Consider the following 70,390-nt stretch of genomic DNA (forward strand, 5'->3'; position numbering starts at 1 on the left):
TCCTATTCTACATCACATATGACTTCGTGATGGCTGAGAATTCTATATATTTAGACCAACATGGTGTATTTTCAACTATTCATGTACCTATCTTTCAAATAGGTAGATCCGACTTCATCCTCTGGAACGACAGGGAAAACACGTGAAATACAAAATATTTCTGAAAAATCCCATTCAAAACCATCTACAATTTTGGATTCAGCTGTCTGTATTAGCTTCGTTCAAACAAGTTTACTCCATAAGTTACATTTAAGTACATTTTTATCATTGAAATTCACATGTCAAAGGCGGAATCTGGAACGTCCCTTTGAAAACCTTAAAAACCTTCAATATCGTATGCTATGTTCTCGCTTAGATGTATGCAGGGTATTGTGCCACTTGGGCAGTGGCTGGTATTTTGGGTACTTTTCAGCTACAACTCAGTCAATTTCAGAAATTTAGCAAAACCTCGCGCCGCCCAGCAGGGACTTTGTTTTGTACACATTACAGCACCTCCATGTCACGTAATATACCACACCTCTTATCAAATGTAATACCGTAAGCGTACCATACTTTGCGCACCTAGGGCCTAACTTTGCGCACTTTTCAAAAAATCGTTAAACAGTTTTTCTGGTGCATTATGCAAACTTTTTCCCACGGAATATTAGCTAGTGATATGGGGCATGCACTTTGTCTCAGTTTGGATGTAATGATAAATGGAAGAGGAAGACAAATTGATGAGTGAATATGCAGTTGCTTTCCCTCAAATGCTGTAAATAACGTTGTAGAATGACGTAGGTTTTGTTTCAAAATTTGTTTTAGTTTAGATAGCAATACCATAAAGTATGTGTGCACTCTCAATAATACAATAATAACCAAACTTGTTCCACAACAGAATGTAATATGGAAATGTTATTTATGGGCTGCATACCAATTGCTTGGTCATAACAAAATAAGATTGTCCAACAAAACATGTTATGGAAACGTATTGCCTTGATAATTCAATAATAACAAAACAAGATATAAAAACATGTTTTGTGATTTCGTAGTTATTAATTTGATATTCCCCTCTGCTCGGGTTAGAACTACATTGGAAAAGATACAACGACCTGCCACTGTATCACTGAACTTCAATATTGATGGATTGCCCGTATACAATAGCTCAACAAAAAGTTTTTGGCCCATATTGTTCAATATTCAAGAATTACCAGAAATTAAGCCGCAGGTCATTGGAATTTTCTATGGAGAGAGTAAGCCGAAGGATGCTTCATCGTACTTAAATCCATTCGTTGAAGAGCTACTACGGTTACTAGACACTGGACTTGATATAAACTCTCATCACATCGCGAAAAAAGTACGGTGCTTCATTTGTGACACGCCTGCACGAGCATTCATTACAGGGGTTATCAACTTCAACGGCAAATTCGGATGTATCAAGTGTACCACCAAAGGTAGTTATTCACAGGTATCCAAAACTATGGTATTCCCCGATTACAATGCCTTGAAGCGGACAGATGCATTGTTTAGAGACAAGGATTACACGAATCATCAACGCAGCGACTCACCTCTCATTAAACTTCCAATAAATATAATCGAGGATACCATTGTTGCTGATTCGTTACACTTGCTGGAATTAGGAGTCATGAAGAAACTTTTGAAAGGGTGGCGAACTGGCTGTATGTCCATGAAAACGAAGTGGAGCACGTCTCAAAAATCAGAAATATCAAAATTGTTAATTGACGTAAGATTTCCGGTTGAAATTCATCGAAGGATGAGATCACTTAATTTTATTTCTCTCTGGAAAGGGTTAGAATATCGAAACTTCCTGCTCAAAGATTATTTGCCTGAGAAATACTACACTCACTTCCTACTTTTTTTTTGTGCAGTTCGTATTTGCTCTGTTAAGAGCTACTCACATTTATTAGAAATTGCTCGATCGTTATTCAATGATTTTCTGAGGGATTTTAAATCTTTGTATGGTGTTGAATTTATGACTAGTAACATACACAACTTATTTCATGTGGTAGATGAAGTGGAAAGATTTGGACCTCTGCCCACGATTTCAGCGTACCCATTTGAAAACTGTTTGCATTCGTTGAAAAAGATGGTTTCTTACAAATGATCAAACTATTGTAGCATTCTCAAAAGCTGTTAAATCAGATTCAAAGTATTTTGTCGAGGGACAGATAGTGAAAACAAAAAGTAACTTTTTTGAGAAGCCATTCAAATCATCCTACTTACAAGTATTCATTGCTGAACCAGAATTCTCACGGAAAAAAATGTTTGATATTGATTTCATATTTTGTAAGTTGGTAGCTAATCCAAGAAAGGAAGGTGTGGTATTTGTTTCACTTATGCATACTTAATAAATGCTTAAATGTATTTGCTCTCGAATTCAGTTTTGTATTTATACTCAAATATATGTAAACCAGTACACAGATGCTGTTAAACGTTTGTTAATCAGATAGTCCACCACTCGCAGTATTCTCATCGTCATAATCAGGTTCTTCGTCAGCCTCATCTGCCTCATCGATTGGCTCGTCTTGATCATCATGCTCGAATTCTTCATCACTGTCGATTTGAGCATCATCAACTAGCTCGATGGGTTCTTCGTTTTTAACTTCGCAGAGCATCTGATCTTTGGCAACCTTATCTGCCTTACGCTTGCGTGCTGGGCGGCATGCAGATTTGCGCAGTTGCTTGTTTGAACTCCGAGACCTACTGTACCGGAACAGCCGCGTCCTACAGAAGTCCTCTAACTTCTTTCCTCTCTATATGTAGGATCACCGATACGCACCAGGTCCTCCAGCACCTTCAAAACGTTACCAATTCTGTCCCCGACTAATTCCTGTCCAGGTAAAACGAGTCCAAAGTCTCTGGTGAAGAGGCAATCAACAATCGTGTAGCATGCGTTGTCCCTATTGGTGGCGTAGGAGTTGGGTGGGATTATTCGCGTGAAATAGACAAGCTGAAAATTAAAATTTCATTAGAATGGGACAGCTATTCAGAATCATGAATACCTACATATTTTGCGCAAAGTTCTTCATTTGCCAGCTTCACATTCCAATCATGAAGTTGGACCTCGTTCTCAATGTGATTATGGTTTTCCACCGGATCGTCTTCTGCGTTCGAAACAGGCGTGGTGGTAGTCTTCGTGTTCATCTGGGACAATGCCGTTCGTCGGGAAAAATGCTCATGGAAGCATTTTTGAACCACTTCCTCCATTGTCGTTCGGATGTAATGCTTCAAGTCATTCTTCTATTCCTCGTATTTAATCGATCCAGTATTATCTGTAAAATTTAGGAGTGAACATTTAAAGGAATTAACTTTTCCTGAAAGTGAACCTAATGAGAGCATTTTTCTTTAAGAGCACATCTAAACAAATGTTTTCCTGAAATATTTTCTGCTGACCATGAAAAATAACGGGATCATCAAATGGAAAGAACATTTTAGCCCTGTAATCTTAACATGTCATGTCACGAGAGGTTCCTAGTTCATACGTCTGTTACATAATAGCCGAGAACGATCTATCATGAAAACAGGTGAACAATCTGTATATTTAATTTAATCAATCAAACATTGTCAAAAGAACCTTTTAATTACAGGACTGTTTTGTCCTTTCTACCTGTTAGTTAGTAGAATTAAGTTTATTTTGAACTTTGTGTCTTTAGGCAAATCTTTCAGATACAACCTTAAAAAAACAAATATGTGTTTTCTTTATTTGCCTTTGCTGAAGCTTTTTCAAAGACGCTTAGTTTCAATATTTAAATGTTTTATTTTTTACCTGTAATCAGATGGTTGTCCAAATTAACTGGTACTGTGACTGGCTCAGGTAGGAAACAGATGTCTTCCATAGTGCAGTAAATGGGCTCTGGCTGCTGCGACTCATGTACATCTCCTGAAATCATATAAAATTGATTAAAACATGAAGGCAAGCAGGCCAGCACAAATTCGTGAAGTGGACCATGATACGCTATGAGGTTCTGACTGTAACTTCAATTGGTATAATTATTTTTGGTACTCACACCAATTTTTGTCTCGTTGGTTTCGGTGTCACTAGCGACCTAGCGACCTATAGGTGAAAAGCGGCCACAGTGGCTCACCATCTCAAACTAATGGAGTCTTAAACGCGTATTTCTGGAAAAAAAAAATTACACTCAGGTCCCCTATAACACAGTGTGCAGTACCAGTAACATCATTTCAGGTGATTTAGGTTTATGGTGGGTGAAGTATGCGTGAATCGGAAGAATTTGGCAGCTTGAAATCGAATATACATACCGATAACCATAGCATTTGCTTCTGCTCCACTGAAGTGAGGCTGCGGGAGTGACATCAAGGAGCAGTGCTCCCCTACGACCGGAACGGAGTCGTTGACATTACTGCCGTAGTACGCGTGTTTTTGTTGTTGAATGATCCGGGCCCCTACGATTGTTCTTGGGTCAGTTACAACAGGTGTTGGCTGGGGCAATTGAGGTTGGCTGATGATGGGCTTCAATTGGGTCTTGCGGAGCACAGCTGAAGGAGGAGGCATCGCCCGCGATGGTATCGCTGGAGGCATTTCTATCTGATCCGTTTGTGCCAGATTGGACTGCGAATGGGTAATTTCCGACTGAGGCAACACCACCTTTGACACTGCAATCGAACTCTCGGCCACCTTGTTCGAAGCGCCATCTGGATTTTCGGGTAACTGGACGCGCTTGTTTGATGCCGATGGGGTGTTTGCTTGCGGTTTCTTGGACTGCAGTGGACCTTTATTTGACGATTGTGGGAGCGCGGTTATAAATGTTATTTTAAGACCTATGATTATTTTTGCATTTATTCTAGAATACCTTCAAACATAGCATTGCAATCTTTGCTCTTCTCCAGCGCTGGTTTCTTTTGGGGCTTATTTTTTTTCCTTTTCCCCTCAACATCGGAAACATCTTTCATAGCCAGATCGTCCGCCGGTTTTTCTGCAGCATCAAACTTCCGAAACTTTTTCCAGATTATTACTGAAATTCGTTTGGCAGCACCGTGATACTCTGATTCGCTTACACGTAAACCCTAGATCTTCTTGTTGGATAACTTTGGCCACGACAAAACTCAACCTTTAATCCACGACACTGGTACCGCGAGCACTTGAAATTTGTTTTGTTCAATAAATTGCACTACCGCGAACATTTTCTTTTGAACTTTGGAGGAACTTTTCGTTTTTACCGGAGCAGATAGTTTGCGTTAGCAATTTTAGTTAGGATGTTGTTGACATTTCAAACAGGGATGCCAGAAATACTGCAACTTTCGAGTGGGTAATTAATCCGATGTTTTTTAGTATGATTTTGAATGACTTATGATTTCTATATTTCTTATCACATAGGGCTTAAGCCTTGGCTTAACCAGAAATATATCGTTTCCTTCGTAAATGCAAAAAAATTAACTAGCATCCCTGGCAATGAAAAATCGCGTTGATCGTATATCGAAACGGATGCAATCATGTATGTATACGGTAGATCGATATAATCGTTATTGATTCTATGAAGTAGATGTAAGGGTCAAGATAATCGTATTAGAGTTTATAAAGATCAATGACTGCATCCAATAATACGATAAGTGGATTGCGTTTACGATTAGATAGATGTGAAATCTAAAAATAGAAACCTTTCAATGTTGCAGGTACCGTTTTATATGAAATCAAAAAAATCATCCTCTATTAGCTTTCCATATATGGTGTTGTGCATCAATGCGCGTTAGTAAATATGATCGTCCATGGTTCGAAAATTACATTATCGCATAAGAATATCTATATGGCCTCCACTCTAGTGCGTATATAGCGTTTCTGAGCATTATTTACGATTTTGTGCACGGCATATTAGAATGTGTATCTAACTTGTAGTTTGAATATACCAACATAAATGTTTGCTGGGTGTAGACTTTCTGTTTCAACATTTTTATGGAGCGTTGGTTGGGAAGTTATGTAGCTATTCTGACATGAATAAGTTTAAAAATACTCATTTTTTGATGAAATAGTCATTTATTGTGATAGAAATCACTGATTTAAAACGAAATTGTCTACCTTTAGGCGTTTAGGAGGACAATTTCAAAATTAATTTTTCATTTTAAGTGTCAAATTTACTTTATTTGTTTTAACGCGTTATTCGAGTTTAGAAGAGCAACATTAAGCGGAGAAGACAAATTTCCTATCTAACCGATGCTCAATTGTGCTAATCAATTTTGCCCCAAAGGGGCCTTTTCAATTTTTGGATTTTTGGAATCATTCTACATTAAGTTTAAACTTGTTGAACAAAATTCTGTCACATAGTTTCATGGAAATCCAATGGGTACCTACTGATTTAACAGAAATTCTTTTGGCAATATTTCAATTGCCACCAATGGTATCCGCTAAATTTGTTTTATACACCGGATTACGGTACCTAATTGATTTTCAATCCGACATTATCATACCATGGTTATAGGATGGGTGAAATGACTGTTTCAATTATTTGATGGTTTTATTGTAAACTAGCTGTCCCGGCAAACTTTGTCTTGCCAAGTTGTGGTGGGGTTGACAATTGCATGGTCATTGCAGCACGGCACTCTAGATTGGTTTAATTTCGATCGTGTTGATTTCCTTCCCAGCACATGAAAAATCAGTACTTTATCAATGTTCTTACTTTTCGAGTTGATTTTCATAACTTTTTGTACATATAAACACAGCTACCGTGAACACGAACTGAACCGTGCAAGAGTCATGCTGATCGGTTCATCCGTTCTTGAGTTTTGTTGCCTCAAAGGAACTTCAAACTCATTTTTATATATATAGATAATACAATCAGTTCAAAAACCGCACAGGTGAAGTATTTGGGGAATCCAAGAATTTAACGAATGATTTGTAAAGCCATACTCCAACAGGAACTATTTTGTGTGATTTTTCCAGTTATTTTGACAGAGTTATGACGTGAAACTTAATCGGGACCATTTTTTTTCGGTATTAACGAGATTTTTAGCCCTTGGCTAGTTCATCTCGGAAAAGCGGACGGCAGTAGGTATAGGATACTGACTGTTGTATCGACGAGTGCAAAATAATGGGGTGTTCATATTGAATTCTTGTGTTACATATAGTAATGGGGTGAGGTAAAACAGGTTGATATTACATACGGTACTGTGATAAATATTTCGTTACAGTTCAGGATGTTATTGAACAAGTAAAACTAAAACTTCAATAAAACAATTATAAAACATGTAGAATTTCAGAGAATATGAATTCAGCACTTATGAAAATTAAAGAAGTAAAAGCACTTATTTCAAGGCCTCTGCTGTTTAAAGAAAGCTATTTATGTTATGTTTTAATCAAATGGCTTTTTTGGCGGCTTCTTTCGCAATCTTGTTGGGTCTTAAACGTTTTGATTTTTTTCTTGTCCAACAGCATCTCCGTTGGGACGTGTAGTATATAGAACGTAATTGTAGAGTAACTATAAAAATATACGTAAAAAAAAACAAATGACAAAAAAATTGGTTTGGAATTGCAGTTTTATTTCAGTGCATTTACTAGCACTGACAGCCGACATAACACTTTCACTGGATTGACAGATGTGTTGAATAATAAATCGACAAAGCAGGCGAAGCTTCAAACTTGCTCGGCTTTGGCTTGGTCGGTCTTCTTTTGGTGGATTTGGAGACGAACGGACGTGTCCGTGTCGCGCTCTTTGCTGGTGGAGGTGTTCCGGAAATCACATTCGGAACGAAGAAAAGATTGGTTTTATTTGCGCACATTTGGCTTCCGGACGGAACGGATATTCACGACAGGACGTTTCAATGCTTTTGATCCTCCAGTGACGTCATTTTCAGTACGTGTGTGTCCTTCGACATAGCTGCTTCTGGGAAAATGAGTGGAGCATATCCCTTGGTTTTTCTGCGGGAACCAGCCGTCACCGCGTCTGCAAAAGGAGATCCAACTTTGGTACCTTTCGTTGGCACTTGGGAACCGGTGGATAACAGCGGCGTGATGCTTCGAATTGTTAGTCATGTTCCCAAATCCCGTCACAGCACAAAACGAAGGCATCTGAACAAAAATGTGTTAATTTAATGGAGACAAAAATGTAGTTTCACTCACCTTCACTCGCAAGCTTCACACACTAATTTTGAACAACATAAACATTCCTATGGAAACGAGTTGAGGGGAAAGCAAACAAATCAGCCAGCACTCTCGCCAGCTGCCACCCTTTCCCTTCCCCCCTTGCTGATATCCTTGTACCTCCCTTAGAAAATGTCTATTTTTGCGTGACATAACTTGTGTATGACCATATCCATTGAACACCCCAAGTTCTCCATACAAACTTCGGTCATGAACTGTGAAGGCCCGGTCCAATTATTTTTCAAAAATTCTTTCACTATGACACTTCTAGTTCTTTTTTTTTTTCTCATCTCATGACAACATTTAGTGTTAAACCGTGTAATTAGAAGAGAGTTTTTGCACGTAATGCATACAATTTTAGTTTATTGTTGTTAAAATCCTAGTTATAATATTTTTGTTACCGTAATCTGGGGGGAGTTGATCAGCGGGGTAAAGTTGATCACTATAGGATCCACGTCCTTCAATCGCTGAGGACGTTACATTTCTGATTCAATGGAAGAACTTTTGACGTAAATCAATTGTATCAATATCCCTTGAGTAGTCGCGCCTTCGACTACCTGCAACGGCACTACGTTCACGCTGTGTATCACAAGCGTGCATTTGTGATGGTGCGTGTACTCAGTACACGACGCGACCGCTCCCGGGATATATTTGACGACTTTTTGAAGGTTTTATGCAAATTGTGTCAGATTTGACATAAATATATCGACTTTTTTGGATGCGTATTGAAACTTGGATAAAAAAAATTCTTTCAAAAAATCGCCTCCCATCCCATCAACGTCTTGCATATCAGATAACTTACAAAACACTATTATGTATTTATTCATGGAACATAGATTTGAGTTAAAATTGATGGTAGCATATAAGTTTTATTTGAAAATACTATTATAATGCAATATTATTTGAAATGTAGCGTATTTTTTCGAAAGTTAGTTTTTTTAGAAATCAAGCCTAACTTAACCAAACACCGTATCTAACAAAATCCACGAACGGAGAAAATCGAAAGGGAATTTCGCTGTTCCCATAGCAACTCATACATTGAGCATTTAAGAAACGTGAAAAATCCGGGTATTTTTTCACAAATCATCTCCAAAGGTGAGTGATACAAGTAGTCCTTATCGAAATTCAGCGTCTTATGTGAAATTCTCTTTTTTTGTTTACATTTGTTACATACGGTGTTTGATAAAGTTAGGCTTGAAATTGCTTACATTTAGGCGCTTAATGTGGGTCATTCTGTTACTTACTAAACTTTCTTTTTTATTAAATAAATTTATAAATAAATAAATAAAATAAATAAATAAATAAATAAATAAATTTTATATAGATATACAAAATACACCAGTTGTGGGAATTTCTAAAACTTATTCCTAGACTTATTGACTTATTGACTTATTCAGAATCAGCATCATCAAATTTTGTTCAATAAATAAATTGATTGGAAGTTTTCAATTTTGGTCGTCACGCGATTTTTACAGAAGTGCCTCTCCCAATGTCATCGAATCAGGAGACGATTGCTAGATTCAGGTGAAAAGTTTAATTTCAAAACAAAATGAAACTTTCCATCTTGACGCTTGATCATTGCAAAATGACATGATGAAGTGTGCGAATGCTCGTTTTATCTTGTGACGATGAAAGAGCCTACTTGTTCACCGTCATGGGAAGCTCACAACCAATAACAGCGCAGGTTAAAGAAAATGTTTGGAATCATAAGCATTGTACCTCATTTTATTGAAAAGCTTAGAGAAAAAGTGATCAACTTCCCCCCAGATTATGGTAACTCAAAGGTTCATCCGTTTCATGGGTTAAAGGAAACCTATAAGACATACACTTAGTCGTAGGTGTTGCACCAAATCATTTCGCGTGATGGTTCAAGCTCATTGGTTTCTAACTCGATTATATTGGGGCACAGTTTTATGGACAAATCGGCAACGTTTGACATGCAAGGTAGTTTTCGAGTTTGACCCAGGGACTTATAAAAGCCACCGTCTCCGTCCGCGGCGGCATCATTCAACCGTGTGTTTTCGCTTGACCAAGTGTGCAGCTTCTTCTATTAACCAAAAGCAAAATGTTCAAGGTACGTTTTTAATATGGTGTCGATTGGTGGTGTTTCTTATGTTTCGGAGGCCAATTAATTCCTTTCCTCGCGTTCGTCACGGACGGTGCGCCAGTTTGCTGTTGCTGCGGCAGTGCTACTGGTGGCGGTAGTGTCTGCTCAATGGTACGGAGATGATGCTGCTAGTGGGTCGGCCGGGAGTTTTGGCGGTGGACACCATGCGTATCCCAAGTACAAGTACGAATACGGCGTCAAGGATCATCACACCGGAGATCACAAAAGCCAGTGGGAGGTCCGCGATGGCGATGTTGTCAAGGGCGGTTACACTCTGCATGAAGCTGACGGCACTGAGCGTGTGGTTGAGTACTCATCCGATAAACACAATGGTTTCCAGGCTCATGTGAAAACCGTGGGTCACGCCCACCACCCACAGGTCTATGGACACCACGGGGAATGATGAAAGCAAGAGACTATGAAGACTGTGATATTAGTTAGTTAGTTGACACAACGATACAAATGGGTAGATTTGTGCATACAGAGAACAAATAAAGGTATATTCATCCGCTTTTTATGAACTTTATTGCCATATTGAAATTCTTCACCAGGAGAAATATGAAAGAACACAAAATTGTTTAGTTTTCTCATGCATTCAGATGGGTTTTTTTTTATTAGTTGATGACCGTTGCAAAAAAGTTTGACTTGAAGAGAGCAATACTGTTTCATTTTTTTTCTATTGGATAAATATTGGATGAATTGTGTTTTTTGTTCTTGGAGCACTCCTAAGAGCAATTACTGAAGAAACCCCAACTGAGATTGTTTGACAAATCCCTGTAAGAATTCCTAAAGAAATCATAGGAGGAATCCCAGCACTATTTTCTACTAGCATTTCAAGAAAAATTCCTAAAGAGAGAAATTTTGTAAAATCACTAGATGAATTTCTATAGCAATCCATGGAATTCACATGAAGGATTTATATTTAAATACCTACGTCGACAAACCGCTACACAGCAAATAATTTTGTAATATCCAGGCGCGTAATTTCTGACGACGTATCCAATTTCGAACGTAATTTCACTCTGTTGCATCGTTTACCAGCAATTATGACACTCACCATGTACATCCTCGTTAGCACCGGAAATTGTCAACAAACCTGTTCCAGCGGAAACCTAGAAGCAGTACCATATTTATCATCTACCTTCTAACTCGGTGAAATAGTCGAGAGGTAAGGAATATGCCTCACAATCAACGGACCCGTGTGCGAATCCATGCCAATATTCATCTATCGTTCTGATTCTAGCAATTGCTAGACCCATATTCAAGCTGCGGTAGCTAATTTGCTGCGCGGAAAGAATGTAATTTGTACATCATTTTTACGACGTGACTGATGTGCAGCGAAAATGATGTGATATCACGAGAATCTTTTTGCTGTGTGGAGTAATATCAGCAAGAATGTCCCATTAGCATTTGTGGAGGAATTCCAGGAGGACCTTTTACAAAGATTTCCCCATAAACTTCAACAAGAGTTCCTTTTGGAATTTACGCGCGGATTTCTCCAGGAATTCCTCTAGGAAATCCTCTAACATATCCACTGGGAAACCTGCAGAAATTCCACCTGTGATGTTTATTCCCCAAGAATGCGTACTGCGTTTCTTCCATGTGATTCCTTCAAGAATTTCTTTTGGAACTTACCCAAGAATTTCTCCAAAAAATCACTGAGTGATTGTTTTAGAGATTTGTGCAGAACTTCTGTAGGAGTTCTTTTAGGAATTTATATTCATAGTATTACTGAACATCCTCTTCATATCGCTTTATAACCAGCCTCGGGCTGAAAATCTCCCTAATAAAGCTAATAATAATAATAATAATAATAATATCGCTTTGAGAATTTCTGTTGAAAATGGTCCTGCCATTAGTAGTTTCTCTAGGCATTCGTGGTGGAATCCTCCGAGAAGTCTTGCTGGAAATCTTCGTGCAATTCCTGATATAAATCCTACATGGACTCCTGGAGGATGCCTGAGAGAAATAACTGCAGAAATACCATCTGGAAGTGCTTAGGAATTCCTAGCCAGAATGATTGGAGAAAACCATGCTGGAGTTCATGGGTGAATCTCAGAAAGAATTTCGGAAGTTCTTCGAGAGAAATTCCTAGATAAATCCTTGATGAAATACCTCTAGGAATCATCGGAACAATTTCTGAAGGAATCCTTGGGAAAACCTGTGGAATATTCCCAGTAGTAATTTCTACCAGAAACAGAAATTACTGGAGGAATTTCAAAAGGAATTCTCAAAATATTTCTCTAGCAATTCCTCACAGAATAACTTTTATGATGCCTGCTGGGGGTTTTCTAAAAATACCCTACTCCAAGGATTCCTCTAGGGTTTCCTCCAAAGATTCTTTCTGGGATTCTTCTTGCATTTCTTTCAGGAATTGCTGCTAAGAATCATTCAAAGATTGCTTTTAATTTTTGATGCAGGAATTTCTTCAGGAACTCTATTAGTATTGGTTCAAAGGATTTCTCCACAGATTTTTCAGAAGCTTCCTAAAGAAATTCCTCATGCGATTTCACCAAAGATTTCTTCAAGGATTTTTTTTAGGAATTTCTTTTAGAGTGTCAGCAGATATTTCTACTAGATTTTTCAAGCATTTTCAACCGGCAGTTTTCCAGTAATTGCTCTTAGAATAGAAAGAACCCAGGTATTGCCGGAGTAACCCCAGCAAAGCTCCCAGTGGACTCTACCGTTGAAATCTTTTAAGGAATTACAGCAGGAAGTTTTGGAAGAATCTCAGCTGCAAAAACTAGCCATAGCAGCTTTTCGGAAGCACTGTAATGTCTACCAACTGCTAATAGTGTTCTAGTTTTTACTGATATATCTAATGCCTACCTAATAGACTTTCGCTGGTTTAAATACGGCTGACCATACGACAGAGACTGTTATAAGCCTTGGATTTAACAATATTTGAAGGATGTACAAAGAAAGATGGAAAAGCCTCGTTCATCTCGTTTAACCCTTGCTTACCAACTCTCTTTGAGTGAGAAAAATGGAAAGGCTATCTACATTAGTGACTGTAATTGCATGAGGTATTCCAGTAATAATTCAAGGGCGTTCTCCAGGGACTCCGCCAGGTAACCTTTTATTGATTTCTCAATTTGAGCTGCAGGCTCTGCTCCTCTTGAAGCGAACAGGAAGTGCAATTCATCACAAAGAACAACTTTGTATGACACACAAAGATTACAATACCCCTAGAAAAAGATATTACGAAAAAAACTATTTTAAGAGTTCGTTCACAACATAATGAAACACCTCCCTCAGAGGCTCGGGTCCTGGCTAGTGACTACTCGTTGAACTAAAGCTCCTGGATGGGGGAAGGGGGCCTGTTATTCGGCAGGCCATTTTCTTTGTAGTTCAAGTACGATTCCAGAAATCATGGAAGTAAGGAATCCCACTTGTCCGCCCCGTACACATCTTTTCAACAAAGTTGTCCTGATGATGATTAACCTGGGCTTGTTAGGGGAATATCTGTAAGTGAAAAGAAAAGTCGAGTCAAGTACAAGATACTGAAGACGACCTTACAGTTGAGGTCGAAATACGTATCTGTCAAAGGATGCAAATTCTTAGTGGAATTCAAAGGAACAGTACTAAACGCGATTTTCTTTTTACTTAAAGTTGTCCTGCCTCTACCACATACATCCTGCATACTCGACCTATGCTCCACGAAACGTGGACATTCAAAGAGCACATGTTCCGCGGTCTCGTCGCAGTCTCCACACACCGGACATGCGGGGGAACCTGCGTGTCCGAATCTGTGCAGATACCACCTAAAGCACTCATGGCCTGACCGAAATTGAGTCAAGTAAAAATTCGCCTCGCCATGGGGCCTGCTCGTCCACTTGGACATGCTCGGTATGAGCCTGAGTGTCCATCTATCCTTGATGGAGTAATCCTATCCTCTGCCACCAATAGTGCTATAGGCATCATGCCCGCTAGCACACATATCGCGTCCTTTGAGACCGTAAGGTATGCGCTGACCACTCTAAGGTACATCAGCCTGTGGGTGCTCTCGAGTCGCTTCACATTTCGATTGACCACTAGCGCCATCGACCATGCAGCGGCGCCATACCGTAGCGTGGAGACCACTACTGCCGCGAGCAGCTTACGCAGACTCGAGACTATTGCCGAGCTATTTGACATTATCTTTGACAATGCCATTATCGCCATGCTTGCCCTTTATCAGGTATATTTTACGTGGCTTCCGAATTTCAGCTAATAGTCGATAATACCCTCAATTGCTTCAGTGAATGCCTAGAGCTGATTGTGCATCCGCCTGTGGTGACCACTCTGACTGTTGTTCAAACTTGCGATTATTTACCACCACCATTTCCGTTTTGTAGTGCGCAAGTGCCAAATAATGTCTCGACCTCATCCAGGCATAGTGGACAATTGCGTGCGTTACTGTCAGTTCCACTTCCTCTAACGACTCGCCGTATACCACGAGGGTAATATCATCGGCGAAGCCGACCAGCTTTACGCCCGGTGGAAGTTTGAGCCTCAATACGCCATCATACGCCGCGTTCCATAGCTCCGGAAGCCGAACTGATTATCCGAAAGTCCAGAGTCATCGGGTTTCTCGGTATCGAAGCTGAACAGAATGATCCGTTCCATCAGTTTTCCTTTCCATAAGGCAGATAGGTCTGTATGTCGACGGGTCACCAGGTTGGGCAGTAGAACCAATCTTGGCCTTTTCCACCTCTCCGGAAATTCGCCTCTGTTTAGGCACATCTGCATAGCCATTCTGAACAAGCCTCAATGGCCGTCTTTGTGGGTACTCTACACCCAGTTGATTTTCGCTATTAGCACGTCCTTGTGTGCCGTAAAAAATATTTCCTGGACCGGAAAACGGGCGGTTGCACAGATCGCCGCTAGCTTGGCCTTATCAGCTACCCAGTTCCCGTTATCGAGAGGGATGTGGTATGGGTCCGATAGTAGGGCGATGTCCGTACTTGACTCCGAGACTGACTGCCAAGGCAATTGTTGTGCGGCTTCACAGTGGTTCAGGTTTAGCTGTGTAAACTTTTTAACCTGCATTAGGCAGTATCCATTTATTACGTTGCGCTAAAATCAACATTTTTGACCTCCTCCCCTCTCTAACGCTTTTTTGTATGAATTCTAAAATCTTTGATTGGGCCGTAACGCTCGGCCGTACTTCCGTTCCCCCTAGAGCGTTAAATAAATTGAGGATTCCGCCTTATAGTCGGTTGATTCGATCTCCTCACGTGCCTGGACATTCAGACCCGCGCCCGTTGTGTAACCATTATTCGCCGTGCTAATCAGGCATTTTGGTGCTGAGTGTCACAACCGTGCGATGTGGCCTTCTACTCCACACTACTTAAAGATTTTACTCATGTCGAGGCCTTCACACACTGCAAATTTTGTTTGCTGGTATTCAGCAAATTTTGCTGATTTTTTTTTGTGCTGATTTCATTCAGCAATATAAATTTACTGAATGTCAGCAATTATTTTTCAACTTGCTGAACAATCCAGCAATTTTGACAGTTGATCAGCAACGTTGTGCTGAAGTTCAGCAAAAATTTATTTTGCTGATTTTTTTTTTGTACTGGAAGCGTTTCGAAAAATTTGGTGTGCACGCTCACGATTTTTGCTCTTGCTTGAAGCAAGCCTCTGGCGGCTTGATAATGCTGACAAGGCACACTGACCAGGCTATTCTGATCTTGCAGATCTCCCCTGCAGGGAGCTTGACCGTGGCGATCTGTGTGCCTGTTGAACTACCTCGCACTGCTGCTTAAGGCGAAACTGGAAGCATTTTCTCATTTTTTTGGTTTTTGATTTTTTATTAAATAACGAAGCAATATTTTCAAAATCGGTTTTCGTGCACATGTAGAGTATGGATCAAGAAATCTTCTGATTTTTTTCGAGGTGGAAAATGTTTTCCATTTCTGCGGAAACCATTTTTTGTGAAATTTTGTTCAAAAATGATTTCTGCAAAAACGAAAACCATTTTCCACCACAAAAAAAAAAAAACAAAAACAGTAGATACCTTGATCCTTACTCTACATGTGCACGAAAACCGATTTTGAAAATATTGCTTCGTTATTTAATAAAAAATCAAAAACCAAAAAGTGAGGAAATGCTTCCAGTTTCGCCTTAAGTGCGGCTGTGAGCTCCTCGGCGTCGGTGCTCTCGTCCAGGTTTTTACACTTGAGACACCTCCGCCGATAGGGCTCTCACCTGCACTTTTTTGCCCAATATCTCCTGAGCTTATGACTTGTAGGAGGTGCCTCTCTTCACCGCCTGCTTCTTCAGCACTAGCACCATCTCTCCAGTCTTGGTGCGCCGGACGCTTGCTACATCCGCGCCCAGCGGTGAGATACGATTTTCGCCTCGCATGGCCCTCAACAGCTCAGCGTATGTAGCTGCCTCAGTTTTGAAGACCAGCGCGGCGTTCCGTTCGCGCTTGCGGACTGGTTTCACTTTTCTCAACTCCTTCTTATTTCCAACCGTAATTCAAGAGTTCTCCTTCCCTAGGTTCGGTTGGTCCCCGTTTCTCTTAGACTTGGCCTCATGGGGCCTAGTTTTCTTGCCCCTTGCTCGTTTCCAACCGTCTTAGGAGTCTAGTTGCTCGCACTGGCCGTCCCTTTCTTCCTCTTCTGGTTTCCGCTCGCCTCTGCCGGACGCTTCATGCCCCCACGAGCAGCGTATCCTAGGCAGGTTTTGGCCATGCAGTTCGAGCCATAGGGCGGTAACGATCCCACTTTCCAGATCATTCGATTTTGTTGTTGTTCGCTCACTGAAACAAACGCTTAGACACTCAAAGAAAATTATCAATAGGGTTCGTTTATACAAATTGTCAAGAAATTAAATATCAAGGTAGGAGGTTTTTGAAATGTCAAACTTCGGATTTTGGACGAAGTTTGCCCTCCGATATTCGACAATCCTTAAAACTGCTCAGTCATCTCGGAACAAGTTTCTTTTCTGCCACAACCATTGGACTATTAGTAGTGCGCGCCGTGTCCATTTGTAAAATTTCCCCAAGGTGGGACTTGTAAATGTGTCAAAATAGTCCGCATCGACCAATGTGGCGCTAGCTTCTATGCGCGAAAAATCGCTAAAAGTAAATCGCAAAAATATTGTATGTCGAATAGCATCTAAAGGCAAATTTATCGAAGTGGAATACATTATTCGAAAAAATATTTGGTAGTGGTTGTGCACAATGGTGACTACTATTAAGCCTATGCTTTTCACCATACAAAATAAAATTGATTTACTCCTGTTGATCAACTGTGGGTGTGCGCCAAGCGGGTAGTCCATTTGGTTGGTGTAAAAGTAATTGCCAAAGAATAATTATGCTAAAATGTGTTTCTTTGTACCATTGTTAGATTTGTTAGTGATATAACAATAAGCCATTGTTGAGCGATTGTCAACGCTATTGTTACCCATCTCTGGAGCCCAAAAGTTAGAAAAAAGGTAACTAAGCTTAAGAAAGTGATAAGAGTGAGCATGAGGTGATGACGTCACGATAGGGGGTCTAATGCAATATGGCAGGTCCACGTAGGTCCTTTTTCTTTTGTTTCCGGCTTTTCCCCCAGAAGAATTCCGACGCCATTCCGGTTGGTTGCTCCTGCGCGCCAGCAGAATCCCACTCGCCATTGTGGAAGTCCAAACAGCCAGAAATTGGGCAGAAAAGCTTCGCGCCAACCACCTGGAGTTCAGGAATTGACCATTGTTGTCTCTTCGCCATTTTGGATCGGCAATTGCTGGTCGATACCCGTTGCTAGCCTCCCGTGAGACCTCTCGCCGGCAGTGAAGCCCTGAAAGCAGCGCCGGAGCATCGGCTCGCCTGCTAGGTCTTCTCAAGGTCACCGTTTTGGCCACCAGCTGGCCATTCCAACCCCGAGAACGTCCATCAAGCCCTTCGAACATCAACCGACAATCAGAAACCATCGAACACCATCAGAAAGCCTGCCAAGCCAGTACGCCCCACCTCCCGCCAGGTTCGGCGGTCACGACGTTGGCTCCATCTGCCACAGTTTCGTCCGGCGGCCGAGCAGCACCTGCTTCATCTGCTTCCCGCTCCACCCGGCGGCCATTTTGCACCGCCTGCACCAGCCCAAGTCTCGCTCCGCCATCGTGCAGGCCCAGCATCACCATCCAGCTACAGCACCACCCACTTTCCACCTCCCATCGGCCGTTCAGCACCGGATTACCGCCCAGGCATGACGATGCCCTCGGCAAGTACTCCCTATCTGTAAGTGACGTCTCATAGGGTCCAATTCCGGGCAAATAAACCCGAAATGTTGTAAAATGTAGAGAGGTGGTCGTTTTTTTTTTATAAAAGCGCATCCTTGATTTCATAAGGTTACATTCCTTTCCGCTTTCTCCGGGCTCATAAAGGAGCAGCCAAGCCTCGTTCTCTTTTGGTTCGCTTGAAATTTGCTTGTTCCGCTAGACTTTTGAGACTTACTATGTTGAATGATCTTGGAAGTACATTTATTGCGTTTGTACGTAACAGCCCTGTGGACAAGTGTTTCACTTGCGTACACACTTAGATAAAATCACCGAGTTCGGTAATATTTTACCGAAATCTCAACCGTTAAGTTTTGTTTACCGAAAAAAATCGGTAAGCTGGCAACATTTACCGAACTTCGTTAAAGTTTGACAGATAAACGATAACATTTTACCGAAATTTTGTAATATTTTATAGAATTCCGGTAAAATCCATTACCGAACGCTCAGCAGTTGAGATTTCGGTAAAAAATACCGAACGCGATTAGCTGTGTACGTTCCGCCCTTCGGTGAGTTCCAGACCCGTGGAGGAAAAAGGAAACTTCGTTCCAATTGGAAGATGACCCCGCGAATTCCTATTGAATTAGAATTAGAAGAGTTTCACAACAAAGAAGAAGTTGTATTTTTAGGTAGACTGCTCTTTCCTGCTCGCGTCAATCGTATTCTGCTCTTCGACCTGGACATCGTACTCATTTACCAATGCTATCAAATAGCGGAGCTTCAGCAGGCCCTGTTTCAGGTTAGCCCGATGTTATTCCGCCCGCTCGTGAAGCCGATTAGCTCGACCAGCTGTACGGCAACTACCAACATCTTTGGTATACCAACATCTTTGGTATAGACCGCTCCTGTTGCGATTCAGCGCCCGCGTGAGGTCCACGCCGGTCATCTGTGCTTCCTCGGCCGGTGCTGCGCCACCTCGTGCTCCTCCTGTTGAACCTCCTTCCGCCTACTGGCTGGTGGGTACACCAGCCTTGTTCACTCCCCTCGTAGTGGCGATCTCGCCAGTCCTCCTCGCGCGAACAGGTTCAACGCTGTCCCTCTGCCGCTCCACTCTCTATTACATGCTTGATGGATTTAATAGTCACTATCCCTCACTGCGAATGAATCCTGGTGGTTATCTATACAAGCAGGGAGGTCAATGATCTTGGTGGTTATCTATACAAGCAGGAAGGCCACCTGAGAATTGGCACAGACCCTTAAGGGGACTGAGCTCAGAGCCAGATCAGGAGTGTTCATATGAACCCACATTCAGCCGGTTAGTTGCCTACTTTTCTGGTGAAATGGATTTGTTGACATCTAACGCAACCAATCAGCACTTACATGATGCGCGTAAAATTGAGTCCAAATTATGATTCAGTTTTGAAAACATTTACGTTCTTTGGTGATTCCGTTTCGTGCAAATTTCAGAATTTCTAAGTGTGTGGGTACAGGCCAGGAACGTACTTTAAGGCCACGCTACGGTTCTATGGAACGAAGGACAGCGCTGAACTTAGTCCATCCGCGGATAGAATGTCGTCGCTACCAGCTCACTTGTACACAAAGCAAGACAGTATGCCGTAATCAGGAACTTACTGGCGTCGTTCCTGACGTGCCCGAGGCACTCCCAGCTGGGCTGTGAGGCTTTGTAAGCGGAGTTGCTTCCGGATGTGTGGAATTTCTGAAGACGCCCAGCAGAGCCCACTGACTGCTGCCGCCCGCCACGACTAGGCTTACTCCGCTTGAGCAATCCGTATGCCCAGATACTCGGCCACCTCTCAATGCCGAAGGTGGCATGTCCACACTGGTGTATGGATATGATTCGCTTAGGAAAGAATCCTAGGCTTCCAGCTCAGCTGAAAGTAATGGAGTCTGAGGAAATTGATCGGCTGCGTCATTCTTAAGAACTACAGAGGTTGTATAAAAAGCTTAACTCTTTTTGAATAGGCTTCGGCCTAGGAGCCTAAATATACAGGCAGAAAGTATCTTGACGGATCATGTGAAGTGATTGAAAAGCAGTGGTGGAAAGCATCATGCGCTTGACGTGTTTTTTGGTTCGCATCAAACACAATCTTTGCTCACGCGCTCGCGAACCCAAAAAGAGAGAACGGTTCACGATTTCCCGGATCGACGAACCAACACAAAACAAATGTCGAACGAGCAGAATCGCAGTTGGTTCGCCAGAAGGATCACAATGTAGAACACTTGGTTTGTTGCCATTTTTTGTACACTTAATGGTAATTAGTTGGGTGTTTTTTGATTATACTGTTCAGGTACCATTCCAATAAATGATATCGCCGAAAAAGTTTATCAACATTTGATTTCATTACAGATATATCGACCGCGAACCTCTAAAATAAAAAGCATCGCGCTTGCAAAAGATGCGATGCACTCACTGGCGTTCGTGTCGTACGATCGTGAGCCACAGCCGTACGAACACCATCGCACAGCAAATGTTTGCGATGCGATGGCATTTTTTCGTAGCGCGTAAGCACACGTTCGCGATCAATTTCCACCACAATGAAAAGTGATAGCATACGAACACCCAAATCACAAGGAGACGAAGAGAACGCAAGATATAGTGTTTTGCTTTCGTTCAAAATTGGGTTCAACTTGGTTCAGCATTAGTTCAACTATAGTTATATATATTGAAGCTTGATCTTAACCTCGGGGCAGTTTCATCATGTTAGTCATGTTAGGTTCTCGGTGTTCGTGTTAATCACTTACCTCGGTAGTTATTGATTATTAAAAACGCATAAAACACATCTTTTGCTTTTGCCAATCACTCCAAAGCGCCTTGGATCACTTTTGCAATCCAAAAGAGCTTTAAAGCTTTAACACATTCCGGTTAAAATCAAACAGATCGGACCTAGGTATAATATCCAATCAGCATTCCTTTATGACGATTGTAAAACACGTTAATCACACATGTCGAACATCAAGCCAATTCTTGCCCATTCGTGAGAAGCTTCCAATAGTTGAGTTGAGCTGGGGCGAGGTAGAAGGCATCAAATCTAGCTAGTGTTTACCACCCGCTATCGCTTTACTGCACTGGAATGGCAGTAAATCGATGTTGGTGGTGCCCACAGAGCACATGATTGACCACAAACCGGCATGCAAGTGAAACAACATACCCAACATGTGTGGCACTAATGGGGGGTTTGTACGTCAGCAACTAGCCTCCCTTCGGTGGATTTTATTGTGATTTATTTTGAGCTATGTTTTCCATTCGTTTTCACATGTGTCTGATTTATCGGTCGAACGATTTTCCCATATAGGCATCCAATTATTAATGACGAAAAGTTGACAAATGGTCCGACTAATGCAAGGCGATTAATTTGTCGAACGAGTCTAACTCTGGCCAAGGGTTAATTTTTGCGAAACACTTTGTTCACTGGCCGAGCTGATGGTCGAACAATTTTCGGAACTTGATTCGATTTGGAGCTTAATTTGAATGTACAAGTGTGGTAATTGATTTTTCAGCGCCACTACTGACTGGCTTCGGTGTTGTCCTACGAAGGGACCCATCAAGAGTTTGTCTTGCGTCGCTCGATTGGTGTGGAAAATAAAATGATTTCTAAGCAATACGATCGGCAGTGGTTCAGAAAGGTGACGTGAGAGCGAGAGCCTATGACATAGCAGTAAGAGCTGTATGACATGAGTTGGTATAAATTAGGGCATTGCAGAACTATTTGGTATCAGTCCACTTTTGGTACTCCAATCAGACAGATCTAGGAAAAAAACATCACAATGTTTAAGGTACATTGCCTAAAAAGTAACGCAAATATAATTTGTCTTCAAATTCTATTGTTCTTTCTAGATTGTTCTAGTGTTGGTTTTGGCAGTAGCGGCCGTTTCCGCTCAATGGGAGGGTGGCTATGGAGGTGATCACCATCATCACCATGAGGAACACCATTCGCATCCCAAGTATAAGTTCGAGTACGGCGTCAAGGATCATAAGACCGGAGATCACAAGAGCCAGTGGGAACACCGCGATGGAGACGTTGTGAAGGGACAGTACACGCTGCATGAAGCTGATGGAACTGAGCGCATTGTCGAATACACTTCCGACAAGCATCATGGATTCCAGGCGCACGTGAAACGCGTTGGTCATGCTCATCATCCACAGGTTTATGGACACCATGAGGGTGGCTACGGAGGCGGTGAGGGATCGTTCGGAGGACACGGACACGAGCATGGTCATGCCAGCAGCTATGCCAACTCGAACCTGCATTCTTATCATCACTGATTGAATGTTCTGTTAGACTGATCTCAATATTTTTTCGTATCTGTCGTTCGTCACGCTTATCTCTGTAAATAAATTTCAGTTTTATTCTCAATTGCTGTTTACTGGCTGAATTGTTCTTCTAATCACCTACATATATGTTTTCCTAACTTTCGGTCTACACAACTCCATACGCCAATCCAGTCGTACCGGTCGTCCCTGGTGCATTAAAAAAACCAGATACACTGATCGGGTTTTCCCAAGTAACAAGGATAGCTGAATAACAGCTTATTTAGCCAAAATGTTCAAAATATAGCTTAAGAGTGGTTTTATTCAGCCCTTGTATAGCGGTATTGTTTGTTGGGTTGTGAAAATAGTTCGGCCATGATTTAAGACAGCTTTCACCTACTCTAATGGAAGTTCTGTTGTTATGTTCGGCTGAAGACTGACATCCAATAGCCGCGATTGAACACAAGATTCAAGATGATAATTTTTTTCTTTTTAATATTGAAGACAAGTGGGAAACGTGAACGGAAAACCACACATTTAAAATACGTTAAAGCTATGTTGGTTCAACAGGGAATGCCACGCCGGGAAAGCTAGACTTTGAAGACATCAGTGTTGTGGAGCAGTAAATACACTCCCGGGAGTACAGGATCCTTAGACTCGTAAAGCCAGTGCACAATGGTCCATGGGCCGTATTTTACTCGAAAAAGAAATATTGACGCTTAAGTTATACACCGTGTCCAATAAGTTCTCATACAAAGTCAAATTGAATTCATTTCACATCTGTAATTAGGATTATCAAAGTAAATATAATAATTGAAAGGCAAACTAACACTGACCAAATGCAGCATATATATATATATATATATATATATATATATATATATATATATATATATATATATATATATATATATATATATATATATATATATATATATATATATATATATATATATATATATATATATATATATATATATATATATATATATATATATATATATATATATATATATATAACGTACTTGTATCCCTATTGTGGTGAATTTTATCCAAAATTTACGTTTTATGATGTTTATCTTCAATATAACGATCATTTTCAAGAAAATCAGCTCAAGTGAAGCTTACTAGCAAATTTCTTACCATATCATCACCAAAATTGTATTGTTTCATCTTTAGTATATCCATTTGGTACAATACTTGTGATAAAAACTCAAAATTTAACCTTATAGACTCTATTTAGCTACCGTAGAATAAAAACTTTTCTAACATTTTTCTTGCGTGCCGGAGCAAACGGATTTCAGAAAGTGTACTGCTAGGCTTATAAAAACAAATAGAAAATAAAGTCATTCTATACCGTATGCTTTATTTAATCAGTATTATGTGGCCCTTCAATACATGCATTCATTTTGGAAATTGGAATCACAGGTGTGAAATAAAATTATATATTCTAAATTAGTATTTTGTATGAGAACTTATTGGACACGGTGTACATGGCTTTCTTCTAAAAATGGCTTATTTTTGACACTCAATATCTCGGAATGACAGAAGCCCATTTCAATCTCTTTGTTTTTTTTTTTCAATTGTATTTGTGGTAAGGCGCCGTCCACAAATTACGTAACGCTCTATGGGGAGGGGGGGAGTATGGCCGAGCGTTACGGTCCATACAAAAATTTTAGGATTTTCATACAAAAAAGCGTTACGGAGGGGGGAGGGGGGGTCAAAAAATGTCGATTTTAGCGTTACGTAATAAATGGATGCTGCCTAAGGGGCTGTCCATAAACCATGTGGTCATTTTTTTTGGGACTTCTCAACCACCCCCCCCCCCTCCCCCCGCGTGGTCATTAGTCCATACAAAAGTTTTTATTCGTCCATACAAAATGGTCATTGGCCGAACCCCGCCCCCCCCCCCTCATGACCACGTGGTTTATGGACAGCCCCTAATGGAGACTCCAATTGTGAACGATGATAAACAGAAGTGAGAAATGTGATTAATGAATGGCATGCAGGGATGGGAACACTCACTTTCAAAGAGTTGTACTCACTTGATATTTTCTCAGCTCAGAAGCGGGCAATCAAGAAACGATGTATGAAAATCTTTTGCCTTGTGGTTTTGTCTAAAAGTTTTCCGAATAGAGGAAGGGTCGCACACGCATACCAAAGTCGTGACAGAGCTGTGAAAGTGACTCTCCACGTGGTGAGTGTAATTTACATTCACCTCGTGGAGAGTTGTCTTCGCAGCTCCCTCACGACTTCGGTATGCGGTATACTTTTAGACAAAACCACAAGGCAAAAGTCGTTCATACATCGTTTCTTGATTGCACGCTTCTAAGCCGAGAAAACAGCAAGTGAGTGTAATTCTGTGCAAGTGAGTGTTCCCATCCTTGATGACATGCTGTTAAAAGTTTCTTACTAAAATTGATTAAAACTACGTATATGTCTAATTGAGAAACTATGAAATAAGACCCGTTAATTATAATGAATTTGTTATTACTTGTGAGTTCGACTGCAGCTTTTGCGACTGGAAGAAGAGAATTGGAGGCACGATCCGAGACAAGAATAGGCTAACGCGGTTTCTATGGCGTTTAAGCGAAACAGCCCGATTTGTTCAAGTTTTCCGCCGGAGAAATTCAGGTCCTCTAAACCCTCGCAGCTGCAAAAATATTGGACACAGACTTTGACTCCTAATAAAGTTGTGAAGAGTATGTGACTTTTAGACATTGATCAGAAAAAATTCCCAACAAATTTGAAAAAAAAAACGCAATCAGGTTTTTGGTAAGCCAGGGTCAAATTGATCATTCAGTCCCGAGCAGAAGGGAATAGCAACATCATAATAAAATATGTTATTTTGGGAAAATAACTGAGTTGCGGAAAGAGTTATTTTCATGTTATTAACATTACATATCATGTTATAAACTTGTCTGTCATAAGCGGCAAAATAACAAAAATCATAACAAAAAATGCTCCTTGAAGACCAGTTAAATAACACGTTTTGTTGGTTTCATTAACAACTTAATAAGAGAGCTTTATTCCAAAAGCTAGACTTTACATATACTGGCGTGAGTGAGAAATGGACAAATTGAGGTGAAATTTGCGAAAAAGTTACTCGTCCTCTCGGTGAGACTCGAACTCACGACTCCTACTCACTAGACAGGCGCGTTGCCGCTACGCCGCGAGAAGACTCGAAGACGTAGCTGCTAACCTGAATTCAAGTTCAACACAAAATTCCGAGGTTATCTTTTCCACAGATTGCACCCCTTTCGGATGGAATGAGATGTACATCCACACTACGCATATATTGTATATGTAAAGCCTAGGCGAGAGCGCATTGTTTTTGTGTGTTGGAAGTCCACACACCTCTCATCGACGACTGTGTCGAAGAGATCGCGCGGTGAGCGGAAAGCTTCCAATGGGTCGCGACGTTCTCAAACGACCGGTTACGGAACATGAGTCCGTTGCTCGATGACATAATTAAATTAATTAATTATCGATTTTTGCGGCTTAACCAGCCGAATGGAAGTTTTACTTTATTCCAAAAGCTAGACTTTACATATACTGGCGTGAGTGAGAAATGGACAAATTGAGGTGAAATTTGCGAAAAAGTTACTCGTCCTCTCGGTGAGACTCGAACTCACGACTCCTACTCACTAGACAGGCGCGTTGCCGCTACGCCACGAGAAGACTCGAAGACGTAGCTGCTAACCTGAATTCAAGTTCAACACAAAATTCCGAGGTTATCTTTTCCACAGATTGCACCCCTTTCGGATGGAATGAGATGTACATCCACACTACGCATATATTGTATATGTAAAGCCTAGGCGAGAGCGCATTGTTTTTGTGTGTTGGAAGTCCACACACCTCTCATCGACGACTGTGTCGAAGAGATCGCGCGGTGAGCGGAAAGCTTCCAATGGGTCGCGACGTTCTCAAACGACCGGTTACGGAACATGAGTCCGTTGCTCGATGACATAATTAAATTAATTAATTATCGATTTTTGCGGCTTAACCAGCCGAATGGAAGTTTTACTTTATTCCAAAAGCTAGACTTTTGAGAACGTCGCGACCCATTGGAAGCTTTCCGCTCACCGCGCGATCTCTTCGACACAGTCGTCGATGAGAGGTGTGTGGACTTCCAACACACAAAAACAATGCGCTCTCGCCTAGGCTTTACATATACAATATATGCGTAGTGTGGATGTACATCTCATTCCATCCGAAAGGGGTGCAATCTGTGGAAAAGATAACCTCGGAATTTTGTGTTGAACTTGAATTCAGGTTAGCAGCTACGTCTTCGAGTCTTCTCGTGGCGTAGCGGCAACGCGCCTGTCTAGTGAGTAGGAGTCGTGAGTTCGAGTCTCACCGAGAGGACGAGTAACTTTTTCGCAAATTTCACCTCAATTTGTCCATTTCTCACTCACGCCAGTATATGTAAAGTCTAGCTTTTGGAATAAAGTAAAACTTCCATTCGGCTGGTTAAGCCGCAAAAATCGATAATTAATTAATTTAATTATGTCATCGAGCAACGGACTCATGTTCCGTAACCGGTCGTTTGAGAACGTCGCGACCCATTGGAAGCTTTCCGCTCACCGCGCGATCTCTTCGACACAGTCGTCGATGAGAGGTGTGTGGACTTCCAACACACAAAAACAATGCGCTCTCGCCTAGGCTTTACATATACAATATATGCGTAGTGTGGATGTACATCTCATTCCATCCGAAAGGGGTGCAATCTGTGGAAAAGATAACCTCGGAATTTTGTGTTGAACTTGAATTCAGGTTAGCAGCTACGTCTTCGAGTCTTCTCGTGGCGTAGCGGCAACGCGCCTGTCTAGTGAGTAGGAGTCGTGAGTTCGAGTCTCACCGAGAGGACGAGTAACTTTTTCGCAAATTTCACCTCAATTTGTCCATTTCTCACTCACGCCAGTATATGTAAAGTCTAGCTTTTGGAATAAAGTAAAACTTCCATTCGGCTGGTTAAGCCGCAAAAATCGATAATTAATTAATTTAATTATGTCATCGAGCAACGGACTCATGTTCCGTAACCGGTCGTTTGAGAACGTCGCGACCCATTGGAAGCTTTCCGCTCACCGCGCGATCTCTTCGACACAGTCGTCGATGAGAGGTGTGTGGACTTCCAACACACAAAAACAATGCGCTCTCGCCTAGGCTTTACATATACAATATATGCGTAGTGTGGATGTACATCTCATTCCATCCGAAAGGGGTGCAATCTGTGGAAAAGATAACCTCGGAATTTTGTGTTGAACTTGAATTCAGGTTAGCAGCTACGTCTTCGAGTCTTCTCGTGGCGTAGCGGCAACGCGCCTGTCTAGTGAGTAGGAGTCGTGAGTTCGAGTCTCACCGAGAGGACGAGTAACTTTTTCGCAAATTTCACCTCAATTTGTCCATTTCTCACTCACGCCAGTATATGTAAAGTCTAGCTTTTGGAATAAAGTAAAACTTCCATTCGGCTGGTTAAGCCGCAAAAATCGATAATTAATTAATTTAATTATGTCATCGAGCAACGGACTCATGTTCCGTAACCGGTCGTTTGAGAACGTCGCGACCCATTGGAAGCTTTCCGCTCACCGCGCGATCTCTTCGACACAGTCGTCGATGAGAGGTGTGTGGACTTCCAACACACAAAAACAATGCGCTCTCGCCTAGGCTTTACATATACAATATATGCGTAGTGTGGATGTACATCTCATTCCATCCGAAAGGGGTGCAATCTGTGGAAAAGATAACCTCGGAATTTTGTGTTGAACTTGAATTCAGGTTAGCAGCTACGTCTTCGAGTCTTCTCGTGGCGTAGCGGCAACGCGCCTGTCTAGTGAGTAGGAGTCGTGAGTTCGAGTCTCACCGAGAGGACGAGTAACTTTTTCGCAAATTTCACCTCAATTTGTCCATTTCTCACTCACGCCAGTATATGTAAAGTCTAGCTTTTGGAATAAAGTAAAACTTCCATTCGGCTGGTTAAGCCGCAAAAATCGATAATTAATTAATTTAATTATTTAATAAGAGAGATTTTTTTATAAATATTTCAATAACAAATTTTGATATGAATATATTGATAACTAGAGAAACGTTATGTTTTCCGGCCTTGACAGTCTTTCAGAGCAGCAAGAACAATATTGCTTCAATTTCCGACGGTTTCGGTAATGTATTTTACCATTTTCAAGGAATCTATAAGAATGATCGAATAATTTCTCATTACCTTTTTTGGCCCACCCTGTTACTTACAGAAGTTTTGTTCTCTTGTACGGAACGGTAGTGCTCTACATTTGATTGTCCATTCAATTTGAAATGGCGCTCGCTTCGGCTATGGATATAGTGTGATATTACTATCTTACATTTTTAGTTACATTTGTCTACTCACTGCATGTGTGGCGATATTTTTGCAAGACACTGTATCGCGGGTGGCTTTTGCTATGAAAAGCCCGTCGTTTGAAGCTTAACTATTTGTTATAATCGCACAGTTTTCGCCTACGCTTTTAGTCATGACAGCTTCTTGGCTGTCCGTGCTTGCTACTAGTGTCTTGTAGTGTGTGTAGTACATCATCTAGAATGTTGTTGTTGTGGTGTGAGTGTGTTCTGATTCATTCGTGTTTGTGTATCATTGCGTTTTCGTGTTTTGTTGACATTCCTTACTTCGTGTAATATCCCTGCGTAAATCGCATGTAGCCCTTCTGTGTCTGTCCTTCTATTTATACAATTCGTGTTGTTGACAATATGACACATCAGTGTTGCCACAGGTATAGATTATTCTGTAAAAGTACAGATTTTTTTCAACTTTTTGGTACAGATTCTGTACGGTACAGATTACAGATTTTCAGCAAAAGGTACAGAATGGTACAGATTTTTTGAATTTGAGAAAAAATCATTAAAATTCAAATTTAAAACATGTTTAATACTGATATTTTTGTTTTTCAAGTTCAGAAATTGGTAACAGTATACTCAAATCAAGTGTTTTTCATAGTTTAGCCTGAATGAAATTGCTCTTTTTTGTGTATTTCAAGCGATTTTAAATCCAATGTGGTTCAAATTTGGTACAGATTTTGGGTACAGATTTTTCGAATGTCTGGTATAGATAAAAAAGATTTTTGAGCCTCCGGTACAGATAAAAATGTGGCAACACTGTGACACATCTCTAGAAATTGGAGTGTGTTTGTGTTTTCATTCTTGTCTAGTATTTTCGTTCTGCTAGATCGAATCTATGTTGTTTTGTGATGCTGTGGTGCATCAGAGCCGTTTTTTCCCCGAGAGCAATCATTTCTTGGTCCTCTACGTCGATTCCTCGTTCCAGCAGTTTGTCCATCGTGTTGTAGTGTGTTTGATGACCATGTATTCTTGTTTTTAGGCGATTGGTTGTCATCCCAACGTACATAGCTTCGCAGTGGCAACAAGGAATGGCATAGATGACGTTTGTTTGCTGCTCAGGTGGGACTGGATCCTTTACCTTCGTGAAATAGTCCCTTGCTGATCGGACGTTGTACTTTGCGAGTCGTATGTTATTATAATCTCGCTGCAAGACCCTGTCAATCTTGTTTGACAGGTGAGGTATGAATGGAATGCGACGCTAGGTATATTCCAGGATTTCTTGCTGATTTTCGTCGTTGGAACGAAAATACTAGACAAGAAAGAAAACACAAACACACTCCAATTTCTAGAGATGTGTCATATTGTCAACAACACGAATTGTATAAATAGAAGGACAGACACAGAAGGGCTACATGCGATTTACGCAGGGATATTACACAAAGTAAGGAATGTCAACAAAACACGAAAACGAAATGATACACAAACACGAATGAATCAGAACACACTCACACCACAACAACAACATTCTAGATGATGTACTACACACAGTACAAGACACTAGTAGCAACCCAAGCAACACACGTAATCGTAATCAAATACCATAGGTACATTTACAACTAATGCCAATGTTATTCTGTTTGAACTTCTCATTTGATTTACAACTGATTTGTAACGAAAAAAGCGCAAGAGGTGGAGCCTATATAAAACATAATCAAGTTTTAAATGTGGTCGACACGAAACTCATTTGTAACTGAGACAAAACTACGATTATTGGTGACAAACTCGACTGCTTGCTGCTGTCAATCAGAGTAAATCGGTCACAGTCAGTATTTTATAAAAAAGGATTCGATGGGGAATAAATTGTCACTGTGTGTTGAAATTGTTAAATTTTACGCGGAACCTGAAGATGAAGTAACATGCGGCTTCAAATATATCGTCTGAAATTGCATGCTAGTTCTGATTTTTTCACGCGCTCTACGAAGGTGGTCCAATTGAAACGAAAAAATATCCATTTTCGTTGGTGAAAGTTTGCGCCATATTGCATTAAAATTGTACCTTTTGTTGCACAGTGGGCAAATGCAAGACTTCAATACAAAAATGAAGTGTACAAATAATCATAGACGTGATCCATTATCACAAACGATTGCTCTGATTGAATGGTGTACGATTTTTTTTCCATCCTACAAAATAAGTTTCAAACACTCAAATGTGATTTAAAGGCTTAATTTTTTATTCCAACATCAGCTTGTTTCCTCTCCCCCTAAACACAAATAGAGAAGGACCACCATATAAAATACTCTTCTATGTGCATGCATCCATGGACGAAGAAAAATTCAGCTTATCTTGACATAACACAAACATGAGTCAAATAAAACCTCCATTGAGTGAAAACACTGGTTGAAAATCATTGACGTGATTAAACATAAAGTACTTCATTGCTGCATTAAAATAATTTAAATTTGATGATTAGTAGTTCCATGCAGAAAAATATATTTCTCAATCAAATTAAAAAGATTTAAATTTTAACGCTTTACAGAATAAGTACACTATTTATCTTTTAATACTATAATAGATCAACAAACATGATCTCTGACGGCCTTTGCACTTAACGGAATAACCTACATTTTACCCATACATATTAAAAACAAAACACAAAATCCGTGTCCCTTACAAGGAATCAAAAAAAATATGGTTCAAATGTATGTGCCTATATGTATCATCGAAAGAAAACTAATTGACTAATTTATTAATATTCTATATAAGTTGACTCATTTTTTATTCGATTTGGCCCACTGTGCAATATTTGCACTCTTGCTGTCAGAACGTTTGTTTTTAAACAGTTTCAAGTAAAACTAGTTTAAAACAGTCAACAGATTCTGCAAAACTGGTCGGTTAGTTCTGCCTGCTTCGGCAGCAGTTGCTCGATATGCACCAAAATTTATTTTGCGGGATGCTCAGTGTTAGATCGTGTTCGGTTTTCCGGAGAAAACACATCCTAAACCACAACCGCGGTCAGTTTGGCCTCCCAGTGTCACTACATCAAATCACATCGAACAGGAAGAACCGCCCGTGGGGGATGACAACAAACCGTAGCTGCTGACGCTGCCGCGAGTGCCGATTGTTACAACAGCCTAGACTAGGCTACCTAGTGTCAATTCCATGCCACATATAGGAATGCGTACTATGAAAGATCTGGAAGTTTCTGCGGGCCAAACCCAAATTTCTTGACCGCTGGTGGCCCCTCCGCAGGAAGAAACTCAAGGGTATGTAAAATGATTACTACATAGTGGCGGTGTTCATACGAAAAAGTGTCAGATTGCCGGGGACAACGAAAAGATTTCTGTGACACAGTGAGTGTGAATATTTAACATATTTATTACTGTTTCTAGATGTGATTACGTGATTGAAAATATTTGTATTGCAAATATCACTGGGGCTGATCAATAAGGGATAAAAACATTCGCGATTCTCCAATATTTGCCCTGCTCCGTGGTATTTGTTTTGGTTTTATGCGTAAGCTTAAAAGTGTTACAAAGAAGTTCACTAGCGTGACAAGTTTTTAATAAGTATTAATTTGGTTGTACATGTTTTCAGTTTCGGAGACAAAATGCAAAACATTTGGGACAAAACTATAACTTATTAAACACGTATTGTTACGTTCAAACTTAATTACAACTATTTTACAACGATGTTGATTTCTACTTTAGTTGCAGGTGTTACTTGGGAAGCACGGACAGCCAAGAAGCTGTCATCAGTGCTGAAAAAATCATTTCGGCATATCTAAATTCAACCACATCCAGCTCATTTTAGAGGCTGAACCTGGGAATATGATATATGAAAAGTTTGTGCGGCTAGACCAGGTCTGCAAGAAAGTCACGGAAAAATCGCTATTTTTCGAATATTTAATGTAAATGTCACGAACTACCTTCGAAAAATGCCAATGATATTCACGGTGAATATCATTTGGCATTTTTCAAAGGTAGTCCGTGACATTTACATTAAATATTCGAAAAATAGCGTTTTTTCCGTGACTTTCTTGCAGAACTGGTTTAGCCGCACAAGTTTTTCATATACCATATTCTCAGGTTCAGCTTCTAAAATGAGCTGTAGGTGATTGAATGAAGATATGCCGAAATGAATTTTTCAGCACTGGCTGTCATGACTAAAAGCGTAGGCGAAAACTGTGCGATTATAACAAATAGTTAAGCTCCAAACGACGGGCTTTTCATAGCAAAAGCCACCCGCGATACAGTGTCTTGCAAAAATATCGCCACACATGCAGTGAGTAGACAAATGTAACTAAAAATGTAAGATAGTAATATCACACTATATCCATAGCCGAAGCGAGCGCCATTTCAAATTGAATGGACAATCAAATGTAGAGCACTACCGTTCCGTACAAGAGAACAAAACTTCTGTAAGTAACAGGGTGGGCCAAAAAAGGTAATGAGAAATTATTCGATCATTCTTATAGAATCCTTGAAAATGGTAAAATACATTACCGAAGCCGTCGGAAATTGAAGCAATATTGTTCTTGCTGCTCTGAAAGACTGCCAAGGCCAGAAAACATAACGTTTCTCTAGCTACAATATCCAGTCGTTAAGCAATCCTTCCCTATATTGATAACAATCAAAAAGAAAATAGGGTCTTATACCATTTGGGCAGGGGTACCTATTTTGGGCACTTGCCGCTATAACTAAATCAATTTCAAATCGATTGATTTGAATTTTTGTACAGAGTTAGATACTGTACGTGCCTAACTCTATACAAAATTTCAAATCAATCGGTTTGAAATTGACTTAGTTATAACGGCAAGTGCCCAAAATAGGTACATCTGCCCAAATGGTACAAGACCCTTAGTTATAATATAATATCAAAATCAAAGTGGCCTCGATGCAGTGAAAAAGACTTTTTTTGACATTTTTGTCCGCAATGTGTAGTTAATCCTGGATCCAAGCTGATCCAAAACATAAAATAGCTAACAATCTATTGAACTTTCTACATACGCAATCGTATACGATTGGGTATACCCAACTGAGACTGAAAAAAAACAAGTATTCTTATCAAAGGGCTTCTGTTACAGTTAGAATGTAATGTCAAAAAGAAGAGGAAGGGAAACTGATGAGAACATAATATTTTCTTATCAGTTCCTCGCGAAATGCTGCGGACAACGTCAATCTTGAATGGTTTAGTTTTGATAGCAAAGTTTGTTATTGTTGTACTAACAATGATCAAATATTTGTACAGTCACAATAACACAATAATAACTGAACTTATGCTACCACAAAACATGTTATTGAAATGTAATTTAAAGAAAATATACCAATAGCACGATCATAACAAAATAAGATTGTCCAACAAAACATGTTATGGAACGGTAATACCTCAATAAGTTAATAATAACAAACTAAGATATAAAAACAGATTTTGTGACTCCATTGTTATTATTTTGATATTCTCCTCTGCTCGGGGGTACCGTAAACCGGGGTCAAATTGATCAGCGGGGTGAAATTGATCATTCGGGTACTACATTGTAATTCCATACTAGGAACTTTTAAGCGTCGTAATGATCTTAAACTTTTTACGTCATCTGGTTTGTAGATACCGTAAACCGGGGTCAAATTGATCAGCGGGGTGAAATTGATCATTCGGGTACTACATTGTAATTCCATTCTAGGAACTCTAAAGCGTCATAATGATCTTAAACTTTTTACGTCATCTGGTTCGTAGATGTGTAGAGTTCTGTGTAGACTTTTAATTTTTTAGAAAAAGTTAGTTTTGCCTTCTTTTTTTTAGAAATTCGCTGTGTATTTCTCATTTTGCTGAAATCATTGCCACTAAACAATCGATTGCTAATAGCACTTCCCGTAAATTCTCCGTTTTAACATATTTGTGGAGCCTTGGTTGGGAAGTTATGTTACTAATCAGAACATGAAATAGTGAAAAAAAGGTCATTTTATGATGAAATAGTCATTAATTTTGATAGAAATCACTTATTTCAAAGCAGATTGCACAGCGTAACAAAAATTAGCTTTTTGTCTGTCTCAAGAGCAAACTTATGTGTCTCCGAAGGGTTTCGGGCCGCTGAATCCGAATCCGGGCTCAGATTTGCTCTAACACGTCACAATTTTGAGCTATACCTCAATTTATAGGGCAAAATATGCGATTTTGGGCTTTTTTAACTGCAAGCCATTAAGCAAGGAAATATTTTTTAAAGCAACCAAAAGGTTAATTGGTCAATTAACATCTAAATCAACGACTCATGCAAAATATTTCGTTTTACCAAGTCGAATTTGATAGTTTTAGGCAATTTATGTTAGGTACGATATTTCCCATACAAGTCACCCTCCAAAAGTTGCATGCAAGTTTTCATACTAGCATAAAATGCTTAAATCTATCAAATTTGATTAGGTAAAACGAAATATTTTACATGAGTCGTTAATTGAGATGTTAATTGACCAATTTACCTTTTGATTGCTTAAAAAAAATATTTCAATGCTTAATAACTTGCAGTCAAAAAAGCCCAAAATCGCATATTTTGCACAATATATTGAGGTATAGCTCAAAATTGTGACGTGTTGGAGCAAATCTAAGCCCGGATTCGGATTCAGCGGCCCAAAATCTTTCGGAGACACATAAGTTTGCTCTTGAGACAAAAAAATGTTGCGCTGTGTTGCCTACCTTTAGGCGTTTAAGGGACAATTTCAAAATTAAATTTTGCATTTAAAGTATTAAATTCATTAGTTGTAAGATTTTAAACGCGTTATTCGGTTTTAGAAGAGCAAAATTAAGCGGAGAAGGAAATTTTCCTTTCTAACCGATGCTTAATTGTATACTGATCAATTTCGCCCCAAAATGGCATTTTCAATTTTTTGATATTTGGAGTTATTTAACTTAAAGTTTAAATTAATTGAACAAAATTCTGTCACATGGTTCCATGGAGATTCACTGGGTACTGGTTTTACAGAAATTATTTTGGCCATATTTGAAAAGGCACTAATGTCACCCGCAAAAGTTGTTTTAAAGTGATCAATTTGACCCCGGATTACGGTACCTAGAGATGAGTGTAGACTTTAAGGACAAACGTCTTGAATTCCCGCTTCAACAGTGCATCAGAACTTCAAAAGCACAAATCTCAAGAAGCAAGCTTCACACAACAGTGCATTTCATTATTCTGTTCTTGCTCATTCGTAACAAGCTTAAAATAAGAAGATCAGGTGCGCTGGTTTTGTTTACGAAGAGATTTGTGCCCTCGAAATCGTGAGTAGGTGTCAAAGTCGGCCATTTTGGGATTCTAACAAGTCTGTCCTTAATATTTTTAGAAAAAAATTAGTATTGCCTTATTTTTTTTAGGAATTTGCAATGTATTTCCCATTTAGCTAAAATCATTTCTAATAAACAATCGATTGTTAATAGGACTTTCCGTAAATTGTCTGTTTTAACATTTTTGTGGAGCCTTGGTTGGGAAAAAGTTCATTTTATGATGGAATAGTCATTTATTGCGATAGAAAACACTTATTTCAAATGAAATTGCCTACCTTATGGGTTTAAGGGTGTAACGCTCCGTTCTGTTTCCAAGTAACGGCTTAAGCGCCACCTTCAACGAAGGACCGTTACTCCGTTAATTAGCCCGGAAAGAGACTGCCTTCTCAGGGCAGGTCAACTGAAGTTCGCAGAACTAAGGTCGCAATTTCGTCCCAAACGTCGTACGGCAAATCAAATAAACTCAGCAGATCGAATTTCAAACAAATGATCTAAAATAATTACCGAAAATCAAATCTCAATGATCCGCCAAAGAGGAATTACTTTGCTAAAATTAAACTAACACAATCAAATAATCAATTCAAAATTTATTAGCGTGACGCGAGAAAAAAGTGGAGTACAAACTAAATTCGAAGTAATTTATTATTCTAAATCAATAGTCGAACGCGGTGTCAATTCAACTAAATCGTTCGAGTTCGAATAGTTTGTATTTCGGGAGCTGAGCTCCAAATTCAAAGCAAATTAGTTCAAATTCAAATAAACCTAATTGCCTATGGTGACGTCACGCTTTCTAGCTTTTTGGAATTCCAATTGGAAACTAACTCTAGAGTGAGCAAAAGGATCAGATCTGACCTTGATGTGCGCAAACGAGGAATCCAACGTCGGACGTCGCTCGCAGTCGGTAGTCCCCACGTGATTCAACCCAATCCGCCTTCTTCTGTTTCACCGTCGCGTAGTCGGTTCTCAGCTCGATCAGTGGCTTCGTCTCGACGCCTCACAAACGGGTCATGCGCGCAGGCGTTTCATTCGGGGTATAGGCGTCCCCTAGTTGCGTGGAGTGATCGGCCGTGGATGTAGCTTGGCCGACGCCTTGCGACTTATTGGCTTGCGATGACACCCGATTGCACCAAGGAGAGGGCACTCAAATCAACGAGACGAGCGAGGCGATTCTTTGAGCCGCCGACAGCAAATGTTCGCACGGTGGATATCCGCACTGCACGGGCTAGTAGTGGTTCGTCGCATCCACAACGGACTACTCGAGTCGGCTCCAGACTAACCGTCCACGTTGTTAGGGCACGCTAATCCTAATCAACGCGGATATAATTTCACTTATTTGCTCACTAGTTTATCGTATTCGGCTTACCTGAATTCAATTGGCAGTTAATTCATTAATATTCAATTTCTTTTCAAACTATAATTCACTCGAAAATTTAGCTGTAAATTTCAAATAAAATCAATTAATTTTCACATTAATTAAAAACACTAATAGCGCGCGAACTTACTTCGAGTTTAGCTATAAGCTATCACGGAATAATTATTTGTTCACTATCAAAAACTTTTTCTAACTTGGGATCAAGTTCAACTTGTCTCAACAAAGCACTCCACTAAAGTGACGAGACGATCGCGGTCTTGATTGTGTCGAGCCTAAAAATTGCTGCGCAATTTCCCACTATTGGTGGATTAGAGAGAGTTTAACTTCAATAGTCTTTTGTATTTAGCTAGTAAATTTCCACTGCTGGACCTATTTGACTCTCTACGACGCAACTTCTGGGATACGACGCAATAGATTTGAATGTGAAATTTTTCATATCGTTTTCGAGGCCAACTCTTAGGTGGCGCATAGAGTAGTTGTTGTCTTGGCTGAACTTGTGAAACTGACAGCATATTTGATTTCGAGCAAACTGCCAGCATAGCGAACGGATGGAAACATAAACACAAATTGATGACGTGATAATGATTAGAGTGAATTCACAATATGGTTACATTTCGCCCATGCTAAGAAATAAAAATTTTGAAATTTAAAAAATTTCAAAATTTTTATGTTAGGAATTCATTTAGAAAATACTAACATAGAACATTGATAAAATTCATTATAATTAATTTTTTTTTCAGAATCGGAATAACCTAAACAAATGAAAACATGAAATTTACTGAATGGAACTATTGCAACTAATCAAAACATACTAAATCGCCTAACGGAATAACTATGTTGAGCTGACCAAAACACGATACAAACAAACCTTCACTATCAAACCGATACACTCATCAAACATTTAATCTTATTCTAAATACCGATAACTTCAGAAATATCTGAAAATTTGTCTTAAACTAAACCGATTTACTCCTGACATATCAGGAAAACTCAAATACCGATTTACCGAATTACTCCAATTAACGAATTGGAAAACGTAATTACCTAATAAACTAATTACCCAAACGCATACCGAAACTCATTCACGCCCTATTCTAATCCTACCAGTCAACATAGCTACCCTATTCAGACGTTAAAGACGTTTCGCGGATTGTCAAAAACTAAGCTGTGAGAATGTGCTGTCAATACTGTCAAAATGAAAACTGAATGAGATACGGAATCAAAACAAAGAAACTACGCATGATGAGGTAAGATTATGAAATATTTTTCTAATTTTTCAGGAATTTACTTCGAAAAAACAAACTTTTATGCAAAATATGATGTGTCTACTGCGGCAACTACTGAATGATACTAAGAACGAGAAATGAAAGTTTAAAATAAGAAGAGAAAAGTGCTTATAAGTGCAAATTGATTGTGATGAACAAAACCTACATGTGGGATAATCTTTACTATTCTTATTAGAATAGAGAGAACCGTTTTTGTGCGACTTGTTTCGATATCGCGGTCAAGGTCGTTGTCTGATCGAGCAGACTAGACTGACCTACATTCGAAACAGAATGTTGTCAACAACGTGAGGCAACCTATTGGACTTCTCAAACGTTGGACTTTTGGCCGAAGCACCTACAAAGAGTGTTTTATGTTGTGTGATTGTTTTTGTGCATCAGGCAGATGCACCGTCGTAGCTCTACATTCCGTTTACAACCTACTGAGAGGTTTGTCGACGATCGATGATCTCTACTTGTTTCTGATCGGACGGTATCGTTGCACCACGAATGTGTTTTTGATTGATGATAGTGTATGCACTACGCGACCGTAGTGCAGTCATAGCTGGAGGTTCAGTTGCTGAGTGATGTTGTCGACAACGTGAGGAAACCTGAGGACATCTCGAACGTTAGACGGTTGCCTTTTACACCTCAAAAGAGTTTTTTTTTTCGGCTTTTGTGTTTGTTTATGCGCAATAGGCACTTGCGCCGTCATAGCTTATGTTTTACAAGCTCAGTCGAAAGAACTAACATTCATTCTGTCTTTTAGGCCTTCTTTAAGAATGACCCATGGAAGGTACCAGGAATCCTATGACCTTCCTCGTTCTCAAGGATATACGTGTTCGTTCCAAGAGCCGACTGAACTTTAGCACGGGTGTATTTGGTTCCGAATTTGCCAACGAAGTGTTTAGACTTATCGGAGAGATGAACGTCGCGTTTGTAAACTATGTCGCCTGGTTTGAAAACGTGATTTTCATTGGATCGCAAGTTGTACGGCCGCGAATATCGTTTATACGCCTCCTGGAGATTTTGACGTACTAACGCATAAAGTTTTCGAGCCTCTTCGCTTTGATGAGCTGGAATATAGTTGGCCTCAGATTCAAATTCCCTTAGATGATCATACTCGCTGCCCATACTGATCATGTTCCGCCCAAAATTGATGAAGTAGGGCGTAAACCCGGTACTTTCATGTACGCTTGTACGAATCGCAGCTATAATCCTTTGCACTGACTCGTCCCAGTTGCGATGATCAGCCTGCTTGTTTAGGGCGCATCGTAGAGCGGTTACAATTACGCGGTTGACTCGTTCGGCTGGGTTTGGGCTCGGGTGATACACGGCCAAATTCCACTGGGTCACCCCGTAAGTTTTCAGTAGATTTTTGAACAGGTTACTTTGGAAGACCTTCGCGTTGTCGGTGATACAAACCGCATGTGCTCCGAAAAGGTTGAACACAAGGTTCTCCATTACGGCACAGACTCCTGGAGCAGTGGCTGCCTTCATGCATTGCGCAAGTACGAATTTTGAGAAGAAGTCACAGATTACTAGGATCCAGACATTTCCTTTGCGTGACTTTGGGTAGGGCCCAAGAAAGTCTATGGAAATTAGTTCCCATGGCCGACTACAAAGTTTGGGTTTTCCACAGGGTGGACGCACATTCATGTTCGGGACCTTAGACTCTTTGCAGACTCCACAACTACTACAGAAGCGTTTTATTTCACTAGCCATGCGGGGCCAGTAGTAGCGTTCCCGCACTTTTTCCAGGGTTTTGAGGAATCCAAGATGAGCTACATTGTGTATGCCTTCGATGGTTGACTTTCTCTCGGATAAAGGTAAAACTTCCTTCCATCGGAATGCCGGATCTTCTGGTAAGGTGGAATTGGTGATAAACTTAAAGATTCTTCCGTTGACGATCTTGAAATCAGGGTACTGATCAGGATTCAGTTCAATCTGTTGCTTAAGTCCTTCGATGTACGGGTCAGGAAGATGACAATCAATGACGTATAGACTGCGACTAAGAGCATCGGCAGGGATGTTCTCGGATCCTTTTTTATATTGAAGTTCGATATCGTATTTTGAGAGCTTCAGTGCCCATCGAGCGATGCGCGGACTTTTCGACTCGATGCTCATCGTCTGGAGAAAGGTGAGGCTCATCGCATCGGTTTGAACCACGAAACGATTCCCTTCGACGAAATGTCGGAAGTTTTCGATGCTCAAAAGTACCGCCAAACACTCTCGCTCGGTGGCGCTGTACTTCCGTTGAGTACTCGATAACTTCTTCGAAAAATATGCGATACACTTCCGTTCGCCGTCTTGAATTTGGACTAATACAGCACCAATGGCCAAGTCTGAACTATCCGTCTCGATTATGAACGGTCGCGAGAAATCGGGGTTGGCTAAGATTGGCGCAGAGACAAGAGCATCCTTCAGCCGTTGAAGAGCAAGGTCCGCTTCCGGGGTCCATTCGAACTTCCGTCGACCTTTTTTGAGAAGATCGGTGATTGGAGTGGTAATTTCCGAATAGTTCTTGATGAACTTTTGATAAAAGCCGGCAAGACCGAGCAATCGCCTAACGTCTTTTACCGTTCGAGGAACAGCGTAGTCCAAAACGGGCTGGATTTTCGCAACATCCATCGACAGCCCATCCTCGGATAATACGTATCCGAGATATTTGATACTCATTTGGCAAAACTTAGACTTCAAAATGTTGATAGTCAAGCCTGCGCGAGCTAATCGCTCTCCTACGCATTTTATCAGCCGGAGATGTTCCTCAAAAGAGTCCGATACGATAATAATATCGTCTAAGTAGACGTATACGTACGGCTCCAGGTCATGCCCAAGGACTTTCACCATCAAACGAGCCATGGTTGCTGGGGCGTTAGTTAAGCCGAAGGGCATGACTTTGAATCGGTATAAGCCCTTGTTGGTCCGAAAAGCCGTTTTGCTTTTAGCGTCATCATCGAGTTCGACCTGATAATACGATTCTGTCAAATCGATCACGGAAAAGTAGCGTGCGCGCTGGATTCGCTGCAGGATCACGGTCATGTTCGGAATTGGGAAGTCGTCCTTTTTAGTCAGGGAGTTCAACCGTCGGGAATCCAAGCAAATACGCCATTTCCCAGTAGGCTTCTTGATTGGCAATAGCGGATTAACGAAATCAGCGGCACCTTCACACTCTTCAATAACGTCGAGGTTCCGAAGTCGATCCATTTCAGCGTCGATTACTGCTTCCACTGCCGGCGACCATCGGTAGGAAGGAATCCGTCGTGGTGTCGCTCCGGGCAGTAGTTCGATCGAGTGTTTTATCAAGGGTGTTCTGCCCAATCGTCCTTCTTGAGTCACTGGAAGGTATTGGATCGCTTCGAAAAGCTCCGTTCGCTGCTGTAAGGCCAGCTGATGTTCCGTCTCGATCTCGTGAGGGTGTTCTATTCGCTTCGTCGGGATTTCGACCGTTGGCATCTCTAGACTGGGATCGCCTTCTTGGATTTCTGGAACAGGTTCTCTAGGGATTTCTGGGGTCAGCTGGAAACAAATGTGGCCTTCATCATTTCCAAAGTAGTCTTCGATATAATTCAGACAAAGATTTGTGCTGGTGATTGGGTTTTTCGATTCCTCCAAAGACGGCTGAGCGACCAATTCAAAATTAAAGGCCGTTAAGAAATCGATTCCTAGAATCAGAGTCTTGCAGATTTCCGGGACCACAAGAGTAGGAATTACTTTCGTGACCTCTTGATATCTGTATGGGATGTTTACGTATCCCAAACAGGTGTATGGAGTCCGATCCGCTGTAAAAATCTTCAAGTCACATTTCTGAACCTTTAATCCAAGGCGTTTGAGGAGATTCGTCGAGCTTATAATTGACACGCTGGCTCCGGTGTCTGCGAGGCCTTCGACTTGTGTGTCGAGGATCGAAACAATTAGGTGGGGACAACGTCGAAAACTGGTCTTTATCAGGAAGGTTTGATTGAATCTGGAAAACGGGGAATGGGGAACCTTTTTGTCCGATTGGGCAGGAGTTCGGTTCCCGAAAATCTCCTCCTTTAATCGTTTTTTGGCTTGGACTCGAACGCATTCCGCAGATCATGCTGCTGTGGGCATCTAAACGCAGTCGTATCAGGATGACCACACATGTGACAGAAGATGCCTTTCTTTTGATCGCATTCTCTCCACCGATGTCCGGATTTTCTGCAATTCCAGCAAAGAGATTGTGTTCGGTCATTGGTTGCCCGAATATTCGACGTTGATTGGTCCTTGGGATTCCTACGCGCCTGAAGCGCAGCTACCTCCAGTTCATCGGTCCGGTCCTCGGCGTCCGCGGCTTCCTTCTCATCCACGAAGATCTCATTGACCAACGGTGTTTTAGTTGGACCACGAGGATGATACAAGTTTCCCTCCAACGCGTCAAATCTGTAGCACAGTTGTGCCAAGTGTTCCAATGACGAAATTTCCTCTAATGCTAGTCGCCGTTTGTAGGACATCTTCATGTTCTCTACCACAATGTCGAATTTCTCCTCGTCAGAAATCCTTTTGTTCATCCGCTGAGACAGATTTTCAATGTCCGTGAGGAACGCACTGAACAGCTCGTTAGGACGTTGTTTTCGATTTCGCAGATCCTCCCGAATGAATCGATCCCTATTCGGGTTGTCATACCTCATGCGCAAGTAATGCAACAAGGTATCCCAGGAATTGAACTTAGGCTCGTAGGCAGAATACCAGACATAAGCGTCTTCTTCGAAGAGGAGGTGTGCATGGGTCCTCAACTCTTCCTTGGAAATTTGATACGAACGACTCAAAAGTTCAATTTGTCGCAAAAAGTCAATCACCGGAGTCGGATTTGCGTCCCCCGCAAACTTGGGCCATTTCTCCATAATGTTGCAAGTTTGATGCGGCAGTCTACCCCGTCTCATCTGGTATTGGGTTCCTTCCTCATTTGTCGGTTGAACATTTGGTGAAGCATTCAATGGATAATTCGTACAAAAACGCGGTTCTGGGAGTTGATCTCGAACCGTTGGTCCGACGGGAGATCGAGGATATCCAGGGTTTACAAAGCTGGGCCACGAATTTCGTAGAACCTCCCTAAATGCTGGAGGGGTCTCGTGATTTATTGGACTTCCCCTACTTTCAGGTTGTAGGCCTGATCTATCCGCATTCCCTGAGCCAAGTGGTTAACGACCATATCTGGAACAACAGGACGATTCGGTTGGCCAGTCAAGAGTTGGCGAACGTAAGTCTGCACATAGTTTTGAATTTCCGACACATGTACATAGTTATGCGACGTATCACTCTCATTTACAGGTGGTTGACGACCGGTTTGTGCGATTCCTTCCGTTTGTCCCCAGACGTACTGCGTGGATACTCCAGTTTCACTGATGGATGTACGAAAACCTCCATCCTGGCATGCGGGTACATTGGTTTGAACCGCACCTAACATTCGGTGACCTTGCGGTGAAGACGATGGCTGAGAGTCGAACGCCGGACGAGGCACTGTTGGCCTTCCATTTGCAATCGTGTTTCCCGAAGAAACGATCGGCTGCACGGTGGAATTCAGTAGCGGTACAGCGTCGTCTCGAGGTAGCAGAAACGATCCATTAAGCGATTGTGTTTGCCGTTCGCAAAGGCCAGTGTTACTTATCGTGCCTTCTGGTCCCCGATAACCGGGTGTCAAAAATGGATTGGTACCCCGTGTCGTCTCCGCTCCTGGATCGGAAAATCCCATCATCGCCGGCAAATCATCGGAGTCATTTCCAGCCGCTCTCTCCAACCTGGTACTGGACGGAACTCCCCGGAAAGGAAGCGGGAATCCTTCGGCCGAAAGCTGGAGTCTTGCAGCGTGGTCCATTTCGGCCTGCAAGTTATTCGGGACTGGAAGACGACTATCTAACGACAATCCGTGGACTTCGGGTCCGTTAGCGGAAACTCCCATCAGCATTTGATCTGCCCAGACGATACGCGGTGTGCGAGCGGGATTCAAACCACCAACTGCACCCTCCAAAGAATCAACGAAGTCGGAACCTGGTGGAGTAACCAGCGTTCTTTGTGAATTCGCCGTACGGTTCAAATTCCCACTATCATCTAGGCTGTAGTTCTCCGAGGCCATTGTAATATACTTAAATTCACAATCACGTTCACTTCAATCACTTCACTTCAAATAGCACTTCAATTTAAACTAGGGTAAAGAATATGACAGTAACACAAGAAATATAAAAGGAAAAAAACAGCAAGAAAAGAAGAAGAAATTTTACGATTCGAATATTGTGTTCAAAAATTCAAATCCAAAGAAAAAAAATAACCGAAACTAAGCTAAACGAATTCACCGATTTCCGAAACTGTAATCCTAACTTACTACTAGATTTGCTCAACGAAATCCAAATAAAAACTAATCCTAGGTTAAATTCCGATTTGATTCAAATACAATTCAACAACTTTACTGCAAAAATTCAAACTAATTCAATTATGTACAAAAACGCCAAGGCTCCGCAATTCGGGCCCCACGTTGGGCGCCAAAATGTAACGCTCCGTTCTGTTTCCAAGTAACGGCTTAAGCGCCACCTTCAACGAAGGACCGTTACTCCGTTAATTAGCCCGGAAAGAGACTGCCTTCTCAGGGCAGGTCAACTGAAGTTCGCAGAACTAAGGTCGCAATTTCGTCCCAAACGTCGTACGGCAAATCAAATAAACTCAGCAGATCGAATTTCAAACAAATGATCTAAAATAATTACCGAAAATCAAATCTCAATGATCCGCCAAAGAGGAATTACTTTGCTAAAATTAAACTAACACAATCAAATAATCAATTCAAAATTTATTAGCGTGACGCGAGAAAAAAGTGGAGTACAAACTAAATTCGAAGTAATTTATTATTCTAAATCAATAGTCGAACGCGGTGTCAATTCAACTAAATCGTTCGAGTTCGAATAGTTTGTATTTCGGGAGCTGAGCTCCAAATTCAAAGCAAATTAGTTCAAATTCAAATAAACCTAATTGCCTATGGTGACGTCACGCTTTCTAGCTTTTTGGAATTCCAATTGGAAACTAACTCTAGAGTGAGCAAAAGGATCAGATCTGACCTTGATGTGCGCAAACGAGGAATCCAACGTCGGACGTCGCTCGCAGTCGGTAGTCCCCACGTGATTCAACCCAATCCGCCTTCTTCTGTTTCACCGTCGCGTAGTCGGTTCTCAGCTCGATCAGTGGCTTCGTCTCGACGCCTCACAAACGGGTCATGCGCGCAGGCGTTTCATTCGGGGTATAGGCGTCCCCTAGTTGCGTGGAGTGATCGGCCGTGGATGTAGCTTGGCCGACGCCTTGCGACTTATTGGCTTGCGATGACACCCGATTGCACCAAGGAGAGGGCACTCAAATCAACGAGACGAGCGAGGCGATTCTTTGAGCCGCCGACAGCAAATGTTCGCACGGTGGATATCCGCACTGCACGGGCTAGTAGTGGTTCGTCGCATCCACAACGGACTACTCGAGTCGGCTCCAGACTAACCGCCCACGTTGTTAGGGCACGCTAATCCTAATCAACGCGGATATAATTTCACTTATTTGCTCACTAGTTTATCGTATTCGGCTTACCTGAATTCAATTGGCAGTTAATTCATTAATATTCAATTTCTTTTCAAACTATAATTCACTCGAAAATTTAGCTGTAAATTTCAAATAAAATCAATTAATTTTCACATTAATTAAAAACACTAATAGCGCGCGAACTTACTTCGAGTTTAGCTATAAGCTATCACGGAATAATTATTTGTTCACTATCAAAAACTTTTTCTAACTTGGGATCAAGTTCAACTTGTCTCAACAAAGCACTCCACTAAAGTGACGAGACGATCGCGGTCTTGATTGTGTCGAGCCTAAAAATTGCTGCGCAATTTCCCACTATTGGTGGATTAGAGAGAGTTTAACTTCAATAGTCTTTTGTATTTAGCTAGTAAATTTCCACTGCTGGACCTATTTGACTCTCTACGACGCAATTTCTGGGATACGACGCAATAGATTTGAATGTGAAATTTTTCATATCGTTTTCGAGGCCAACTCTTAGGTGGCGCATAGAGTAGTTGTTGTCTTGGCTGAACTTGTGAAACTGACAGCATATTTGATTTCGAGCAAACTGCCAGCATAGCGAACGGATGGAAACATAAACACAAATTGATGACGTGATAATGATTAGAGTGAATTCACAATATGGTTACAAGGGGAAATTTTAAAATTTAAATTTGCATTTAAAGTATTAAATTCACTAGTGTAAGATTTTAAATGCGTTATTCGGTTTTAGAAGAGCAAAATTAAGTGGAAAAGGAAATTTTCCTTTCCAACCGATGCTTAATTGTATACCGATCAATTTCGTCCCAAAGTAACCCTTCCAATTTTTTGATATTTGGAGTTATTTAACTTTTAAAGTTTGTTAAACAATATTCTGTTGCATAGTTCCACGGAGATCCACTGGGCACTGGTTTACAGGAATTCTTTTGGCAATATTTGAATTGGCACTGATGTTATCCGCAAAGGTTGTTTTAAAGTGATCAATTTGACCCCGGATTACGGTACTGTTGTAAAATCGTTCACCATCTTTTTTTTTCAATTAAATTATATGGTCGAATAGTAAGAACCCCCTGTCCTCCAACAAAAAAATCTGCTACCCCGTATCAAAAATGTAAAGTAGGCACCGCCAGTCGGGGTGACATTGGGCCTGGGGGGTAACTTTGGTCCAAAAATCAAGAGTTTCGTTAAGAAAACGTGATGTGGATTTTATGTTTAGGCGTATTGTACAATACAAAATAAGTTTGATTATTGTGAAATGTCGCTGGAAATTGATGATTCAGTGGATTCTCAAATTATCACAGTAGTCCTAACATTAATGAGAAACCCAATAGTGTATGAAATAATCAATTGTACTTTGAGGAAATGGCAAATCAATTTTGAATAGATCTATAGCTATAAAACAGATTATATATCAATACAAATGGTACCTTTTTGTTAATATAACACTTCGTTGCGATTTCTTAATTAACGTTTATTTTCTCTATTGCTAGGCCAACATGGACCACGTCTTTGGGGATGCCTTTCTTGCAAGTCCCTCACATCGTGAATCGAAGCATCAATAAAGCTCGTCGGCCTCTGGTCAGGACAAATCACCAAATATTGACATAGAAAAAGAGCTAAAGATAGTGATCAAACGCGTCATGGACGCGATGTTGCTGCCGATTTTTATTTTTTGAGAAGCTGTAAATTAGAGCTCAGCAAAATGCAGTATTTAGTATCAGCACATGAAGCTCAGTTATGATTCAAAGGCTCAGAAAACTCCTCAGGAGTAGGCTGGTTTCATGTTGCTGAAAACATTAGCCTAATCTGGCTTACCCATTCATTAAAGATAACTCAATACGGTATCACCTTTTATACCTTTCCCATATTTCTGGCGCGCCCTAATATTTTTATAGTTGAACTCAATAAATGTGAAATCTAAAATAAAACTTGATCTTTTATTGGAGCAAATTATAAATAATTTAGTCACCTTTATGGAAACCAGTATGGGTAAACATCTCATATGTCCACTATTGTTTCAGTAATTTCTTAAGTGTTAAGAAATCAACCTCCTGTGAACATATTATTATATCAGTGCACTTAATCCGTTGGAAACATAAATATGATTACGATACTTTAAGCGCAATGTATTTGCACAGGTGATAATAGCTTAATCACAAGTCACAAATCCTCCATATGGAGGGAAATGAGCCGATTGGGAGCCGTGCACAAACTACGTCACGCTTGTAGGGGAGGAGGTGTGTTTGAAGCGACCGATACAAAACATATTTAGCACATATATGAAAAGTGTGACATAGGAAGGAGGGGTTGTATACCATTCCGCCGAAAACCATTTCGCGGAATTTTTTTTCGCGGTGTAACATTTCGCGGAATGAATAATTTCGCCGAATACCATTCATTTCGCGGCATGACTTTTCGCGGAATGTACTGTTTCGCGGAATACCATTTCGCGGAATTTAATATTTTGTAAATAATAATAGAATGACAAATTATTTTCTCTGCTGAACTTTATTGCCCCCCCCCCTCAGATATACATGCGAAATCATAATCACCATAGCACAGTGATTGTACTAATTGATTTTAAATCTGATACCTTTCTGAATAAAAAATTGCCTTCTTTGATTCGTAGGCTATTCTCAAGAATTCTAAAAAACTAGCTAAAGACCGTCAGGCCATAGGGGCCATCCATTAAGTACGTCACGGTCCAGGGGGGAGGGGGTTTTGTGAAAGTGTGACAAGCAATGTATTGAGTATAGGAAAAACCCGTACGAAGGGGGGAGGGGGGGTTGAAAATGCCAAATTTTAGCGTGACGTATTTAATGGATGGTCCAGGGCCGGATTTAAGGGGGGGCCAGGGGGGCCATGGCCCCGGGCCCCCACATTTCAGGGGCCCCCACCAAATGTTACTTCAAATGGGAAACGAAAAAAGGTAGTGCTAGAAACATCTTGATTTAATGTTTATCCCAAGTACTACTACTCTCAAGATGTGTGTGAAATATTGTGCTTCAAATTAGAAAGAAGCAGATATAAACTTTTCCAGAAAGTTGTTAAGATTTTTATGATTTGAATTGATCATTCTTGTGAATTTCTCGAGTTATTTTAATGAAAATACATAAGAAAATCTTCACCTGAATTCTGGATGAAATCTTAAACGCTATGGAATAGAGCCGAAAAGTTTCTGGTGAAAATTCGTGTTTATTCTGTCGAAAATTATAGGTGTTATTTTTTAAAAATTTCCCACATAGTTCTTTGAAGATTTGTCAGTGTTTCTATCAGAATAAAGAGAAAAAATAGAATTGTAGAGTTCGATTTCGTTTACCAAACTTATAAATTATTCAAATCGAACCCCAGAATTGATGAAATATTTTTTTGAAGGAACAAGCAAGATTTTTAGGTCAGTTTAGGTGGAGATCTGATCCGATTTTCTTCCATATGATTAAATCCATTTTTCTTCCGTGCTTGAATGTGTAATTTAAGGCGAACTCTTAACAAATTCATAGGTTCCTTATGAAAATTGCAGTAGATATTTGTGGAGAAATTGTTGAAAGATCCTGAATTATTTAAAGTTTTCCAAACAATTTTTGTTTAAATTAGCTAAAAATTCGTCCGCCGAAAATTATTATGAAATTTTACTTATAATTCTATTCAAAGTAAAACAAAAATGCCATCAGGAACTCATTATAGATTTCCGATGAAATTTCTTCAGCAGCTTTTAGTAGAATTTCCGCTAAAATAACACTATGAACTTTTTGCCTCTCGAAGATTCACAAGAAGTTCTTAACAATTATTCTGCACATTCACCAGAAACTCCTCTCGAAGTCGCGCTAGGAATGTTTATGGTTCTACAAAAAAAGAAACCTGATAATCGGTCAGCAACTCTATAGATTTCATCAATGATTCCGCAAGAAATTCTATTTGGAGGTTTTGCAATAACGGCCCCAATAATAACGCTATAAATTTTATCTGAAATTTATCGAAAATGTCTCCTATAAATTCTATTTTTAAATTCTTAAAGGGCTTTCTCATGAATTTCGACTTGATCAATGTAATCTAATACTATGAACACTCTCGGATAAAGCCTTATTTACTTGATAAAATTTCGTTTAAAGTCGTCTTCAAACTAGATTTTCATATCTGGATCTCTGTTATGCTTAGTTTATAGTGGATGCCTTTTTTCTAGTTACGCTTATTAAGCTTCAATAACATCCCTGATTTTTGGGTGATTCTTCCATATTTACTGGATTTTTCTACAATGAAAAAAAATATGCTCTTAAAAGAGGGCCCCCCACAACACTGTGGCCCCGGGCCCCCACATTTGTAAATCCGGCCCTGGATGGTCATTAGGTCAAAAGAAAATAAGACCGAATTGACATTAGGCGTAATAATCAATAAGCAATATTTGTCACATAGATTGTACTTTCAAGGGCTTATACTGCTAACTCCATCAGAGATTCTTCCTTCATTAAAATAAGGCTGTTGTTTCCAGCAACTTAATATTTAGTTTGGCCACCGAATTGCTAAATTTTCCATCATTCACCTTTGCTAAAGGCTGTTCGAGTGTTGTGAAGTTTATGGCGATCAAATTGATAAATATAGATTTCACCTTCTTTTGATAATAGGCTGTTCTTTCAAGGTACACTGTTAAAAATTTTGGCTGGCGACCAAACTGCTAATCAAATGAAGATTTTTTCTTCTATCAATAATGTGCTGTTCCTTAGAGTAAGACTGTTAGTGAGTTTTTAGGTAGCCACGCTGCTGATCCTACCTTTAGAGATTTATCCTGCTCTACATCAAGGGCTTTTTTATTTTGAGTTGCACTGTTATGTTGTTATTGGTGACGTTCTGCTAACTCCGTAGGAGATTTGTCCTTCTTTTTCAATGTGATCTCCTTTCAAAAAACACTTGCTGGTGACCAAACTGATATCTTCATCTAAGATTTTTCCTTCTATTAATTATTCCAGTGATTAATCGACCTCATGTCAATTTTAGCAAAATGTCCCAGCATCAAAATTTTGAAACTGAACCTGCTTGTCAGCTTCCACATGTCCGCCCTTATTTATTAAAATGAAAAAAATGATGCTACAACCATGTAAACCATTTGTGAACCATATGACTCTTAAGTCAAGTAACACTCCTTAGTGGTAATTTTCTCAGCTTTCTCTTCTTTTTAATCTTCTAATTAGCTTATACTGTTAAATTCTCTTTTTTTGTATCACAGGTTTTTCCATCTATCAATTATACGCTATTTTTTTGCAGATATGCTGTTGTTTTTAATCAGAAATTTGTCCTTCTTTTAATCAAAGACTGTTCTTTCATAAATATTATGCATTTAACTGATATTAGAATAATAACTGCTAATTTACTGCTTTCATACATAGGCTGTTCTTTAAAAGTATACCTTATTGCAAAAAATGAACTGTTGATACGAAACATTCTATATTCCATTCGCTGTTTTGAATTTTGAATCTTATCATGATGTAGGCTCTCGATCAGTTAAATTTTTCTGCCTTATTACGATTTTCCGTGAAACGGTACATTCCGCCAAATGGTTTTCGGTAAAATGGTACATTCGGCGAAATACTCAGTACTTCCCTTCCGAAAGAAGAACCCACATTTTGTGAGTTTGTCGGGAGTGGGATTCGATCCCAGGTCCTCGGCGTGATAGTCAAGTGTTCTAACCATTACACCATATCGGCTCCCTGTTTACAAAATGTTGATGCCGCCTTTTCATTTGTTTCTATTCATAACCTCCCTCTCCCCCTCTTCTACTTGAAATAAAAGGAATAAAAGATCATTCAACTTTCACATAAAACTTTAATTAATCAGTCAATTCCATCAGATCCTAGTGATGTTGATCAATGTTGGCGTAGCTTTCGCCATGTGGGTGGTGAGCATGTCCGCTGCGTTGAACATGAGCCTGGAATCCGGTTTTGTGGTCCGAGCTGTAGTCTACTACACGGTGAGTTCCATCGGCCTCATCCAGAGTGTACTGACCCTTTACGACGTCTCCGTCACGGTGTTCCCACTGGCTCTTGTGGTCATGGGTGTGGGCATCCTTCACTCCGTATTCGTACTTGTATTTGGGATGCGAGTGATGTTCCTCAGCGGCAACAATAACGACAGCCACACAGGCAAGAAGGGCGACGATCTATTCAAATAAGAAGATGACACAATGTTTATTTTGATTAATTCAATGAATGTAATGTGCTATTACTTTGATCATTTTCAATTGATTGGGAGAAGCTGCTTCTGTTGAAACTGGTAAGACGTGACTGATGATTGTGGAAGCTCGTCGCGAAATATATATACCTACTCATTTGGCTCGGTTCGTGACCCATACACGTTGTGGAAACAGTTTCATTTTAATTTTCCTCATGACACGCACCCGGCCGTACAATATTTTGCATTAGAAATTTTCTCACATAATTAAATTGACCATCGTGTACACTTTGTTTTCGGCTGCAAGGTCAATCAAATTGACGCTACGGACGCGACGATCGGCCCTGTTTGTCTACCCGGGGTGCAAACATTTCGCACCAGATCCGATGTGCGGAAATTCAAAACCGTGCCAAAAGCCATATGGGAAAATGCCTATGGTCTGACCATAAACTGAATAAGCTTTTTCTCTTTTGCTCACTTCCAATAAAGGCGAAGATGAGTTTCCGTGCAAAATCGGAAATAGTCAACTGATTGAATAATTACCAATTTGCTTCGACACTCAACGAGGTTCAATTTTGGCAATATTATTACTTTTATGATTATAAATGGCGAAATGGAGTCCATATTACTCAAGTGGCAAGCGCACGACTTTTTAACCAAATTTATGGTTAACAGATATGGTCTGATACTGTTTTCCTGCTAGCCGTTCATCAGGTTATCGAAAATGCCACTGTTTGATGTGTCGCATGCATGGGTTTGGTCCTTTTATATATTTGGCCACTTCCGGCGGGCCATCCGGAAGCGGTTCCGGAACACTACTGGTTCTGATATGGTCTGAGACTATTTTCCTGCTTACCGTTCATCAGGTTTTCCAAAATGTCGTGGTTTGATGTGTCGGCTGCATGGGTTTGGTGCATTTTCATGTCTGGCCCCTCTCAGGGGTACCGTGATTTCGGGTGAAATTGATCACTTTTCGTAGTTTTTGAGGAATAATTTTTGAATAGTTATCGATGTGGTTAAATTTAATACTTTAAAACAAGTACGATCATGGTTTTCATCAGTCAACGAGGTTGAAAATTCTACTGCATATCAGTTTATTACAAAAAATATCATTTGAAATGAAAAATCAAAAATTTGAATTTCGGGGTGAAATTGATCAGTCAGTGAAATGTTTTTGTAAGTACTGAAAATATTTTTTCCACCTCAATCAACCACCCCTGAATGCGCAAATCTATGCAAAATTATTACAAGTTTACTAAATTTTAAATTATTTAAGTTTAAAGTTTAATAAATCTTAAGAAAACGCCTGAAAGTATGCAATTCCCATACTAAATAATTTAGGGGCTGTCCATTTATTACGTAAGGGGATTTTAACGATTTTTCGACATCAACCCCCCCCCCCCCCCCCCCCTTGTAAGATTTTTTGTATGAGAACCAAAATATTTTTGTATAACGCGTAAGATTTCTCTAACCCCCCCTCCCCCCATAAACCCTTACGTAATTAATGGACAGCCCCTTATAACTTCCGGAAAACTGCAATTTTATGCATAAATTTCAATATTTGTAGACCTTTTTTCAAATATTCATTACATGTGCGATACAGCTACGGTAACAAAAGTTTGAAAGTGTCTTTGAAGTTCGCCTGACAGGTAGTTTCTGAAAATATTGAATTTTATACATAAATATGTGACTAACTGTCTGTAAAACATGTAAACTCGCCATTCAATAACTCTTGATGATGAACATTTTTTACAAATTGTTTTAAGCTTAAAGCGTTATTTTTAACACATAAAAATGGCCCTCTCGTCGATCAATTTCACCCCACTGATCAATTTCACCCGAAATCACGGTACCGGTCCGGAGCACCTAAGTGGCCATAACTCCGGAACGGCTGTACCGATCCGAACCATTTTCAATAGGAAACAATGGGACTACAGTCTAGACTCCTACTACACGGCTTCCGTCTACACGGTCACCTATTACACGGATTCCCATTACACGGCAGTCCGTGTTGTGGGAATCACAGAGCTTATGGGATTTCGCCTAATTGGGGGTGTGAGCGAATATCTCAGGCGTATTACAAGATAGCACCATACTTTCTTTGGCAAAGTTGTAGTACTAGAATAGATCTACCACAAAATGCCAACTATCATCCAATTAGTTGGCAATTTGGCCGATAGAGGCGCTATGCAAAAGTGGTTGCTATGTACACTCGCCAGTAGAAGCACTCATAAGTTATCACATGCGATATCTCAAGATCTACTTTATTTGGAACAATGCTGTCTTCGGCAAAGTTACTCAGTAGGTCAAAAACAATCTGGTGATTCAACAATTAGTTTGTGATTTCGCTGCTAGGTGGCGCTAGTTGTTAACTTAAATTTCAAACTCCGGTATCTCGAGATCCAGAGCAGATAGAAAAGTGTCGTCTTCGACAAAGTTCTTCAGGAAGTCAAGAGCAATCTGGTGATTTAACAACTAGTTGGCGATTTCGCCGCTAAGTGGCGCTAGTCGTCAAGTAAAATTTCAAGCTTCTCTATCTCGAGATCCAGAGCAGATAGAAAAGTGTCGTCTTCGGCAAAGTTCTTCAGGAAATCAAGAGCAATCTGGTGATTCAACAATTAGTTGGCGATTTCACCGCTAGGTGGCGCTAGTCGTCAAGTAAAATTTCAAACTTCTTTATCTCGAGATCGAGTCGGGCATATAACTCAGCTTGATTGGAAAGGATTTGAGGCCAATTCTAAGCTCAACAAGTTTAAAAAATAAAACATGACGAAGAGAACGTAACTGCTGAAAATACGTAGATAAATATATAAACTAGAATAACATATGTGCAAGCCAGATAAAGTTAGATAAAAATATAATTTTAATTTAAAAGTCTACACTGCCAGCTGAGACAAATTTCATTTTTCCTCTTTAAATCTTTGGTAGATCGACTGGCGCATTAATCTAGGAATCACGGCTACGCAGTCTTTGATTTGGGGAAAGGAGGTTAAATATGTGCCCGACGTTTCAACACTGGGGTTTTCTGTCATCTCCAGGTGTAATTAATTTATCTTTTTTGGTCTTATGTTTCGTCTAACTGTAACTGTCTTGTCAGGTTGTTGTTGGTACTTGACCGAATTGGTTTGTCTAGTTCTGCAACGAATTATACGCATTTGGTTCAAATCTACTTCGTTTTTTACAAATTAAAAGACTGCGTAGCCGATAAAATCGAAGATTTCTTTTTGCCTGAAAACTCTGCGTATGTTGGTATTCTTTAGTATACATTTACAACTACGTACCTAAAGATACTCTTTTATCTGCACTGGGTACCGAGATAGCTAAGTTTGAAACTATACTAGCCAACTTTCACCACTTAGCAACGAAATCCCAAACTAGTTGTTGAATCACCAGATTGCTCGTGCCTTCCTTATGAACTTTTCTGAAGATGACCTTTTCTATCTGTTCTAGATCTCCAGATAGATAAGTTTAAAACTTTACTTGACAACTAGCGCCACCTAGCGGCGAAATCACCAACTAATTGTTGAATCACCAGATAGCTCTTGACTTCTTGAAGAACTTTGCCGAAGACGACACTTTTCTATCTGCTCTGGATCTCGAAATAGAGAAGTTTGAAATTTTACTTGACGACTAGCGCCACTTAGCGGCGAAATCGCCAACTAATTGTTGAATCACCAGATAGCTCTTGACTTCCTGAAGAACGTTGCCGAAGACGACACTTTTCTATTTGCTCTGGATCTCGAGATAGAGAAGTTTGAAATTTTACTTGACGACTAGCGCCACCTAGCGGCGAAATCACCAACTAATTGTTGAATCACCAGATTGCTCTTGACTTCCTGAAGAACTTTGCCGAAGACGACACTTTTCTATCTGCTCTGGATCTCGAGATAGAGAAGTTGGAAATTTTACTTGACGACTAGCACCACCTAGCGGTGAAATCGCCAACTAATCGTTGAATCACCAGATTGCTCTTGACTTCCTGAAGAACTTTGCCGAAGACGACACTTTTCTATCTGCTCTGGATCTCCAGATACAGAAGCTTGAAATTTTACTTGACGACTAGCGCCACCTAGCGGCGATATCGACAACTGGATGAATCACCAGATTGCTCTTGACTTCCGGAAGAACTTTGCCGAAGACGACACTTTTCTATCTGCTCTGGATCTCGAGATACCGGAGTTTGAAATTTAAGTTAACAACTAGCGCCACCTAGCAGCGAAATCACAAACTAATTGTTGAATCACCAGATTGTTTTTGACCTACTGAGTAACTTTGCCGAAGACAGCATTGTTCCAAATAAAGTAGATCTTGAGATATCGCATGTGATAACTTATGAGTGCTTCTACTGGCGAGTGTACATAGCAACCACTTTTACATAGCGCCTTCTTCTTCTTCTTTCTTCTTTGTGGCTCGACGTTCGCATTGGAACTTGGCCTGCCTTTCTTCAACTTAGTGTTCTTAGAGCACTTCCATAGTTATTAATTGAAGGGCTTTCTTTGCCTGCCATTGCATGAATTTGTACATTGTGTGGCAAGTACAATGATACGCTATGCCCAGGGAGTCGAGAAAAGTTTTCCGACTGGAACGGGAATCGAACCCGCCGTCTCCGGATTGGCGATCCATAGCCTTAACCGCTAGGCTAACTGGAGACCCCGTACATAGCGCTTCTATCGGCCAAATTGCCAACTATTTGGATGATAGTTGGCATTGTGTGGTAGATCTATTCTAGTACCACAACTTTGCCAAAGAAAGTATGGTGCTATCTTGTAATACGCCTGAGATATTCGCTCACACCCCCAATTAGGCGGAATCCCATAAGCTCTGTGATTCCCACAACACGAATTTCTTTTACACCCCCGAACCAACCGTGTAGTAGGAGTCTAGACTGTATACGCCGCGTCGAATGAACCGTCGTCACTTAGTGTATGAGAAAGGCAAAACCTAGCATATCAAACAGTATTTTCGTTGTCCATAGAAATATAATATTATGTAAAACAGATTCATCTATTTTTAAACAGATTCATGTTGAGCTAAGAAAATTATTAAAGGTTTAAGTTTTCAATGAAAATCAAATTGGAAGGTCTACAGCTCATAAGTAGAATCTATTTATTCGTATGATGTTGCAACATATTTTGATATTTGTGAAAATAAAATGTCATCATGTAAGTATTACATGGCGTAGAGGAAAAATGACCCAAAAATTCAAATAGATGAACCAAAAAATGACCTAAAAGACCTCTCTGATTATGGGATCGCTCTTTCCCCATCAACCAGTGCACAAAAGTGACATAGAGAAGATTAACAATTAATTAAGAGAAGATAAACGCTACCCTCCGATGGCAGCAAGCAGGATTCCGTGTCAGACTTGGACACTCGCGTCAATTCCCGGCACCTCACAGCAAAACAAATCAAAATACATATCACTTTCCAAACGCAATTCCATAGGTCATCATTTCCCGCAACATTTCCGAAACGGGATTCACAGTCAATGAGTTACACTTTCACTCTGAAGCCGCCCAAGTGCTCAAAACAACTTATTACACGCAGACGAGTGCACTTCGTCAGCACAAAGATGGGTGCCGAAGTGATTTCCAATTTGATTTTGCTGAAAGTTCGACACTGGTGCCAAGAATTGCGAGCCGACCGAATCAATAAGATAATACGAACCGAGACCAACGTCAACGATTGAAAACTCGGTACGTGGAACTACAGATCTCTCAATTTCATTGGGAGCACCCGCATACATGCAAACGCGGGCTCGGCATTTAGAGCTGCAGGAGGTGTGTTGGACAGGATCAACGGTGCGAACGTTTAATGGTAACCATACCATCTACCAGAGCTGTGGGAATACACGCGAGATTTCATAGTGATGGGCGATATGCATAAGGGCCCATATAGCCGAGGCGGTAAACGCACGGGTATTCAGCATGACCATGCTGAGGGTGACGGGTTCGATTCCCGGTCGGTCCAGGATCTTTTCGTAAAGGAAATTTCCTTGACTTCCTTGGGCATAGAGTATCTTCGTGCCTGCCACACGATATACACATGCAAAATGGTCATTGGCAGAGGAAACTCCCAGTTAATAACTGTGGAAGTGCTCATAGATCACTAAGCTGAGAAGCAGGCTTTGTCCCAGTGAGGACGTTACGCCAAGAAGAGGAGAGGAGGAGGGCGATATGCAAGAGCGCGTGATCGGTTGGTGCCCAATCAACGAAATAATTTGTAAGTTAAGGGTCAAGGGTTGATTTTTCAACTTTAGCGTAATAAACGTGCACAGTCCACACTCCGAAAGCATTGATGATGACAAGAGCCGATTCTACGCGCAGCTCGAACGCAAGTACGATAGCTGCCCAAAACACGACGTCAAAATCGTCATATGAGACATAAACGCTCAGGTCAGCGAGGAGGCGGAATTTAGACCGACAATTGGAAAGTTCTGCGCCCAGCCGACGAACGAAACGGCCACCTCTAAGAACATGGCAGCATCTATTTCCAGCACAGCCTCCCGTATCGTTACACCTGGAGATCACCAAAGCAAACGGAATCCCACATCGACCACGCCACGCCACGTGATTGACGGACGGTACTTCTCCGACATCATCGATGTCAGGACCTATCGTGGCGCTAACATCGACTGTGATCACTACCTGGTGATGGCATAAGTGCACCAAAAACTTTCCGTGATCAACAATATACGGTACCAAGGGCCGCCTCAAGGGTGGTAAGTCTTCATTTGGATTTTTCCAATTCCCCGATAGGTCTTGGAACTTTTTCGTTACAACGCTTTTCGTAACAACGCTTGTGCCAACACGATCATTATCCCAAAGTGAAATCCAGTCAAAAATCCACCGAATCATCATGCAAAATGATACTGGAAGACCTCATTTAATAACTGTGGAAGTACTCATGGAACACTAATCTGGGAAATAGGCTTTGTCCTAGTGCGGACGATACTCCAAGAAGAGGATGAAAGGAGTTTGAAGTCATCAAATAAGTGTGTCACATTGGAAATTTGAATGTTCTAATCAATATATTTACACATTTTACTTATCTTCAGTCTCAATGGTGATGTTGATACAAGTTGGCATAGCTGCTGGCATGGCCATGCCCATGACCAAGCTCATTTCCGGCAAAGTGATGTCCCTCCTCATGGCCATAGATTTGCGGATGCTGGGCATGGCCAACACGCTTCACGTGGGCTTGGAATCCGTGATGTTTATCAGAAGTGTATTCCACGATACGCTTCGTTCCATCGGCTTCATAGAACGAGTACTGGCCCTTGACAACATCACCATCTCGGTGCTCCCATTGATCCTTGTTGTCTCCAGTGTGGTGATCCTTCACTCCATATTCGAACTTGTATTTCGGATGGGAATAGTGTTCCTCGTGGTACTCAGCAGCGACCACGGCTGCGACCGACAGGATAACTAATAGCTGGGAATAAAAGAAAAAAAGGGAACTAATTGAAGGGAAGTTCGGAACATCACTTGGTGGAGACAAAATCAAATCATAAATCATATCTCTGGATATTGTGCAATGCTTAAGAATCATTTTTGCGCCATATAGTTTTATAGATTTGAATCAGGTCGTTTGATTTTTTTTTTGCACCCGTAAATGGATGTCGCCCTTACTTTGAACATGATGGTTTTATTTTGCTGATCTATGTAGATGCCAGAACTGAACTACATCAAAACAAGATCAGAACTATTAATTTATACTAAATAATATCTGTTTGAAAGGCAATTGCCCCTTTTCAGTGGAGAGAGCCCGAACGCCACCTACATAGTTATTAGTATGGGACAAACATCAAATTCTCGCTCCAGTTGACTTTTTCGATTCCATTTAGGTCTCATATGAACTGTGCAAAATTTCAGCGCAATCGGTGAAACTATAATTTAGCACAAGCGGTTCAAAGTTTACATAGGATTTACTATGGGAAAAGTTACACTTTCAAACAAAAAATCCCAGAGGTCACCCTTTGTCTCCTTAATTAGAATCGATCAATGCTTCTTGTAGAAAAATCATTTATGAAACTTTCTTTCGAAGACCACAAAACGATTGGATGCTTGTGGAAAAAGTTATTGATTTATTACCGATTAGTGATCCAACGGACGGCTTTTTGTTTTGTTTTATCAGCAGCACTGCTGCTGCCGTTGTTGCAGGGGTGGCGGGAGGCATCACCACCCCCAGAAACAGCAGCAGCCAAGGCAGCAGCTACAGTGCTGCTAATAAAACAAAACAAAAAGCCATTCGTTGGATCACTAATCGGTAATAAATCAATAATTTTGTCCACAAGCATCCAATCGTTTTGCGGTCTTCGAAGGAAAGTTTCATAAATGATTTTTCTATAAGAAGCGTTGATCGATTTGAATTAAGGAGACAAGGGGCGACCTCTGGGATTTTTTGTTTGAAAGTGTAACTTTTCCCATAGTAAATCCTATGTAAACTTTGAACCGCTTGCGCTAAATTATAGTTTCGCCGATTGCGCTGAAATTTTGTACAGTTCATATGGGGCCTAAATGGGATCTAAAAAGTCGACTGGAGCGAGGATTTATTTTTTCCATACAAGCGTGTCCCATACTAATAGTTATATCTCTTAGCACAGGCGCATTATTCGGTGCAAATTCTTACTGCCTTGATTTTCTCAATCCTGCCGGCAAGCCAGATACCTAAGCGCCACATGCATGAGCCCACCTCCCTTCGAACGAACAACGCTGCCATTCGAACACACTGCCGAGGTGGAGATGAATAGGTGTGATAGGAAGAAAACGGAGAAAAATGCCCATGCGAACTTGAAAAGTGTGCTAACCGAAAGGCAAAACCACAAATCATACCAACTTGGTCGTGCGATTGTGGCTGTGGCTGGGGTGCACTTGTTCTATGAAAACCCGCTCGAATGAAGAAATTGCGCAAATTTTGTGCCTAAGTGTGATTTTCATATACGATTTTTGCCGCTTTTTGATCACGATGATTGGTTTGCGGTATTTAAAGCGGCTTACTCGCTCACTTAGCCAAACAGTGTTCTATCAACCAGTCACAGCTCAAGAACTCAGTCACCATGATGAAGGTTTGTCGATTGCTTTTTTTTGTGTTTTCAAAGTGTACCCAACTTAAGGAAGTTTTGTGATCGTATTTAGGCTGTCGTGTTTGCCGTTGCCACTTTGGTCCTAGCCGTAGCCGCCGAATACCACGAGGAGCACTACTCCCACCCAAAGTACAAGTTTGAATATGGGGTTAAGGATTTCCACACCGGCGATAGCAAGGATCAGTGGGAGCACCGGGATGGCGATGTTGTGAAAGGACAGTACACTCTACATGAAGCCGACGGAACTAAACGTGTCGTGGAGTATACGTCGGATAAACACCATGGATTCCAGGCTCACGTGAAGCGCGTTGGCCATGCCCAGCATCCGCAAATCTATGGCCATGAAGAAGGACACCATCATTCTGGTGCCGATCATGGACATGGTCATGCCAGTAGCTACGCCAATCTGTATCAACACCATCATTGAGACTGAAAACAATATGTGATATTAGTGTATTTTAGTGAATAAACATAATTGAATGTGCAACGAAATCGGAGTGTATTTTCTGTAGAGTGCCATGTGAATGAATCAAACTGCTATTCAATGTGGACTATGCTGAAAAAGAGTCAAAATGAGAAACGATATGCAACAGAGTTAATAAGTTCACTACCGTTATATGCTAATTCGATGGTTCTATCTTGTAGAATTAGTATTGTTTCGGATGACATCCCACATCATATTTGCCATCTCTTATCTGCAAAGGCAAAGTTTATCTTCCCGTCTTCTTCTTTTTCTTCTTTATGGCTTCACGTCCCCACTGAGGCCTGGCCTCGCATCAACTTAGTGTTCTTTTATTTAGCACTTCCACAGTTATTAATTGAAGGGCTTTCTTTGCCTGCCATAGCATGCATTTGTATATTGTGAGGTAAGTACAATGATACACTATGCCCAGGCAGTCCTGCAAAATATCAGTCTCAGTGCCTATTTTTCAGCCGAAAATGAATGACTGCGGCGGTCGTTTTCAGTTCCTCGATGTGAGAACTGACAGAGTCCGAGAGCTCCATTCGTGAGCGACCCAACAAGATCAATTCCCAATCATCCACACACTACTCATGCTGAAAGGCCATTCGTCTCAAGCGATGGCTTGTGAGAGTGAGTGCCCTATACGTTAGCACGGGTGAAAACACTCAACTACAGAAAATTGAATGGAAATTTCGCCCTGTCAGCTCTCGCTTTCAGCACGCTGCGTGCGAGTGTGAGTACCTATTTCATTTCGCTCCCGTTTTGCTGATCGGAAAGCAACTTTGACAGGAATACCAAAACGGAGAAAATGAAAAAAAGCAAAATATCGCTATCATAAAGGCCTGTCGAAAAATTGCAACACTGTGCCCAGGAAGTCGAGAAAATTTTCCCGACTGGAACGGGAATCGATCCCGCCGTCTCCGTCCCGTCCATCTACTGTTTCACATAACATGGTGAGCACAGTAAAAAGCTATTGCTGGATGCCCCCACATATTAAAAAGTCATCCGATCCCAATTCAAATCCATACCAAGATTTTATCCAAATTATGGATTTTGATAATAAGTGTGGAGAATGAAATTTGGGAATAGTGAACAAAAGGGGTTACATACCTATTCTATAGAGATTGTTCTCTTTTTTGATGCAAGAATGTGTTTGTCCTAATCTGTGGACTACCCAAATGGAATTGAAGTAAAAGTCAAGTAATTCTAACATGGGGGTTAATATAAAATATTATTCATGGCACATGTGCAACCAAGAACCAGCGCAGCGTGACTCTTTTGTGACATGTGTGCTGCTTTGGAAACCAAAAGCATCATCTAATAAAATTATGAAGATGTGGGACGGAATGAATGTGGAATATACAGGTACTCTTCGATATAACGTACAATTTTTTTTTCTCTTTGTGCGTTATATCGAAGTATACGTTATATCGAAGCAGAGAAAAATTTAATATTTTTTTATGTTAGTATTGATGGATTTGATGTTAAATTAACCCCAAATAATAATTTCGATGAAATTCACAAAACTAATAATAAAAAATAAGAGTTTTCGGTAAAAATCCATTTCGTTTTTTGTGCTTCGATATAACGTACATTTAACATCAATTTTATTTTTTTCCAATTTGCGCCAATTTTGGGTAAAAAGGCTAATGCTGCAATAAAACATTAATTGAGGTGATTTCGTAGTTTATCTGGGGTTATTACTGGGAAAAATGAAATTTTTTAATGTTGTACGTTATATCGAAGCAAAATGTACTTACCTTACCGATCAGGCTTAGGCCGGGGTGGCCTCTGCTGTACATAGTAGCCTCCTCCATTCCACTCGGTCCATGGCTGTTTGTCTCCAGTTCCGCACTCTGCGTAGGGTCCGCAGATCATCCTCCACTTGGTCGATCCACCTAGCTCGCTGCGCTCCACGTCTTCTTGTACCGGTCGGATGACTCTCGAGAAACATTTTAGTCGGGTGGCTATCCGACATCCTGATGACGTGACCCGCCCACCGTAGCCTCCCGATTTTCGCGGTATGGACGATGGTTGGTTCTCCCAGCAGATGATGCAGCTCGTGGTTCATTCGCCTTCTCCAAGTCCCGTCTTCCATCTGCACTCCGCCGTAGATGGTACGCAACACCTTCCGTTCGAAAACTCCAACGGCGCGTTGGTCCTCTGCACGTAGGGTCCATGTTTCGTGCCCATAGAGGACGACCGGTCTAATCAACGTTTTGTAGATGGTTAACTTCGTGTTACGGCGAACTTTATTCGATCGTAGAGTTCTGCGGAGTCCAAAGTAGGCACGATTTCCTGCCACAATGCGCCTCTGAATTTCTCTGCTGGTGTCGTTGTCGTCGGTCACCAGTGAGCCCAAGTACACGAATTCTTCAACCGTCTCGATTTCATCACCGTCGATATGAATTCGGGGTGGCGGGCGTGGTGATTCCTCCCTGGAGCCCTTTGCCATCATGTACTTTGTCTTCGACACATTAATGACTAATCCGATTCGCCTGGCTTCACTCTTTAGTTGGATGTACGTTTCCGCCATCGTCTCAAATTTACGAGCAATAATATCAATATCATCGGCGAAACCAAGCAGCTGAACGGACTTCGTGAAAATCGTCCCACTCGTGTTTATCCCCGCTCTTCTTATCACACCCTCCAAAGCAATGTTGAACAGCAAGCACGAAAGACCATCACCTTGCCGTAACCCTCTGTGAGATTCGAAGGGACTCGAGAGCGTCCCTGATACTCGAACTACGCACATCACTCGATCCATCGTCGCCTTGATCAACCGTATCAGTTTATCCGGGAATCCGTATTCGTGCATAATCTGCCATAGCTGTTCTCGATCGATTGTATCATACGCCGATTTGAAATCGATGAACAAGTGATGTGTGGGCATGTTGTATTCGCGGCATTTCTGCAACACCTGGCGGATGGCGAACATCTGGTCCATTGTAGCGCGTTCACCCATGAATCCAGCCTGATATTGCCCCACGAACTAAGCAAACGAAGCAAAATGTACGTTATATCGAATTCGCTATATCAAGGGTACGTTATATCGAGGGTACGTTATATCGAAGATTACCTGTATTAGGAAAATTCTAGTTCTGGACTTATTTTCCTTCTATGCAGGACACTTTCTAAATGTTATAATTCTTGGCATGAAATCATTATCAATTTATAGTGCAAAATATGTGATTTTGAGCTTTTGGCCATTGAGCATGCAAATATTTTTTCCAAGCAATCAAAGGATAATTTTATCAATTAACATCTAAATTAACGACTCATGCAAAATATTTCGTTTTACAAAATCAAATTTGTTAGATTTAATCAATTTATGTTACCCAAGTAACAACATTAATTTTATGGTGCTGAAGAATTCTTCAATACCTATTCTTTTAAACCAAGCATAAACAAAATTACTCTGCATAACTACGTCAAAACAATCATAAACCTGCCATAAGATGAAAGAGGCCCATACTAAGAAAGTCTTGGAGAACTGATTTCAAGATTCTCTTAAAACCTGTTGTACTTCACAAGTTGTCCTCTGGGCGAATTGGTATCTCCTTGTAGAGCTCTTCGAGTGTACCGTAGGGTAAAAAATATAATTTGGACATGTATGTAATTTGGACAGGCACGGCGTTGTATGTCTTGTTCCGGAGAGCTTATAAAAGTAGATACTTCTCAATATCGATTATTGGATCAAGTAGACCCTATTCTGATGACTTACGGTGAAAATACGCTTAACAATTAAGAATTTACTTCAAAATTATCGAAAATGTAAATTATTTCACTAAAACCCCTCAAATGCACAGGTATGCAAGACGACATACACTTCACAGTAACATTCAATATTCGCTTCAAAATCGTTGAATTAATAACTGTAAGAAATTTAAAAGCCTTGTTGCAATGAAAAATGTTCAATAAAGAAGCATTAGGCAGCCAATCTCTTAACTTTCATCTAGAACGCTTAAAATAAGTGGTGTCCAAAATACATTACAAGTTTTCTACTGTAAATATATTTTGGTCATCTGACAAACTACACGGGGATGCTGTACACTTGCATACTTGGAGGCGTATTATGTGGGTCTGGCGATATTTTCTCTATTTTAACTAAAACTGTAATAGTTATCAAAATAGATGCCTGTTAAGCGGAGAAATTTGATTATTTGCAAGAAAATATTTGTTAATTTATGTTACTTCCATAATTTAGCAGTATTCATGGCTAAACATTGAGATAATTGCCCTGTCCAAATTATATATACCTGAGGGTGTCCAAAACATATATTCGGTGTCCAAAAAGCAATTCTAACAGGCGATTGGAAATTGTGATTTTCTCAGCTTAAAATGCTTTCGCTAAGGGTTTTGTCACCAGGAACGCAAAGTACAGTCATATTATAAGCGTATTAGGAATTTTGCGAAATAATCAATTACTTTCTAAGGAAGCTAGGGGATGATTTTTCCAACGTTGTCTTCAGCCTGTCCAAAATACATGAATTACCCTATTCCCCATACAAGTCACCCTCCAAAAGTTGCATGCAAGTTTACTTACTAAAAGAAAATGCTTAAATCTATGAAATTTGATTTGATAAAACGAAGTATTTTGCATAAGCCGTTAATTTACACCGTGTCCAATAAGTTCTCATACAAAATACAAATTTAGAAAATATAATTTTATTTCACACCTGTGATTCTAAATTTCAAAATGAATGCATGTATTGAAGGATCATATAATACTGATTAAATAAAGCATACGGTTAAGAATGACAATATTTTCTATTTGTTTTTATAAGCCTAGCAGTACCCTTCCGTTTTCTGAAATCCGTTTGCTCCGGCACGCAAGAAAAATGTTCGAAAAGTTTTTCATTCTACGGTAGCTAAATAGAGTCTATAAGGTTAAATTTTGAGTTTTTATCACAAGTATTGTACCAAATGGATATACTAAAGATGAAACAATACAATTTTGGTGATGATATGGTAAGAAATTTGCTAGTAAGCTTCACTTGAGCTGATTTCCTTGAAAATGATCGTTATATTGAAGATAAGCATCATAAAACGTAAATTTTGGATAAAATTTGCCACCAAAGGGATACAAGTACGTTTTATAAGTGAGAATGTTATGAATCAACAAGATAAGATACAGCCATGCATCTTTAACACAACAAATCTCATTCAAACAGGTAAATGGTTATTTTTGTTTGATTTACGTTTTATTTTGCACAAAATAAAATGGATTCGTACTTCAACAATACAGAGTCTCATATTTTTTCTCTTTTGATCATAGTTACAATTAGCAATGGTGAGGACAGGAACCTGAATTTTTTTCAACTTTAAACCATCACTCGTTAAAATGTGACAAAATACCAAAGAAATGGCGTGTGTGCCTGCTGAAATGGACTTACGACACATAAGCGATCAGCAGAGTAGGATAAAGGTCAGTTAATTTCAAAACATATGCTACATTTGGTCAGTGTTAGTTTGCTTTTCAATTAATATATTTACTTTGATAATCGTAATTATGTGAAATGAATTTAATTTGATTTTGTATGAATACTTATTGAACACGGTTAATTGATCAATTTACCCTTTGATAGCTTAAAAAAATATTTCCATGCTAGCCAATGCAAGCCATCAATTCAATCAAAAAAGCCCAAAACCGCATATTTAGTTCTATAATTTGAGGTAGGGTAATTCATGTATTTTGGATAGGCTGAGGACAACGTTGGAAAAATCGTCCCCTAGCTTCCTTAGAAAACAATGAATTATTTTGCAAAGTCACTAATACGCTTATAATATGATTGTGCTTTGCGTTCCTGGTGACAAAAACCTTAACGAAAGCATTTTAAGCTAAGAAAATCACAATTTCCAATCGCCTGTTAGAATAGCATTTTGGACACCGAATATGTATTTGGGACACCCTCAGGTATATATAATTTGGACAGGGCAATTATCTCAATGTTTAGCCATGAATACTGCTAAATCATGGAAGTAGCATAAACTAATAAATATTTTCTTACAAATAATCAAATTTCTCCGCTTAACAGGCATCTATTTTAATAACTATTACAGTTTTTGTTAAAATCGAGGAAATATCGCCAGACCCACAGAATACGCCTCCAAGTATGCAATCGCACAGCATCCCCATGCAGTTCGTCCAATGACCAAAACATATTAACAGTAGAAAACATGCAATGTATTTTGGACACCTCCTATTTTAAGCGTTCTAGATGAATGTTAAGAGATTGGCTGCCTAATGCTTCTTTATTGAACATTTTTCATTGCAAAAAGGCTTTTAAATTTCTTACAATTATTAATTCAACGATTTTGAGGTGAATATTGTATGTTATTGTGAAGTGTATGTCTCCTTGCATACCTGTGCATTTGAGGGGTTTTAGTGAAAAATTTTACATTTTCGATAAATTTGAAGTAAATTCTTAATTGTTAAGCGTATTTTCAACGTAAGTCATCAAAATAGGGTCTATTTGATCCAATAATCGATATTGAGATGTATCTACTTTTATTAGCTCTCCGGAACAAGGCATACATCGCCGTGCATGTCCAAATTATATACATGTCCAAATTATATTTTTTACCCTATAGCTCAAAATTGAGGGGCCCAGAATCAAAAGGGTGTACGTGACCATTTTTTTATATTGAGCTGAGCATATCCTAAAATTCTTCAGATTTCAAGCTTTCAGGAACTTTTTTAAGATTGTTTCTACGATGATTGGAAAAATTACAATAAAACAGAGAAAATTGGATTGATTTTGATATTCCATATATTTTGTATGGGATGAAAAACGTCGTTTTCAAAATTTGTTACTGAATTGGTCAAAAAATTTAAACCTCATTTACTCGAAACTGAATTTTTGTCACTTACACCCCTTTGCTTTTAACCCCTTCAGTTGTGCGGGAGCAAATCTGAGCCCGGATTCTAATTTAGCGGCCCAAAATCTGCCAGAGACACATAAGTTTGCTCTTGAGGCAAAACAATGTTGCGCTGTGTAACCGTTTGGATGTGTGCGGGTGAAAGCTGTGAAAGTTTGTGCTACGTTAAATGTTAGACCCATTCAGTTGAATTTAGTCACTATGTCCGAATTTAAATTTTTATATTGCAGTGTATTTTTTCCATGTTCCAAAACTGCTTGATATAGGAAATAACTGTTTGGTGTAAGCAATTTATATAATTTGTGTGTTATGTGTTAATCAGTGACTTGTAGTCCTGAGGATGAATGAATGAACATTTGAAACGAAGGCTTTTAACCTATCCGGTTCTTTTTAAAGAACCTCGAAGACCGATATAGTATAATTTTATAATGCTTTTGAAGTATTCTTCAACACCTGTTCTTTAAAACCATGCATAAACCAAATTGCTCTGCAAAACGACATCAACTCAACCATAACCCCGCCATAAGACCAAAGAGGCCCATCCTAAGATGCTCTTGGAGAGTTGTTTTTAAATTTTTCTTAAAACTTGTTGTACTTCCCAAGTTGTCCTCAAGGTGAATTGCTCTCTCCTTGTAGAGTTCTTCAAGTGCACGATAAAACGATAATAAATTCGCAAGTGTTGTTGCTGATGCAGCTTTTATGTCGACAGAAAAGTTTGGTGAATTAAATTGAAATTAAAATCGCAATGAAAATGACACATTATTGTAATCGGGATTAATTTATACACAAATTGGAAATATTTCCGTGGTGTAACAAGGATGTCAAATGCCAAGCAAAATTCATCGTATATATGTTGCAAGATACTTCCAAAAATTGCAACGCTCTTCCATTATAACGCACTAATAATATATTTAAAAATATTATTCCTGGTCATGCAAGCATTGCTCATGAGTTTTCTCAACATGGCTTAAATTGAAATCTAGGCCGGTGGTCGGTCCATTATCGATGGTTTTAATCAACATCACCATAAGATCGTCTTAAATTTCTTTTTTCTCATGCGAGAACAGTTGCTCTTGATTAAGAACGAATGATTGAAGATAACTACAAGAACCTTATAAAACTGAAAACAAGTTCAACAGTTCTTGTTGTGTTTATGGTTTTATGAACTGAACTTCAAGTTTTCTTGGAGGTGTTTTTAAAACCGAAGAATAGTTGTGTTCAGCTGAAACTCCGATAAGATCAACTAGAATATGCAATGTTCCGATAAAGCTATCATAAAAACAAATAAAACCAAATAGAATTAAGATTTTTACTTGGGAAAGCATGAAATCTGAAATTTTTGTTGATATACTCAACTCGAAATCGACAAAATGATCACTTAACCCCTT

General features: G+C 40.2%; 5 protein-coding genes across 5 annotated transcripts; 3 read left to right on the forward strand and 2 right to left on the reverse strand.

The window, feature by feature from the left end:
• Nucleotides 1-9,838: 9,838 nt before the first annotated feature.
• On the forward strand, nt 9,839-10,714 carry LOC115265056 (adult-specific cuticular protein ACP-20-like). The gene is made up of 2 exons (XM_029869253.2): nt 9,839-10,160; nt 10,255-10,714. Exons 1-2 carry the CDS (start codon nt 10,152-10,154, stop codon nt 10,594-10,596), a joined length of 351 nt encoding a protein of 116 aa, XP_029725113.2. The 5' UTR covers nt 9,839-10,151; the 3' UTR covers nt 10,597-10,714.
• Nucleotides 10,715-21,941: 11,227 nt separating this feature from the next.
• LOC109404277 (adult-specific cuticular protein ACP-20-like) lies at nt 21,942-22,756 on the forward strand. Its single transcript, XM_019677113.3, has 2 exons — nt 21,942-22,175; nt 22,237-22,756. The coding sequence occupies exons 1-2, from the start codon at nt 22,167-22,169 to the stop codon at nt 22,663-22,665; spliced, it is 438 nt and encodes a 145-aa protein (XP_019532658.3). The 5' UTR covers nt 21,942-22,166; the 3' UTR covers nt 22,666-22,756.
• A 29,451-nt stretch (nt 22,757-52,207) lies between these two features.
• On the reverse strand, nt 52,208-52,758 carry LOC115270372 (cuticle protein 19-like). The gene is made up of 2 exons (XM_029879896.2): nt 52,628-52,758; nt 52,208-52,561 (listed from the first exon to the last, which is right to left on the reverse strand). The coding sequence occupies exons 1-2, from the start codon at nt 52,634-52,636 to the stop codon at nt 52,256-52,258; spliced, it is 315 nt and encodes a 104-aa protein (XP_029735756.2). The 5' UTR covers nt 52,637-52,758; the 3' UTR covers nt 52,208-52,255.
• Nucleotides 52,759-59,589: 6,831 nt separating this feature from the next.
• On the reverse strand, nt 59,590-60,340 carry LOC109404315 (cuticle protein 19-like). The gene is made up of 2 exons (XM_062852419.1): nt 60,204-60,340; nt 59,590-60,006 (listed from the first exon to the last, which is right to left on the reverse strand). The coding sequence occupies exons 1-2, from the start codon at nt 60,210-60,212 to the stop codon at nt 59,632-59,634; spliced, it is 384 nt and encodes a 127-aa protein (XP_062708403.1). The 5' UTR covers nt 60,213-60,340; the 3' UTR covers nt 59,590-59,631.
• A 1,157-nt stretch (nt 60,341-61,497) lies between these two features.
• Nucleotides 61,498-62,149, forward strand: LOC109403110 (cuticle protein 19). Its single transcript, XM_019675847.3, has 2 exons — nt 61,498-61,639; nt 61,710-62,149. Exons 1-2 carry the CDS (start codon nt 61,631-61,633, stop codon nt 62,082-62,084), a joined length of 384 nt encoding a protein of 127 aa, XP_019531392.3. The 5' UTR covers nt 61,498-61,630; the 3' UTR covers nt 62,085-62,149.
• The last annotated feature ends 8,241 nt before the right edge of the window (nt 62,150-70,390 follow it).

This window comes from Aedes albopictus, chromosome 2, assembly GCF_035046485.1.
Source record: "Aedes albopictus strain Foshan chromosome 2, AalbF5, whole genome shotgun sequence".
Lineage (NCBI taxonomy): Eukaryota > Metazoa > Arthropoda > Insecta > Diptera > Culicidae > Aedes > Aedes albopictus.